The sequence below is a fragment of the Pieris napi genome, chromosome 9 (genome assembly GCF_905475465.1).
Source record: "Pieris napi chromosome 9, ilPieNapi1.2, whole genome shotgun sequence".
In the NCBI taxonomy this organism is placed as follows: Eukaryota; Metazoa; Arthropoda; class Insecta; order Lepidoptera; family Pieridae; genus Pieris; species Pieris napi.
The window spans coordinates 382,405-439,098 of NC_062242.1; the positions used below are offsets into that span (position 1 = coordinate 382,405).

General features: G+C 32.5%; 4 protein-coding genes across 10 annotated transcripts; 3 read left to right on the plus strand and 1 right to left on the minus strand.

Annotated features, from left to right (window-relative positions):
• Positions 1 to 587: 587 nt before the first annotated feature.
• On the plus strand, positions 588 to 9,372 carry LOC125052689 (circadian clock-controlled protein daywake-like). 2 transcript variants are annotated; one of them, XM_047653670.1, is made up of 5 exons: positions 588 to 920; positions 7,159 to 7,378; positions 7,967 to 8,097; positions 8,479 to 8,634; positions 9,122 to 9,372. In XM_047653670.1, exons 1-5 carry the CDS (start codon positions 839 to 841, stop codon positions 9,286 to 9,288), a joined length of 756 nt encoding a protein of 251 aa, XP_047509626.1. In that variant the 5' UTR covers positions 588 to 838; the 3' UTR covers positions 9,289 to 9,372. The 2 variants fall into 2 exon arrangements, with proteins under 2 accessions (XP_047509626.1, XP_047509627.1); XM_047653671.1 differs by lacking the exon at positions 588 to 920 and adding an exon at positions 3,974 to 4,070.
• A 2,814-nt stretch (positions 9,373 to 12,186) lies between these two features.
• On the plus strand, positions 12,187 to 18,139 carry LOC125052588 (circadian clock-controlled protein daywake-like). The gene is made up of 5 exons (XM_047653514.1): positions 12,187 to 12,361; positions 14,550 to 14,769; positions 16,218 to 16,348; positions 16,651 to 16,806; positions 17,948 to 18,139. Exons 1-5 carry the CDS (start codon positions 12,292 to 12,294, stop codon positions 18,112 to 18,114), a joined length of 744 nt encoding a protein of 247 aa, XP_047509470.1. The 5' UTR covers positions 12,187 to 12,291; the 3' UTR covers positions 18,115 to 18,139.
• Positions 18,140 to 26,530: 8,391 nt separating this feature from the next.
• On the plus strand, positions 26,531 to 56,293 carry LOC125052628 (prominin-1-A). 6 transcript variants are annotated; one of them, XM_047653574.1, is made up of 18 exons: positions 28,136 to 29,381; positions 29,527 to 29,582; positions 37,122 to 37,342; positions 38,461 to 38,648; positions 39,537 to 39,632; positions 40,491 to 40,693; positions 48,597 to 48,732; positions 49,250 to 49,420; positions 49,802 to 49,901; positions 50,244 to 50,325; positions 50,689 to 50,852; positions 51,054 to 51,275; positions 51,709 to 51,824; positions 52,249 to 52,439; positions 54,073 to 54,231; positions 55,241 to 55,374; positions 55,566 to 55,625; positions 56,071 to 56,293. In XM_047653574.1, exons 1-18 carry the CDS (start codon positions 28,409 to 28,411, stop codon positions 56,099 to 56,101), a joined length of 3,303 nt encoding a protein of 1,100 aa, XP_047509530.1. In that variant the 5' UTR covers positions 28,136 to 28,408; the 3' UTR covers positions 56,102 to 56,293. The 6 variants fall into 6 exon arrangements, with proteins under 6 accessions (XP_047509534.1, XP_047509530.1, XP_047509529.1 ...); XM_047653573.1 differs by having other exon boundaries at positions 28,138 to 29,381; positions 55,563 to 55,625; XM_047653578.1 differs by lacking the exons at positions 28,136 to 29,381; positions 29,527 to 29,582 and adding an exon at positions 26,531 to 26,633 and having other exon boundaries at positions 55,563 to 55,625.
• Positions 29,872 to 32,920, minus strand: LOC125052631 (protein takeout-like). The gene is made up of 5 exons (XM_047653581.1): positions 32,773 to 32,920; positions 31,096 to 31,318; positions 30,655 to 30,779; positions 30,425 to 30,577; positions 29,872 to 30,088 (listed from the first exon to the last, which is right to left on the minus strand). The coding sequence occupies exons 1-5, from the start codon at positions 32,840 to 32,842 to the stop codon at positions 29,937 to 29,939; spliced, it is 723 nt and encodes a 240-aa protein (XP_047509537.1). The 5' UTR covers positions 32,843 to 32,920; the 3' UTR covers positions 29,872 to 29,936.
• Positions 56,294 to 56,694: the final 401 nt, after the last annotated feature.

Below are 56,694 nucleotides of genomic sequence, written 5' to 3' on the forward strand. Positions count from 1 at the left end.
CTATACAACAATAAATAAATTTGCAATGATGACCTGTAAAGTTAAACGAAACGGTGTTATTCCGTTAGTTTATATTATTTAAGGAGTGAAAAATGGAACAGGAGGGTAGGAACATAGCACTAATTATGACGTACCCGCCAACCCGAAACACTTTTTCTTTCGTTCTAGGTTTTTCAACTCAAGTCTTAAATAACCGTATGACCAAAACATGCGTGCATTTAAGCAAAATGTATATACGTATATTTTTTATTTTTTATTTAGGTCAGTTATGTTATACTAAACTAAAAATTCATCTCACGTAAAGGTCGTGCAGTAAAGAGTGACCGGTCTTAATGTTCATTTTTATGTTGTATGTTTAAGTAATCAAATAAACTAACATATTAACATACGCATTACTTTAAATAGTTTGACATTAAGAAATGGTCAGCCTTTTCAAGTGTACATCTTCCAAGGTACCAGTGTAATGTTTAGTTCACTTAAATATGATAAATATAGATAATGACATTGAAAACCACAAAACTGTACTAAAAATTTATTCTGCACTAAGTATTTTTCTTGGTAATTGAAAGTGGGGCTTATCGCATAACGATTTCGATATTTAGGTCCAGAATATGACCGCGTCTAGGCGCAGGCAGTTCGGTGCATAGCGTGCGATGCAAACACATTTATAAAACGGATTAGCACGCAGTGTTGCATGAAAAACTGACTACATTGGCAAAGAGCAACTAGAATTGATGCAATCGAAAATGAGAAGGAACATCATTTTTCATTAGCTAACGTGTCTCGGTTGAAACGTTCAGAGTTATCATCATCCTGTGATATATTGACAGTGGTTGCCATGTGTAAAAGGCATGTTATAGTTTTCACTTTTGTGGCTGTAGTGGCGGCCTTCATTTGTGCAGTTACGGGAAAAATCGCGCGTAAGTTTTTACTATAATTATTTAGTTTATTAACTCTATCCATTGATCAACATGAAGAATTTGTTTTAAGTTTTAATTACAATTTAAATTATTTTTAATATAAATGTTTTATAGTTGTTATGTCGATTTTATAAAATGCAATATCACGGTACCGATTTGAAATAAAATACAAATTGGATTCTTTTTAGTGTACTTGTACAATACTAGATTAAAGATTTTTAAATAAATTATATTGAACCGACACCAGAATCGTATCAAGGGTATAATTTCTTACTCTTACAGTTTTGAATTATAAATATAATCTGTGAAAAAATGTATTTCAAATGAAATAAATACAGAAGTGGTGAGTGGTCTAAATAAGTGATCTGCAATATTTTTAATTATATCTATTAAGAGTTAAATTTTATAATTATCTAACGTTATCTTAACGAGTTAAGTCATTACAATTTCCGCACTTTTAAAATTACTATATATATCTAGACTAGACTGAGAAATTTGCTCAGATTTTTCTCTATAAAATTGCTTAGTTCTTCATGCAAACCACTTAACCCTCGGCATACAGAACAAATTATGCATAGTCTTCAGGTTTCTCAACTTAAATGGATGTTTGTCAATCAAAAATTCAATGTTTGCACTCGGCTAACCTCACAGTATACCTTGGAACCACTCTAGCTTTGTTTTTTCTATAATGTAATAATTCAAATCTTTTAAACATTAACTCAAGACAAAAAAAATAAAGTGTCACAGCTGTTATTCGTAAAAACTTAATAATTCTAAAAACTGTTTCTTAATAAACACAATTAGTCAGAACGAAAATGGGTTATAAGTTTATAAAATTACAAAAACATTTTTTTATACAAAGTCTTTGAGGGTTTTTGCAATTAAACATAATTTCCCCAAATGCGCGACGAGCGATCTACTATCTAACTATATGATTACTATGTAATAGTGTGGTTTTATTTCTTACCAATAGGGAATTGTAATTACCTTAAGCCTCCATTCAAAATAACGCATGTGTTGGTGAGACCTTTGATGTCACCCTACTATTAATTGGAGTTCCCTTTTCTCTCAATAGCTGTACTTGACCGTACTTAATGTAGCAATATTGCTTATTTATTTTTATTATTGTGGTTAACTCTCTGGTTGTGTGATGTTCTGTAACCCCTCAATGGGACATAGACACATTTATATGTATGTTTCATTAATCATCACAGGTTTCTACTCGATTTTCTGGAAAAGAACATAACAGGTTGCAGGTAGATAGCAATACTTTGTCAACGCCCTTAAACTTGTACTACCCAGTATATTTCAAGCTAGTATTAATTTAAGATGAGCATCTTTTATTATTTACAAATATTGTGGTTGTAATGAAGAGAATGGGCCTGTCAATTCAAGCAGGAATTTGAGGCGGAGGTCACAACTGTTGGAAGTACCTACCGGGCGCGCACACTAACTTAGCTAGACGCCGCATGTAATTAATAAGGTTTCTAAGAAGGTAGACCTATTTCTTTGTACTCTGGCTGAGTTTACTAGTGGTTAGTTGGATTATTAGTGTTAGGATGTAGGTAGATATATTTTTTTATATGTAGGAGTTGTCCTCATCTACCATTGTGTGGTAGAAGTACATTAGATATGTAAATATAAATTAGTTATGTAGTATTCAGGTTTTCTTTTGAACTTAGAATTCTGCATATATATCGTGTTTTTTTTTTTGAATAGACAATTTGGTGGTCAGCCATCTGCGCCTAACACACAGCTGCTCTTAAAATGCAAAGGGAAGATATTATTATACAGCTGTGATTCGAACGCACGGCCTCAGCTTTGCAAGTATCGCGTTCACTATAATAAGAACAGGAATTTGCCCTCAAATTTCTGAATCAATTTTCTTGATATTTTTTCTTTATATGCAAGTCAGCCGTCTGTGCATGACGCGTCGAATTTTGGGTTTTGGACGTATTGGTTTTTTCTTCATCGTGTATTTAATAAATAACAAGTATTATACCAACATATTTTTGAATGTTCAACCTCCGATTTAGGTATTACTTATCAACTCTTTAAACTTAAAGAATAGAAAGAGAAGCATAACGAATCCGCGAAAAGTGGTCTCAGTAAAATAATACTTAAGAATAAATGGGTTACTAGCCTGCCATTACAAAGTTACAAAAACGAAAATGTTCCTCTTTATTGACATTATAGAAGTATAGTCATCATTAAAATCTATTTCTAAATTTAACGTTCGAAAATTTATCAATATTTTTTCGTATTTCGTAACATCAAAAAAGTCTGAAAATCATTGGTTTCTTTGTAACAAATTTAATCTATAAATAATAATGTTCTATTGTGAGTATAAAAAGTGACAAGGTAATTAATATATATAAATAGTTAATGTCACTGTCAATCAAAAACTTATTATAAGAATTCTATTAATGATTCCATTAATAACGCACAAGTTGCTTCCGCTAATGTCTTTTTAATTAAGAAGCTCCATTAGAGTATCTGTAATCACTTCAAAGGTAAAACTAGCTTTTATTACCATATCAAGACAACAATAGATTAATTAAAATATATATATATATAATTGACATTCAAAAATGTAGTACAAGCAGTATTTTTGTTTCAATACATACAAGAAACAAGTGCTTGCAATTCTATAATATGGATTAAACTCGGTAAGCTCTCACAAAACTTTTCATATTGGCATAAGCGATACTTTCAGTTTCAGTACACTGTTTGATTAATTACTTTGGGCGCGGCGTAGAAGACAAACGAACAAACTTTATTAGTAAAGTGTTTACCTAGAATATTTTAACCACCAAAGCGGATGCCCGCTCTTCGTTCATTTCATTAGTAACTTTCATTTATCTACATCATTATAAAACTTATGATTTTCCCATCCCCATTGGCATCCGCCCAATCGTCTAGCGACGGCCTTGTCAAGTAATCTGTATATTTTTGTATTTTGTGGAGGGTATTCTATGATTTGACAGACCGCCTTAATAAATATATCGAAAACTTCATTTCACTATTTAAGTAAAAGTAAGGTCCGTCTTACCTTTCGCTTTGTTCCTGTTTGTTTAATGTTCCATATTCACCATCTGACTAATATTTGTGCATTAAAATTAAGGAAGAGATGACGGAGTATGTACTTGGGTATGTATGAGCCACTAAAGCGTTCTTTGTTATACAAACGTACTCCAGTCAAATTACGAAATAAATAAACATGAGCGAACACAGTTTGGGGATTTTGAGGATCGATAGGGGGGTGTATTCTGAGCATAAATTCCAATTTGAGGGGTTGTACTGAGGTCAGCTCAAGGTCATTTCGATGGAAACGCGTTTAATTCGATATCTCGAGAATGGTTAGTGTTAGGCGAAAAATTGTAGAGACCTTTTCTTTTCCTAACTAAATTTACTAACTTTTTTATTTGAAACTTTTTTTTATAACATTAATATTTTTCAAGTTATTTCTCCCGCAAGGCAGAAATTTTACTTTTTTTTCAATTTTTCGTCGTTTTCTCCCCAACCATTCAATTTTATTAAATTTTACTGATCATCGAAGTGTAGATCTTTTAATTATGAACAATTTTGTTCTTAAACTTTTTTCCGTAATGCCAATACCTTCGGAGTTATAGATTACTTTACCGAGCGAAATCCGCGCCACTTGCACTGCCACGCAATATAAAAAGGTCAATCGATTAAACTATTTAAAAATTAGGTATTTAATTTAGGTAAATATGGGTAAGAAGTAAATTAAAAATTAAAACTGTTTCACACATTTATTGATAGAAAAATAGGTTATAAAATTCGGAATATTAAGCACCCGAGGTCGGTGGAAGTGATTCGTGAATATTCGTGGTCCTGACGGTATCGGGGCATACGTCGTCCTAAATTATCCGGAGCTGGTTTCAATGACATCGCTATCGGCTAATAATTACTGATTAATTATCATTATTAATCATATATTATGATTTAATGATAATTTACTGAGATCGATTGCGTGCAAATGCAAAACCAAATGCGGCAAAGCGTGCGGATGCAGAAAGGCCGGCCTCTTTTGCTCAGTGATTTGCACCAATTGCCAAGAGAACTATTGTTCGAATGTCGCGAACGTTATCGACGATGATGATCTTGACGCAATGGACGAGGATGACGACAGGACCACGAATATTCACGAATCACTTCCATCGACCTCGGGTGCCTAATATTCCGAATTTTATAACCTATTTTTCTATCAATAAATGTGTGAAACAGTTTTAATTTTTAATTTACTTCTTACCCAAATTTACCTAAATTAAATACCTAATTTTTAAATATGTAGTTTAATCGATTGACCTTTTTATATTGCGACAGTGGCGCGGATTTCGCTCGGTAAAGTAATCTATAACTCCGAAGGTATTGGCATTACGGAAAAAAGTTTAAGAACAAAATTGTTCATAATTAAAAGATCTACACTTCGATGATCAGTAAAATTTAATAAAATTGAATGGTTGGGGAGAAAACGACGAAAAATTGAAAAAAAAGTAAAATTTCTGCCTTGCGGGAGAAATAACTTGAAAAATATTAATGTTATAAAAAAAAGTTTCAAATAAAAAAGTTAGTAAATTTAGTTAGGAAAAGAAAAGGTCTCTACAATTTTTCGCCTAACACTAACCATTCTTGAGATATCGAATTAAACGCGTTTCCATCGAAATGACCTTGAGCTGACCTCAGTACAACCCCTCAAATTGGAATTTATGCTCAGAATACACCCCCCTATCGATCCTCAAAATCCCCAAACTGTGTTCGCTCATGTTTATTTAACCCGTTTTTAGCCATAATTTGACTGGACTAACGGTACAACGTTGTTTTGATGCGTTTTACACTTCAAACGAGTGACATATAGGTATGTTATATAATTCCATATTTCATCTAGAAAGATTATTTTCTTAACGAGATGTGAACCAAGCTTCGGTGAGAGATATATCTTATCAATTTGAAAAAAAATGATAATTAGTTAAAGACATCTTTAGATTCATTGTCTTAAGTAAACGAAATATAACTTAATAGCTTGTTAGTAATAATATTTCGTATGAAGTTTTGGTTGCGTTATTCACTAGGATTCTGTTAGCAATATTGCTACCGTCATAAAGGCCACTAACGATATGATATTTACAAAATATTGACATTATATATTTCGTATTCCTACAGCTTGCATTATATACAGCAAAAAACAATTATACTAAACATATATATCCAAAGATAGAATAGATATTATATACAAAAAGGTTTATATTATATTTACGTAAGGAAAAGACCAATAAAAAATATTAAGTACATATTACCTAATTCGATTGAGCTGTATGATGGTGTAAAAGTGAGGGGAAAGGTACGTGATGTGTATGTGGGTTGTGCTCATGATGCAGGTGATTTAGTGCTATGGATATACTTAATACTGCTTTAAAGCATATTCCTCGATAGCTTAAACATGTCAAGGCTTATATAGTGGTCATTGTATGTAGAAATCAAAGTATTACTTTAGCTTTGTGACAAATTCGTGGCATTTTCGATACGTACTATAGCTATAACGTCAATGTCGCTAGCATAAACTGAATTCACTCGATAATAGTCGCAATTCACGATTGCATTTGTTGATTAAGTACTTGGCGTTTGATTAAATCTCTAAATTAGCTTTATTTGTGCTGAAATAATTGTAACAGCAATTGTCGAGGGTCCAACACTATATTTAAGCGACCTAAATTACCGTAAAGTTATTTGTATGACCTTGTAAAATACACGTGTATATAACGTATAACGGAGACCACCTTTTGTATGGCAATCAAGGTTTATAATAATTTACCAAAAACATTCAAAGATCTTCCTACTAAAGTTTTTAAAAAACGACTTAATGAATTACTTTTGAAAAAAATTATGTTTATCTATTAATATTTGGGTGAAACATTATAATTAATATTAATTTGATAACGTAATAATATATTTTAATAATGTGATGATGTAGTGATAAAATAATATAAGAATATACTATAATGATATGACTCATAATGAAATTGTAACTTTTATTCTTTCTTCTATTCTTAGATTGTACCACCATAACATTTTTGTACCATTTTCTTGTATATAAATGATTATTATTAATAATGAATTCTTTGTGAAAATGTCAGTCTATTGTTCCTCAAATTCTCTGAGCTAAGTTTTCGTACGTAGTAGACATATTATTTCATGAATCTATTTCTTATTCCAGCCGATTTTATACACCCCTGCAATACTACCGAGTCAGCATGTCTAGTGCAAGCTACCCAAGACGCAATTCCAGAGTTTTCCCAAGGCCTCCCTGAACTGGGAGTGCCTCCGCTAGATCCTTTCGTCATCGAAGAGCTGCCAATTCAGCTTCCTGGTGTCAAGGTTACGTTCATAGATGGCAAAGTCACTGGTCTTAAAAAGTGCCAAGTGCTGAATGTTGAGTGAGTTACCCAATATTTTTTTAAAACCTGTAATAAAAACACAATTGTATCTCTGTTTAACTGCCGATTAGATTTATAGGCCAGAGTACTGGTGAACCATTTACTGTGTTTACTTGGCTTGTTATTTTCATAAACACGGCTTTTAATATAAAGACAGGATTTTTTATATAGAAACTCATCAACTTATTAAAGGAATAGATTCCAAAAGTAACGAACAATAGACTAAAATTTCGATCGAACATTATAGGGCTTCATATCAAGGATAATCATATTAACTAATTATTTAGAATTTTGTTAACGTACATATAAATAATATAAATAATTAATAAAAAGAAAATTAAAACAAATTTAAAAAGTTTGGACCCTTTGACAGTGTACCTTTAACGCTGGTAGCATTTCCGCACTGTATTGCGATACTTGTTCGTTGAGCGAGGAAAGTACCAGCTCTGAGGTCACCGGTATTATGTACCAGGCGCCAACTTAAATTTTTAATTAGCGCCTGTGAGCATTTTAGGTTAAGAAAATTGTAAATACTGTATATAAGTAATTATGTTTTTATTCGGTTAATAATTCACATTCGTATTTCAGAGCTTATTTGGAAAGGAATGTATTTATTCTCGAGATACGCTGCAACATCACGATCAAAGGGAAGTACACAGCAGTGGGGAGGCTGTTGCTGTTCCCGATAAATGGAGAAGGAGACTCCAAAATAAAAATTGGTAATATTTTGAATTTAAACCTAAAAATATTTGAACACCTTAAGGGTAATAGAATAAGTATAATATCATGTATATACCCCATTTGGCAATAATAACCTAAGTAAAAATGTGTATGAATATGAATATATTTCTGATGACGCCATTAAACAACGATCGTTTTATAATAAAAAAGCCTCCACGAATACAATACATTATGAAAACTATAAAAAGTGTTCTTAATTTCTAAAATTAAAAGAGAAAATGACAAGTTGTGAACCTTTCAATGCTATTTTTGTCATAATAATAAAATTAATTTCTGTAGTTTTAGCAGATATATTTAATTATTAAATTACACATAAAATAACTCCTTTATTTGTTACAAAAGATAAATTGTGTTTGCAGTGAATTCAGTAATAAAATTGAACATAAAGACAAAGTATTTCAAGGACGAAGAAGGGCGCGACCACTTCGGCATAAAGAGTTATAGATACTCCTTTGATTACGGCGACCGAGTTCATTACACAATCAACAACTTATTCAAAGGAAATCCGGAGCTGAGTATGTATCTCGTTTTTTATTGTGAATTTCTTATTTAGTTATGAATAAATTTAGATAAAAATTGAATCATGTTTCTACGGTCTAGAAGACAAAAATCCGGGTATGGCAGTGTTAACAATGTCATATGTCGATCTTTTTTCCGTATACAAATGCGTTACGCATAAGCTTTGAGGTGAAGGGCTATGTATGACTCGGTACTGTGCATACCCACTGAAACCCCATGGCACCACCAGAATTCGCCCGGGACGGGGCACAGTACCAGCGTAATCTTCTCCGCCTCCCACCACGCGAATTTCCGTAATCGTGACGACCTAACTCATGTAAAATTGTACCTCAATTGACTTTAATTGTCACGGCATGTAATTAAAAAAATCTCTTAAAATACTTTTTATTTTCTTTCAGTCTATACCGGTGAAAGCTTTAATTCATGGATTGTAATTTAATTGAATCATTTATATCTATTAATTTTAAGTGATCCCAATTTCAGGTAACACAGTACTGCAGTTCTTGAATGAAAATTGGAAAATTGTGACGGAAGAATTTGGACAACCAGTTGTGGACTATGCAATGAACGTGACAATAGAAACAGCGAAGAAATTCTTCGATGCCGTCCCTTATGACGAATTACTTCATGTACCTATACCTAAGTACTAATTATAATTTTTAAACCTATTGAAAGGCTGTATTGGTTTTATGTTACCAATGAAGAGATGTAATTACATTTACTTAGTTATCGTATAATATTACGTTGTAATTTGTTTTAAAATATAGCGTCATGGCACATAGAAGCGATGTAAATATAGCACAATTGGTCTTGTAATTATAAGAACTAAGTCTTATTTCACTAATTTAACTGTAGTACTCGTTCGCATTGACATCCAATTTATACCAATGTGCTGAAAAGAAGCAGACAATAGCTTTAGTTAAATCAGTTTAATAAAACCCTTATTTTATGAAACTTTGACAGAATATCCCAAATTTTGGATTTGAATATTTTTATCGCTGTGTTTGACTTACCAAAGTTAATTTCTAAAAAGTGTAATATACTATTTTAAGTTGTATATATATATTGCTTTATATTGTCTATATTCACTAAATTTTCAGTAATACAAGCTTTCTTCAAAATGCACAATTTTTGTTTGTGCGTAATTTTTAGCTTTTTTTTAATATTAACAAAAACATGATTTATACAATGCAAAATGTAAGGAATAAACTTTATACTTTGTGTTATAGTTTTGAAACAATGTATAGTTAACCAATAAAAAATCTCCAACGGTGTTGTTGGCATCAATATGCCTGATGTAGCAATAAGTATTTTATTGTACAATATATAAGATGATAGATACTTACGTAGATTTTTGTAGCACCTTAATATAGGTTATAAACTAATAATAGAATTACTCGGCACTTAAAATTAAATAACACGATTGGACTTGTATAATTTTATACTAATAGATTATATTTATTAAAACTTAAACATAACAATCAAATATACAGTATTTATAATTTTCTTAACCTACATTACTATGTACTTAATAAAAATAATTAAACATTAACTAGAAAATTAAAACAAATTTAAAAAATGTGGTCCCCGTGGAAGTGTACCTTTAACGCTGGCAGCATTTCCTCGCTGTATTGCGATACTTTTTCGTTGAGTGAGAAAAGCACCAGATTTGAGGTCACCGGCACCATCTACCAGGCGCTTACTTAATTCTTTAATTAGCGCCTGTGCACTTGAACCCTATGGCCCAAGAGTCTGTACTCCAAAGAGAACAAAATCGAAGTTGGAGGAGACTTATTAGATAAGTTAAAGATATCACTTGTTCTACTAATATTGAATTTTATTACTTAGAGCCCCTTTGTTTTATTTTCAAACATTTTTTTTTGATTTCATAATTAACCTATATTGATTTCGTTTTTCGATTTCAGACAAAATTTATGCGAATAAAAACATCCATTTTCTATATTGTCAATGTGTGTTCCGTTTTTATTTTTGAACAAAGTTAAGCTATACATTAAAACCGTTGTGTTTGCATTCCTACATACTATATATATTACACAAAATAAATATTGGAAAATAAAGCCAAGAAACCATTTATCAGAAATAGTGAACTGAAAAAAATAGTGTTACTAAGTTGATGATGGATAGGACAAGCATGTTACCGGATGTCCAACTTAAGCTATTGAAGAATTATTCTTTGTTCTGATAATATAACGTCCAATCGAAGAAGCATAGAAAAGTATGTCCACATGGGAACATAAATTCAGGATACATTGATAAACTATTGAAGCAGGCAAATAGGTAATTGGGCTCCCACTGCAGACGCTCATGACGGAGACCCGGATTAAGTGAAACTGTTACCGCGCCTCCCGTCCATAACGAACAGATGGAGCTGTTGGGTTTTAGTGCGTAGGGATCCATTGCACCATACAGACAGACCTCCACACTCCCCGCGTCACTTTTAAATCGTTGCCCCAGCGCGGAGATCAGTAAATTGATTTCCCAACAAGAAAAAAAAGGCACATAAGTAAAGCAGGAGTGACTTGGAATAATATCCACGATTCTTATGAATTTTATATAATATTCTTTAGATAGTTGTAGTAGTAGTTGATTTCAATAAAAAGGAAAATAATTAATTTGTTTTTTATGTACGAAATATTTGTTATACGTAAAAATAAAATCAAATATTTATTAATTTTCTGCCAGTTCTCAAATCAAAGACGTAGAACGAACTAGCAGAACTGGCCACTGTATCCGCTATTCCTTTTAATCACCAAGTCATTTTACAAGATGCTTGTATGCAGTTGCAACCTTACACTTAGCTCCACATAAGATTATTGAAGACTCAACCATCGAAGAATAAGCTAATTTTAATTATTATTTTATAAGCGTTTACCCTCCACTGGGCGAAGCGAAATAGGGGAGCGCTACAGTGAAAGGACCCAAAACATCTTACGAGGTCTCGTGTTTCATTATAATTATTCAGAAACAAGAAAAACATGTGTGTGCAGCGAAGCTCAAAGAAATTAAATTTGTGTTAAATATGAATAATGTATCTCAAATAAGGAAATGTCTAGTAGAGGTTATATTAGATCGCTTTTGAGATTCTTGATGCTTTTTACCTTGACATTTTTGGGTGTTACGTTCAGATACATGAAAATTATAGGAAAAATAAAAAAACAACATTTCATAGATATGTTTCTCATTTTAGGGTAGGTGCAATTTTATATTTATATTATATTAATAATAAGAGTAATGTTTCTATCATTTTCGCCGTTATTTTAAATACTGCTAAATACTGCACTTGATTTAGTGCTATTTAGATTATAACGTTGAATAATTAAGTCACGTTTTCACTGTGAGCATCTATGAATCGCACTAATATCGTTTATCGAAAAATACAAGTATTTCAATAAATATGAGGTTATAATTACAAACAAAACAAAAGACGACGAGTTCATTCGGATAACAAAAATAAAAAAATACAGAAACACAGTAATATTTTTTTTACTAATCACCGATCGGTAATTTAAAACAACCGGTTAACACCGTGCTGGCTGCAATGTCAGATCGAAGGTCCAATAGAGTCTACATAGATATAAAACATTTATTCCTCATTCAAGAACTGTTGGTGATCCCGACAGCAAACATCAATAATGATTATACGAACGGATTGTGTCATATTTGTCTTATGTTTTCTCTGTTTTTGTGACGCGAAAATTGCACGTAAGTATTTTTGGCTCTCATTGTTAAACTAATCTAATATACAAATCTGTTGGAAAATTAAAATGTTTATCGAGTATTAAGTTAATTAAATTAAAAGTTTAAAGTTGTGTAACGTGTCGAATTTAAAACGATGTTTTCTTAATGAATTAACAAGAATTTTCTTAAGCCTAAATTTTATTCTTGCACATTTTTAAACATTCCATTATTAAACTATAATAAACAAAAATATAAATTCGTTTATGTATTTTAAATTTAATAACTCTTAAATATGAATTTTGTACGTGTAATAGCATGCATAAGATTTTATACAAAAGAGTTTTTTATACAAAAAAAGGTAAAAATGTTTTCACACACAAATTTAAATAATTTGATAAAACAATCATATTATGATATTTATTTAATTTATTAACGTGAAATTATTCGTACTCACCAAAATACACACATAGATCAGCTAGTATACTAAGTTATAGGTAATAATTATCTATACTTATACTTATATACTTATTAATATATTAATATTATAAAGAGGAAAGGTTTGATTTTTTGTTTGTTTGAAATGAATAGGCTCCGAAACTACTGGGCCGATTTCAAAAATTCTTTCACCGTTGGCAAGCTACACTATTCCCGAGTGACATAAGCTATGTTTCATTTTCAAAAAATTAGGGATGCTTACTAAAACTTGAATAATCTAACCCAAGGTGTAAAAAATAAACAAAAAACTTCCTTCAATCGTGTGCGCTGCGAAAACTATTAATGATAGAACAAAATGATGTATTACAATTTTTCAGGACACATCACTATCTATAAACAATGTCGCGACAGCATGTCTCTATCTTTTATAGTTACGTCACAATAAGCGTCCTTTTATTATTATTTTTTTATTAAAATACCACCGCTAGAAAAGGCTCTTTATTCGTACCTAGATATTGATCCTTATCAAAATAATTACCAACGTTTCACATAAGCTACCACCACCAAAAAAGCATGGTGGATTGATGTTCTCCTGCCTTTTCTTTTGAATAGTTTACTACTATGTAATACAACAAAAATCTTAGCCACAGCAACGCTTGGCCGAGTCTACTAGTATAGTTATAAATCTATTACATTGTATATTTTTATGATGCAATTATACTTCCTATAATAATTATATTGTTTAAAGTTGTAAACTGGCAAAGTAATTTCATATTAAAGGTAAGGTCGCGCATTTGTTAAGGTCATAATAACCTTATTATCTGAGCATGAAAATACAATTCCCTATATTATTTACATCATATGAATATAACATAATAAAGTACTAGACTAGAGTATTAGACCACTTAGGTCATGAGTTTAAATCCCGACTGGTCTGACCATTAGATATCCATTTTTGTGTAGGCAATCATCACATCCATCCTGTGATGAAGGAAAACATTGTAAGGAAACATTGAAGGAAAGAAATGGAATGCGTTTGTTCCATGCCATTCATTAACGGGAATTCATAGTTCACGCAATTAATCTGGAAGATTTTACTTGGCCCCATTGATATAAAAACAATATATTGAATTGTTTTGTATACTATATTGCTGATTAGTTGTTATTGTTGTTGTTATTTTGAGCCTTACATATCACATTACAAACCTTCGGATAATTCAACAGATTTCAGAGTCTCAACTTAAGTAAATTTTATTCCTACATTGTAGGTTGATCAAGTTTCTTTAAGATACCATTGCATCATACCTCATCATATACATGGACTAAGGGAACTTTAATTTAAACAATAGAATCATGATAGTAACATAAAAAAAAAAACAATAATAACATTTGATTTTTTGTTTGATAACCGTGAGAAAAATCTTCAGACAAATTGAGTATTTGATATGACTAATTACTAGTATGATTAAATATCCATGTACAGATGCATTCATTTATGAACAAAACACTTGTGAAACACATTATAGAATTTCTCACAATGTTAATTGTACAAAATTATTCTAATATTTTAGTTTACTATAAAATTAGGGTACAGAAGAATAATTAAAAACATTTTTATTTCATAAAGAAATGTTAAATTATTTGTTACTTTTTACTATCTTAATAAATGAACAATACATGATGATGAAGCTTGGTTTTATTTAAACTTTTATAAATATTATAATCTAAGAATGTATAAGAGTCTAAGTTACCATTTATGAAAAATTGTTTTTTTTAGCGGACTTTATCCATCCGTGCAACGAAACAAGCAGAGAATGTCTTGTCAAGTCAACACAGGAAGCTATTCCCGAATTCGTAAAAGGCCTTCCTGAGCTTGGAGTGCCCTCGTTGGATCCCTTCGTCATTGAGAAGTTAGCAATTCCTCTAACTGGACTGAAAGTAACTTTTTATCAGGGGAAAGTGTCCGGCTTTAGAAACTGCATCGTTGATAATGTAATGTAAGTTTTCGGCCATTTTAGTATATCTGATCAAGTTTATTATGTCTACCCACATTTTTGTTTCTGTTTTGTTTTGTTATTTTGTATACGTACCAACATCTGTGCGCTCTAATTTTTAATCTTAACTAACTAACTAACTTAAAAAACGACAGGTTGCACTCCGGGAGTGCCGGCAGAAGTGAATCTTGAATATGAATTGCTTTAATTATCAGTATAAAAGTACTATCATTTATGTGGTAGAATACAATATTTATTTATTGCGCTAATTATATATCGTACACAAACATGACAATAATTTATATTACATTAAATATGCCGCGCCAGCTGTCTACTCTCCATCCGTCTTACGAATTTTCGATCAGGTCACGTGTCCTGACGCGAGTTTAACATTTTTTACCCATTCCAAAAAAAGTGTACAACGCCGCTAAAGAAGTTTTCACATCAAAATATTACATTTTGTGTGATACAATCACTTCGTCAAACGGAAAGACGCTTAGTGTAACGGTTCTCTAAATGAAATAGGGAGACTGCGGTATTCTTAGATCAGAATACGTCCCTGAATATCCTATGTATTATCAAATAATTTAGCCTTTGTTTCATCAAAATGTTGAGAACGAGTGTTAGGCAGAGATTTTCCTAATTTATATCACGAAGACGAGGAATATCTAGTGACATTTTTGTTTGTCGTTCGTGATGTAAACTTCTTAATTAATTCATAAAATACCAACTAACACATGTTTTGGTAAATGTCACATCTCATAGTGATCTAAAATCTCCCCGACACAATATCTCCCTCTCAATTCTAGGTTAATTAATTAAATTAATCTTGAGAGCTTTGGGAAATGTTACCGCATGACTTTAACGTAGATAAATGAATTTAGCTTCCGAAATTTTACTTCTGTTCACTTTTAATGGAAACTGTATTGTTTTTGCTATACTGTAATTCATGAATCCGTGAGATTAGCTTTTAGTTTATTTTGTAGTAAATTATTTTTTATTAGTTTAAATTATGTTTCGTAATTCTATAATTTTTCAGTACTTGTATTTTTTTTCGTTAATTTGATTATACACTTCTTGCACTTTACCCTTAATATTTCTTTTCTGTCTTCCTACTAGGGATTCCTCAAAAAGATGGCTTGTTATCGATAAGGCCGCTCGTTGCCACCCTTATAATTTTAATGCTAATTATTTTTTATTTAATTTAATGAAGTTATTATTATCGCAGAAACAAGAAATATATATCATAGACATTTCAATGGCGTAATTTTTATATTACCCATTCCGACAAACGCTTTCCGTATCTAGATATTAAAATCCGAAGTTTAGAAGACAGGCTAGTAAAAAGCCTTAATCTGTATTATATTTTAGGTACTCCATGTATAATTCAGTCTAAATCTGTATAATTTTAAATTGTAAAATTAATTTTAATGAAACTGTATATATTTTAGCTCTGAGTTAGAGAAGCGACACTTTGTTCTGGACTTCCACTGCAATTTAACGATAAAAGGACAGTATGACGCAGTCGGGAAGATATTGCTCTTCCCGATAAATGGAGAGGGCGACGCTAAAGTCAAACTGAGTAAGTACCAGTCATGTGTTTTGTACTAGCTTTTACCAGCAGTTTCGTTATTTCGAAAAGATTATTAGGACCAATGATACTTTGTCTATATGTAAGGTACAGCTACAATAAGCTACATTTTAATAACTTTTACAGCTTTTTACATAATTAAATGTAATATACAGATTTCTATCAAGCGTTGACTTGATGACAAATTGCGAGTCAGACAATCTCTTGCTGTAAATGATTATATAATGGCAGGAATATTAAGCGGCAACTAACTTTAAAACAATATTAATTAAAACTCAAACAATTTATTCCAGCCAACCTTAGAATGAAGGTTGATATTAATACTAAATACGTAAAAGATGCCAAAGGATTGAATCACTTTGCACTAAGGAACTACAAATACACGTTCGACTACGGGGACAAAATGACTTTCGACTTGCAGAATCTATTTAAAGAAAGCAAAGAATTAAGTAAGTACTGACATATCTTCTTTGATAAGAATAATAATTTGTTTTTGCAAATCAAAAACCTCATATGTTCGAGGCTGAGATCAAAACCTTTAGGTTACCTACATAAAAACTTTCTTAAGTTTAAATCTAGATGAGATTGTTTGATTTTTAACTGATACGATACTTTGGTGTTGGTGGTTCTTCTATATATACTTCTATAATATACCAATTCATTATACGTAAATAATTATCTATATCTTCAGTAAGTAGGGTAGACACTAACCAAGGCTCAAGTCTTAGTGAAACATATCATTCAATTTTAGATTGACAAATGATCATAAAACAGATACAGATATCTGAGGCCCAGACCTAAAAAGGTTGTAGCGCCACTAATGGGGGTTACATCGACACATCGTTAAAATTTCCCAGAGCGATGTTATTTTGAACATAACAAGAATTTTGTGTACTACATATATTTTATTTCTAAATGAATTTAATTAAGTCCTAAACGCTGACGGGGCGGTAATATAATTACAAGGGTGTCGAGGGTAAACGCACCTCAGAAATTAATTATGCGAGTAAACCGCACACCGCATACATAAAAATAATTAACGAAAATCTTAAGTTTCGCATCCGTATTTATACCTATCTAGTTCTGTAAATTTATCTAGACGCTTCAATCCTTTTTTTTATATCCTCTAAAAGTAAATAATTTAGAATAAAAATGCTTAGTGATACATTCTTGAAATTCCGTACTGTAAACTAGATTTGGCATAATAGCAGTTACGGACATACAATGGAGGTATAGCAATAGGAATAAAGCAATCAACAGGTATGGAGGCTTTAGTATGTTTACAGTTTATTACCTTGAAGTTTATGTATTTTAATAAATTCTACATATTATTTATACTCCAAAAACAGAATGCCTGCATTTAGTTACTTCAATAGTTGCCTTAATTATGTTGAAATTGTCCTCGCTATAAGAAGGGCAAACTTTCAAAACTGTATTTTAAAGGATATTGTTAAAACAGTTATATTTCATAAATTAAAAAAATACATAAACCATTCTTAGTTAGTAATGCACTAGGTAGAAACTTGGTATCCTATGTTCACTTTCTAGGTAATTGACTACTTTTACTTTCAATTTCACTTTGTTTTTCAGGTGCCACAGTTTTGAACTTCCTCAACGAAAATTGGAAAACAGTAGCCGAAGAATTTGGGAAACCCATAGTAGACTATGCAGTTGACTTAGCTATAAGAACTATTGAGAAATTCTTCGTCGCTGTGCCGTATGAAGAATTAATCAATGTGCCCATACCTCAAAATTAATATTTAAGCGATTCGGTTGATTAAACAGTGTTTAAATGTTTTTAGCGCGAAAAATCTTAGCTGAAGCCAACAATGTATCGGGTTTGAGGTTACATGAACTATCGAGATTTATATTATTATAGTTATTTTAATTAAACAATTGAAATTAATTATTAAAAAAATATATTATAATACAGATATTTGTGATTTATGAATAAAATATTCATGTTTAATGTGTTTGTTATTGGAAATCCAAGGCCGTGTAATTTTTAATAATCTGTCATCGTGTTCATATAATTAACATTATAGTGTAGAATGTCGCGCATAGTAACACTAAATCATAAACTTTTATATCTTGTCGAAAAATCATTTTTTTAGCGATAGTTGATAAAAATGCCATCTAAACATTTCGTTAGATGTAACTATGTATATGTAATAATAAGAAAACTTAAATTATTGGACTGGTTTCGGGCAGATTTCCTAAAAAATAAAATAAAATCCAGTAATTTTAAAACCGTAACTGTTTCCTTTCTCTACAAATTTAAGGTATTATTATAATAATTTTTTATTAATGTTTATTATAAATACTTACTAGCTATTACATACAAAAACGTCAGTGTAAATATTGTAGCAAAACTTAATTCTCGGTCAACAGCACTCAGCCCGCCTATCGCGGCCAACAACTCAATTTAATCGTTACTACCTCCACCGACTTATAGCTAATAATTCTTCTTTACCTAATCTATCTATACTATCATTCAGTAATTTTATCGTAAAAAATAAGCTTTTTAAAAATAATATGATTTATTTACTTATTTACACTTCGTTACCTTATACAAAAATATACATATAAAAAAGCAAGTTACATAAGTTTGTAGGCAACTGGCGGTCTTATCGCTAACAAGCGATTTCTTTCATGCAACCCTAGTATGGAACATTAAAAAAGAAACACCTACAGAGGGTGAAGTAGGTACAAGAAGTGCATAAATAATTAACAAAAAGAACATAAAATAACATGTAACACTTACTACATATAACTAAAATAAAGTAAAAATATATATAAACAAAAATTTAAAAGCTAACCCAATGGTTGATGAGTCACAATTATGTATTTAAGTAGGTAATTACGAGGCAGAAGTAAACTAAATAAATCATTATATGTTAAATATGATTTTTATAACACACTACCATCCTGGAATCAAGTAAAATGAGCCTAAATAGTGGTTTGGTGTGTAAGTAAGCAGTCGCACGTTCGAACCTCGCCTGTGTATTAATGGATCTGTTTGTGGGTTTAATTAATTATTAATACTTCCCGGTAAAGGAACGCAACGTGTGTGGGGTACACACCTGCCACCCCAAAATAGCTGGAACAGTATTGTAATCTGACACAAGGAATAAGTATTATTATATAAATATGTAGTACGAAAAACAACCGAACCTGATTTCATTGAAAAACACCTCCAATCCTATAATTCATCGTTAAGCCATTGTAAGGGAGTCTCGCGTAATATATCTTATATCTATGACAATTTGTCACAGTTGGCAAGGACAGGAGTAACGCCCTTTCGTAGTCTTTGTCAGTCTGGGAACACATTTACGACATGTACCTTGTACTTCATATGTGGAAATGTTCGATAAAGTAAAATCGTTACTGTTTAATTGAATTTGTAAGCAATCTATTCCCTAGCATAGGAAGACTGACTAGTAGTTTAGGTTTAGAAGGATATTTTATTAAACATAGAAGAAAAATCCAATGTAATCACTCAAAAACTCTCTTATATACAATATATAAAGTATGGGTGTTAAAAACCTATAGTTACCAAGACAAGATTTACGATCGTTGATTTACACTTTTAAGTAATAAATAATTATTAAACCTTTGATCTTCTTACTAAAGATGAAAACTACAAGCATGTTTGTGTTTGAAACATTTATTATTTTCATGACTTTATTAGACATTACTAACAAATTATAACGTATTACTAACTACAGTGCAACTAGATAATAAGCAATTAGGAATGTATAACATAATCGTTTATAATGTATAAAGTAGCAAGAAACTACTAAAGGATATATTATAAAGGGACAATTAAAATGGCGAAGATAATAATGCCGGGTCAAAAGTCACGGCGTTCAACATTATTAATAAGAATTAATAGTTATTGCGGTTACTCGTACGTGATACGAAATTGAATTGCACAGTAAATTACATGGATATTTGCATATTATTCGCTTTGTGTTATTATTACAGTGAAGGAAAACATCGCGAGTAAACTGGAATTCCCTAGACCGAAAATGTTAGAGGCGTGTGTCAGGCACAGAAGGCAGATCACTTGCTTGCCTATTAAACCAAATAATCACGAATTTTTGCACTGACTTGTTTCATCTAATGTATGTATCATCTCATCATTTCATCCATGTATCTTAGAGATTTAAATTTCTGGAAACAAATACGCTTTGGAAATTAATGTAATGTGAGATAAAGTTTAGTAAAATATACGCAATATCACTTATGGGCTAGTGTTGTAGTAGACGTAAGTGATTCCCTAACAACATATACTAAGCTTAATTAATATATTTACCTTAACAGACCAATTAGCACCCATAGCGTGAACCTTCAAAAGCTCATTAACTCGTAAAAGCCGAGTAAAATTCAATACCTCATATAAAATAATTTTGCAATGATATCTTCAACATTTTCTTGAGTAAAAATGCATTTAAAACGTCCCGATTCTGTTATAAATTATGAGAGGAACGTGACTCACACACTAAAGCTTCATTTAGACGTGTTTATATGACGGAAGTTGTATTTTAAAAGCGTGTATATTGCACTACCGTCACGTCATTATCTCGTACAAGCTATGGAATATTCAGTAAGTATTGAACGAGTGTACAAATAGGAATTTCTAGTACTTTAAACCACTCGATATGTGGAACATATTTTTCGATTTGCAGCCTTGGCTTCGTTTATTTTTAGGTTAAAACTGTTAATGATTTCGCTAAAGTGGAATTGGATTTGCAGTTAATAGCCAAAAGATATTGTGGTATGGAAATTGTTTCCTGTAATTACAGTTTATATATCATCAAAAAATATGTTTCTTATTAAAATAAATGTTAAAATACAGTAATGTACTTTGATTTCGTCATATGTAAAATATTAACTTATTAAATTGATGATGAATTGTCTTATCACTTCAAATATACATTACATAGAAATTTACTTATTAAGGTAAATTATTTATATAAATCTAAGAGTTTAACATAATAATTAAAAAAAAACAAAAAATAATTGAATTAAATAGCTTTAATATAACTTCTAGTACTGGTTGTTATAAAAAACCTTTCATAAGCCTGTTCGCAAAAAATATAAAGATGAATAGATACGCAGCGTCTCGTAATTGAATTAAGAAATTAACGTCAACCGGCGTGGGCTAACTCAATTAGTCACATTATTCAACACAACACTGCACTCCAATCATTAATATCTGATCGACAGTAATTAGTTGAGCGGTTTTTGAATCGTTTCGGAGGATATGCTTCATTATATAATTCAGCTTCAATGTTCCTAATTGCTAATAATGGCATCGACATGTATTGAATGAATGGATTTTAAAAGCCTGTCACTTATACAGGGTGGCCAAAAAGTCGTGGATCAAACGCAAATAGGGGATAGATGAGGTCATCAGCGGCAAAAAATTGTACTACGGGAGGTCTCTAAGGTCAACCCCTGCAGAGTTATGATTTATTTTGGTTTTTATATGGAAATTGACTTTTTTTACTAATTCTTATTAAAATTCGAAAAAATCTACATCCTGTATCTTTTTCATAATATCCACTAGATTGGTACTGATGAGTTCTTGCGTTAGACATACTATTTATAGTTGTTTATTGAGTGTATTGAAGATAATATTAAGTTATACGATATAAATTTTTTTCAAATCAAAACTTTTGGTTTATTTCGGACCCCACTGTGAAAAAAAATTACTCTACCGAAAAGTGACCCTGTATAACAAGTTTTGGCGCATTTAATATGGATTCTGAAAAGGTATTACACATTTCCATGAGTCGCTTTAATATCTTTCTAGGACGAAAAAACAACAACGATTCGGACTTATGATAGATTATTTACCTACCTGTGACCAGTACTGTGTGAATCGGACTAGATTCAAAAAATTGGACAGATGGCTGGAGGGTTACGTAGGAATTTGAATAGACGGTGCAGATTAAGTATTATGGTCAGAGTCAGGAATTTTGAGCATATTTTATTGTAAAATATTTTGTTTCCTACAAACAACCATTGAGAAATAATTGTTTTAATACAATTATTATTCCACAATCGTTGTTTGTTATTCTTCCTAGAAAGATATTAAAGCGACTCATGGAAATGTGTAATACCTTTTCAGAATCCATATTAAATGCGCCAAAACTTGTTATACAGGGACACTTTTCGGTGGAGTAATTTTTTTTCACAGTGGGGTCCAAAGTAAAGAAAAATTTATGATTTGAAAAAATGTTATATCGTATCACTTAATATTATCTTGAATACACTCAATAAACAACTATAAATAGTATGTCTAACGCAAGAACTCATCAGTACCAATCTAGTGGATATTATGAGAAAGATACAGGTAGTAGATATTTTCGAATTTTAAGAAGAATTAGTAAAAAAAAGTCAATTTTCATATAAAAACCAAAATAAATCATAACTCTGCAGGGGTTGCATCACCTTAGAGACCTCCCGTAGAAAATTTTTTTGCCGCTGATGACCTCATCTATCCTCTATTTGCGTTTGATCAACGACTTTTTGGCCACCCTGTATATTATATTTAAGGTTTTACAAATGTATTCGCAAAATATTCAATATCTCTAAAGAAGCTAATCGATATTGTGCATTAAAAAATCAGTTTCAAATTTATAATAATAATAATAATATAAATTATCGGTGTAGGCTAAGTATTCGATAAAGGCTTTTTGAAAAAATGTTTAGTCATACTGCCGTCAAAACACTCACAACGCCAGGTGACTGGTGGATGCGTTGACGGATACTTGGGAATACTTCGTCGGGTACCAGGTTCCATATGAGGCCGATCAATGATCGTATAAAAAGCCTTCAAATTTCTAACACAACCTCTTAAACGATATAAAATACATATCATCACGCGACCTACTAGTAATAGGATATTACAAATCGGGATATTCACGCGAGCGATTCGCTTTCGATCAACGCCACCACTTAATGAGACACGTGAACCAATCTCCTTTAACCAGTCATTTTTCCAATGTTATTTTTCCATATTGATATTGTTCACGTGCATGTAAAGTCATATAACGATTTGCAAATACCGTCAAGTTATTTGCGCCTGAAGTGATTATTTAGCAAAGATATTTCTTGATATCCGGAAATCGATTTTATGAGTGATAGTTTCCTTTCATTATGAGGGGCATATAGCAAGATACACAGATGTGGACTTTAAAAACAACTATATGGAAAGGACCAAGGGAAAGAAGAAGAAGAGGGCGCCCCAAAAAGGGTGGAGGAAAGAAAAAGAAGCGGTAGCAGGAAGCGAATGGTGAAAGAAAGCTATGGAAAGACTTGGAAAAATCTGGAGGAGGCCTTTACCCGTGAAGGGGTTCCCAAGGTACTGAAGCTAGCTAGGATGTATATCTATCTATATATAGATAATGTATAAAATGTAAAAATCTAAACTGTTCATTCTTTTTTTGTTATGATTGGAAATCAAACGGGCTTTTATTATTAATATTTCAAGGCACGAAATTTAATATACTAATAGAGTGCAGTTATGAACTTACTGCGTACCACTGTAACCATAATTACTAGTGTATTCTAATGTTTAAAAAAAGTCAGCGAACGTTACCCCGGTGCATACTCGTCGTTACTAGATCGTCTTTCAACTTTACATTTCTAAATCTCGTTATGTGTAAGCATACACCTGGTTTGACTGAGATTCAATCAATTTTCCATACTTCGCAAGTAATTTACCAGAATATTCAATTTTCATTTGAAATTGAATAAGACCACGGTGATACCTTGTTAAGGAAGTTATTATATAAAATGCTTGTGCTATTTTATCAGGCGCCGAAGTAATGAAACACATAGCTATATTCTATATATTTATAAAAGTATGTTACACAATTTACTAAAGATATTTTTTGTATATATGAATGCAACAGGAGAAAGATGGTCAAAATAGAGAGAGATGGAGCCAGTTGGAGGAGGAGGAGGTGTATGAGGTAATTGGAAAAACATCAAAATTATTCTTGTATAAAATTTTAAGTGTGTGTATCTTTCGTAAAAATGGATGAATGTTTCAAGGAATAAATAAGTCTTAATTATTATTATTATTATGTATGTAGAGTATGTAACAAAAAAGAATATTTTATCGACGAATACATGATATATACACAAGAGTCAGATTATAAGAGATACCTTAGGCAGATCGGAAGTCGGAACCACTTTGTAAAGTTTAAATTTAAAAATGGAACAAATTTATTTGACGACATTGAACGAAATATTATCTTAGAACTCAGCAGGGGCTTATAACATTTCACTTACATCGCAGCTATATGGTACTAGGGCGCCGCCAACGCCTGAAGTCTTAGACAACTCTAATTAAGTTTCCTGCCAATGTTTAACTTTCTTATTAGATTTCATGTGTACCAAGACTAATTGTGCTTTTTGTAGACTTGTATATCAAAACAGTACAGTAAATATATGTTACTTATCATAACGCTCCAATGGCGCGACATACTAAAAAAATCAATTAAATAATATTAGTATGTTTTAGTAATATGTGTTAGCCTAGTGGTCAAGCGTTAGGAACTTCCCAAGGTCATGTTTTCGTATCCTGAATCTACGACAATGGATGCTGCCTCAGACATAATATAAATCATTTTTTTTTCTCCCAAAATAAATAAATATATATATAATTTAGGATTGCAATCATGTAAATTTAAATAGAGCAAGTTATGAAATTGTTTCACGTACGACATAATGCGAAAAAGATGTGAAGTAATCATCTCCGCAAAGCTCTTTCAAAACAAAACTTTTGCCTCTTCAAATGCGGAAAATTGCTACAACTTTTTTTAATAGCTGTACATCCCTTGGTGTATTCTAATTCCGACTGGGAAAAAGTTTTTCTTCTTAGATGCTTTTTATGAAAATTCCGAATTATTATCGGCTCTATCTTATGGTTTACTAGTTTCAATGATTTAATGCAAAAGAAATACAAAATATTTAATACTAGCTGGCCTGGCGAACATCGTACCGCCTGACAGTCGATTCTTTATTTTTTTAAATACTTAGAGCTGATTTACACAGGGTCAGTAACTGACTACAAATTCGAGGCAAGTCAGTGCTGACCCGAAAAAAACCCTGTGTAAACTGATTTGAAGTCAGTACAGTGGCTTGAAGTCAGCGCTGACTTGAATATTCGGACACGAATATTTTAAAGTCAGTTGGCGCCCCCCGCCACCCGCGCACCCCCGCGCCAGCCAAATAAACCCCGTGTAAACAGACAAGTCAGTGCGTGGCTAGTCACTGCCACTGCGTTGTAGAGTGACCACGTTTTTTTCGCTGGCGATAAAAATGAAGTTTAGCGAAGACGAAACCATAAAATTGGTGCAATTATATGGCCAGTTTATACTCCGCAGGATCTTCAAATCGCAATTGCTTCAGCAACAAAGCAGAGCCACCAGTTTCGTTTCTATCGTCAATCCATTTTCTTACTCATTGTCGTTCATTTTTAGTTATCTCATTTTCTACCATTTCTATTAACTCATTCAACAGCAAAATTGATAAATTTTTCAACAAATAATTAAATCGTCGTTACAGTTGTTTTCGCGAATTCATTTTTCCCACTGACTTCACACACGTGTGGTCATCGTGAGAAACGCACCACTACTACTTACTTCATGTAAACAGTTAAAGTCAGTCGCGGCGCCGACTTTGGCGCTGCGACTGACTTGTCTACTTACCCTGTGTAAATCAGCCATTATTCTGCTATTCGGGACACCGACTGGCTAGTAAGATAAAAAAAGAAAGTTGATAAGACAACAAATACATTATGTCAAAAAATTAAAATTTACCTTCCCAGAACCCTTCCACTAACACTTGAACTTTATGGTATAGTATTAAAGTTCAAATTGTTTTTAAGTATTATTACGAATATTTTGTATGGGAATATAGAAAAGTGTTGTTTTTAGATCTTTTCACTCAATTTTTTTAAATTTTTCTCTCCTTAAGAACCATCCTCGTACTTCAAGGAATATTATAAAAAAAGAATCAGACAAATCGGTCAAGCCGTTTTCATGTTATGTCGTGACAACGGAAAACGGGTTTCATTTTTATATATATAGATTTGTTGTAAGATCGTTTTTTCAAAGAAATTCTGCGTTCGAAACCTGGCTGTGCACCGATGGTAAATTTTCCAATGTTTTTAATTAGTGAAAAATCATGAAAGTCGGTCCAGTTGTTTTCGAGTTCTAGGTGTTTAAATAGACCTGACTTTGTTTTAATTCTGGTAAGTAACTTAAAATTTAATTTTAGTACTAATAGTAAAAAAAATCTAAAATAAATTACGCTGCTAATAATATAAGAAGTTTAAACGAATACAATTAATAGACGTCATAGGACCTAATTCGTTTAAATGTTCATGGCCATACTAAAATACTGTAAGCAAAGTTGAAAAAATAAGGAAAATATCAGATACTTTGTTTATCAAGAACCAAATGCTGCATTAAACGCCCATTAATTACAAATGAAATGAAATTCAAATCAATTCTGTCACATTTCGGATGTTCAAGGAAATTGCCTGTAAATCACTGGTCATTTCGAAGTTATGACTTAATTACTTTCAAACGGCAATCTGAATTTAGTGATGCATAAATTGCAGGAACTTCCTAATGCCTCTTCGTTTGGGAACCAGATTACTTCGAGAACTAATATAGGCCGGATATTAGCACTTAGAGTTTGTTACCTAGAAATTCTAAATGTTTAGCTTGAACAAAATCATATAATTATAACGTCAATCCGGTGATGCAAGTGTGAAAGTATAAGATACATATGCGTAATAGTTAATTGCTCATTTCATGTTGCAGACTCACTATTCTCCATCAATTATCTCTAAAAGGTGTCGTTTAAAACGGCTAAAAGCTCTGGCTACCTGAGAAGATGGGCCGCGCCCTAGTTATCACGGTAATTAATAGAAATATGACTACACAGGGCCGGTATATCAATTATTATAGAATTCAATTTCAAAAATTTAATTAATATAAATTATCTTCAATATGCAATTCTATAACCAAACAAGCGTAAAAAAATATTGTTTTTATATTTAGTTTACCTCATATAAATAACAATTTGATTATCCTTTCATTAAATGATAAAAAATCAAGGTTACAAATGGCATATTTCGATCGACAAGCAAAACAGTCTTTTGTTTTGGTAGCCGAGCGATAACTGGTTTCAGTGCGGTTGGTTGGTTTGCCATTTTTGAAAAGTTGATCCGACAGTTGTAACAAAAACTGGACATGTAGATACGGCTCTGGTGATACATGAACATGACACGATACCGAGACCCGCTGACCCGTTTTTAGCAGACACTAGTCAATTTACCCTTAAAAAATCTCGGAAAACCTCACCCAGTAAGAAAGCAGTATGTTGACTTAACACACATATGGCGCTTAACGGGCACGTGCCCTCATTTTCAGCCGCAAACGAAAAGACACTTTTAAACCTTTTGACACCTTTTAACTTAAGGGTCATTTTACTTTGTGTACGCAAAGATTTCGAAAATCAAAGGAAATGTTTAAGAAAACTTGGACGGAATGTTCCTTTAACAATAGCGAATGATAATGTTTAATGATTTGTTTAAATTTTGAAACTTATAAGATTTTAGATTCAACGTGACAATAGTGTTTTATGTACAATTGATGTGTGTAAAGATTAGAAACACCTAGATAATTTAAGCAACGTGGACTATGTACCGAATAAGTTTTTTTTTAGATTAATTTAACATCACTCCTGACATTAAAATATTTTTGTTATAAACCTAAAGAATGATCGGGCAGAAATCAAACAAAACGAAGTAATAGCTCCAAAACGTACATCCTTAATAAGGTACTCTGTTTATAATCCAGTAAAGGCAGGGGCTTGACATGACACGATTGTGCAACGTCGTCGGCAGACTGCTAAGTGCTCTAAATCCCCTGTTCAATGCCCTACTCCACAACTTAGTTCATCATTGATACTTGTAATGAAACGTCGCGAGCTGTAAAAGTTAGCTATGGCATAAAAATGAAATCCACTATAATTTACATAATCCTTCTTAATCGGGTTATGTCGCAAATTGTTATTAATTCAGTGAATCAGATAAACGCTTCACGAGACTCGACCGAATCGAATTTTTCTTTGCCGCAAACGGTGACGAGTTCGGAAACGACTCTCGCGGTGTCGACCGGAAACAATCTTAATGTCACTCCGCCCGACATCCCCGACGAGACGTTGGAAGCACGACGAGAAAATTTCCGAGCAATCTCACCAATTTACCCGGTTGAAAAAACGAATTCCGATGAAAAAAGTGATGAAGAAACGTTCAAATTGCTTTCATCTCGCGAAGGAAATTCTTCGGAGAGTGAGGTAAATGAAAAAGCAAATGATATAAATAATACATCGGCGTCACAACTCGTTTGGGACAATTGTTACGAAACCTCGTATAGAGATAACCACCAAGTGAATGCAAAAGTCCACTATGACATGGAAAATGCCCATCGCCTCGAGATTGACAATGGTGGGATGTTGAAAAACAGGGAGTTTCTAGAAAATAACGGTTCACTCGCAGTAAGGAATTGGCTGGAGAAATATAACAACCTGAAGAATTCAATAGCGGCGCGTAAGTCTACCACGGAGATGACGACGGAAATATCTTCTATTGCCTCCAAGGATTATTTTGACGAGGCTCCAATGGATATCGGCATGATGAAAGTGAATTCCGTACAAATATTGCCAATAACGAAAGAAATTGTTAGAGATTACGAGTTCTCGGAACCTTATAACGTGACTGTTGATGTACTTGTAACAGAAAATAACATCAAAGCGAGTTACAATGACGATTGGTTCGAAGGGGAGGATAGGACGAAAATAAAATTCAGTAGTATGCCGCAGACACAAACCTATTTGATACCGAAATTCAAACTTGAAGAGGGATTTCACCCTTTTAGTTTTATGTCGCAGTTTTTTTCGATGATATATCCTTTCGATTTTCCCGTCGGTAAGTCTGCTTTTAGACCCTTTTTAATGTTTAGATTCGAATATATGAATATTTATTTTCGTAAAAGAATGCACTACTATAGTTTATTTTAATAAACTAAAACAACTTTAGCTTTAATTTTGTTTAAATAATGTTCTGTTCTTAGGTCTTATCAAGGATATTGTGTGGGGAAAATTTACATTTCCATATTCATTTTTACAGGTAATTTCATATATCTAAATGTTATGGCTAGCTGCGATTCCATTATACAAAACTTCATAATGAATAGTTGGAAATTACATTACAGGACTCGTAAATCCTTAATACGAGTTAAGGATAACAATGTATTTTAAGTTTAGCTTTATGATGCCTACAATAAAGCACTGCAGATACTTTTGCCACTGTAGGCTATACAGATTTAGTACCAACACACGGCTAGAATTTATAGGACTAACCATAATGTAAGGCTCATTAAATCGATCATTATCTTAAACCTAGATTTAAAATCAAATTAAAATCACAGAATATTATATATTTAAGGCGGTAATAGTCAAGTTATAAATTTATAAAATAGATTTAATCTACAAAAAGCTCATTCTTCGGAATTTTATCGAAGAATCGTTTAATGTTATCAAACGTCGCTTTGATGATCGTATCGACCACTGGTTTGCCAAATTCGTCCACAACTTGCTTCCAATTTTCATTCAGAAATAGCAAAACAGTTTCACCTGAAATATAATGATTTTGATGAAATACACACTAGAGAATCAGGCTACCACTAAAGCATTATCTCGTCATGACTTGACTAATATACGTATTTCTTTTGCGGAAAGAGTATAAAGTAAAAAGATTACATAAAATCAACAGCTCCCTTTCGAAGTCAACTAAAAGTATTATTCCGCCACTTTTTAATCTTAAATATTGAAATCAAAATAAATTCCACTGACCAATTTAAATTAATACTGTACGAGTAGCAATCAAAATTACTCTCTTATTCATAAAAACAAAAACAATCGAATTATACTGTTAATAGCAGAGCTTACTTACAATTTGACGAAACTTACTTAATTGGGGATTTCCCTTAAACAAATTAGTGAATGCAAACGTAACTTTTTCTCCAAACTGATACTTCACTTTGTAATCCTTCACAACTCTATATTCAACGCCATCACGAACCACATCTTGGAATATTAGTTTTGACTCAAATTGGATATTGGCTGAAATAAGACAAAAATCAAAATCACAAGAGAATAAAAATACCATTGACATATTCATTACAAATAAATTTTCTTACGTGTTTTTATTTTAGCATCCCCATCTCCATTAATGCTAACAATCAAAATTCTTCCAGTCGCTGAGTACTTTCCTTTTACGGTCAAATTACAACGCAATGATAGGTCCGCTTCCAGATCTAAATAACTGAAATATTTTATTTAATGTACCACATTCACCGGGTTAATAAATACAATTCCTTATTTAACATAGTGGCAATTAGATATCTAACTGAACTAAATTCCTGTTAAATTAAGGCTGAATGCACTTGTAAGATTCCGGATGTTGCAGGTGCCCATGAGCAGCACGTGTGTAGTTTTTTCAGAACTTCTTGTCTTTTTCGAATAAGAATTAGTAAATAAGACGCTAATGTTTCAATTCCGCATATCATAATAATTTTAAACATACATTTAAATTAGTTCAATTTAAAAGATAAATGTAGGTACCATATTTAGTTAAGTACCTTACAGTTTCCACCACGCATTTTCGGAATCCAGTTAACAGACCGTCTCGAAAGTGTATCTGTAAGCCTCCGGGAAGCTCCAAATCTACTTTTTCCTGGTGTAGAGGATCCGACGAGTTTATACCTAAGCTAGGGATGCCCTTTACAAACAGAGGGATTGTTTCTAGAATATTCGGCTTTAAACACTCCGTTTTTAGCCCTGGACATGGTTTTATGTAGTCGGCTGTAAATAAAAAATAATATATATAATAATGTAGAACTCTAGACAAAATTAAAACATAAAGAATTTTATTTTTACTCTAAAGTACACTCTTAAAGGTGAAGGTTAGACAATAAATTCAAAACTGTGTCTATGACTACTTGTTAGTGGTTAAAACCGGCGAAATCTTTGTATATGGAATATTTCTGCAATCAAATTTCAAAGTTCATGTGGAATAATATCAAAAGTTGCATAATACATTTATTGTCAACACTACTCTGGCCTTGCGGATTGCGGTTTATTTAGATATTTTTAAACACAAGTAAAACCGAAGGCCCAATAAACCGCACTGTATTGAGCTAACCTCAAGTGTGTACACCTTGATAAAGGTTTATATTTCAGCAAATGCAATTATTTCCATATTAAATAAGACCTGATTCTCAGCAGTGGTAGGACTTCTCGAGTACAAAAATTACGTAGCTAAAAGCCTAGCAATTTCTCGTTCCTCACAAGCCGTATACTTATCAGAAATATTTACTTGAGCATCATGGATCAAGTAGAATCAGAGTCATATGAAATCTATTTGTAATATCTTAAAAAACTTTTATAACTTCTGATAGTCTTTAGTTATATTATCAAAATTCTACCTTTGAGCAATAAATAATTGCAAAATCAAAGCCTTCGAAATCTGGTTACGATATTATAACAGTTCAAAATTATTGTGTAACGACGATTGCTTGCTTAAGATAATGACATACACGTATTATATTGAGTAAATCATTGAAAATTAATGAAATGCAAAACACCGAAAGTGACCTCCCGGTCATATTGGGAAATGCTATTCCTTAAATGTCAAACAATGTCACAAAAAACGAAAATGTGTCATCAGATGTTTAAGTTAAAATAATTATTAAGTATAAAATTAAAACTATTTTGAAATAGAGCAAATGTGTCATTTTTGTGAACGATAATGAACAGAATTACGAAAGATAATAATTAGTATTAATCTATAATGAACATAAAATAAAAAATAATTATTGTGTAATTTAATTTATTTATTTACACTTCGTTACATTTAAGAAAAAAATATATGGGAGGCAACGGCCTTATCGCTAACAAGCGATCTCTTCCAGGCAAGCCTAGTAAGGGAAAAACTTAATAAAGTAACATCATGGGTAAAGTCCATAACCAAATATAATATACAAATAAATAGAATCTACCAACCTTAATCTTAAATAATTCAAAGAAATAAACTAAAAACTATAAATTTAAAAAACAATAATTATTTTCTATTATGTGTGTTTGTCTAAAATAATTGTGTTCTAATTTTTTAAACTAATATGAAACGCAATTCAAATAACGATTTCTTAATTAAATCTGTAACAATAAACCCAAAAAAATTAAATTTTGAGTGAAATAATGTACATGTTTATAAAACGGTCGCTCTAAATCAATTTTATAAATTAAAATATACTTACGCGCAACTTTTGCCGTCGCATAATTGCAAAGTGTTATAATAAAGAATAATTTTAAATTAGTCCAAAACATTGTGAAACCGTTATAAAAAGCAACACACGCTTATGTTGTACGAAAACTTAAGCTACACTGATACGGATGCTGGCTAGATACATCAAAAGTTTCTCCCCATTTAATTGTAATTTGGTTTTATAGATGCTCTCATGTTTATTTTATCATCATTCAGTCATTACGAGAAATAAGTTGGTGAAACATTTGCTTTATTTAATTCTGTCATTTATTTTATCATGGAGAGCGCAAGAGTTGGATCACATATAAAATTAAAATTAACAGTGACGTAGACGCAGCGATGTGTTTGGCAATCGGGCTTCAAAGGAGACTAAACTTAAACATACATAACCAATCTATTTACCACTTGTCTACTTTGTAAGGTCTGTGAAAACTTATTTGTGTATGATAGAAGAGAGTTCTAGTCATCACACAAGATCAGGAAAACTGGCACAGAAATGTTTCAGCCATGCCCTAAGTTTTGCTATTAAACCAAGCTAGGCCAGGGCTGGTACGTGACATTTATACAAAACGTATGTCGTATTTTATTTATTTTAAACACATCTGTAGTTTAAAAGCTGGTTTATATAACGCGTCAAAACAAAGTAATTTGTTCAGGGCTTAATCGTTATTTATTATTGTCCTTTACTTACGAGAAGTTTAAGTTTAAGTTCTCTTTGAGGTAACCACACTTTCTAATTCATTTCTAATGTTTTTTATAATGCACAGGTCCAATTACCCTATTAGACTAAAGGTGACATGCAATAGACGCAGTTCGATACTGTAGTTTTAATTTATGATTGTTATCAATTCTCAACGAAATGTGAGATTACAATCGCTTATAACATGTTTCGAATAAATTCCCATGAATGTTTATAAAATAATAATTGTACGAAATTATACGAATCTGCATTTTTCACATATATATATTTGTATCATTGTGAGAGAGTCCACGATATGGTATGTATAGATGTAGTGTAGTATGTGATGTTGCAAAGAAAATAGTCGAGTTGTATTCATTTTGACAATGAAAATATTTTTCCACTTCTAATGTTACAATATTTTTTATCATCAGTTTTCGGTCAACTGATTGTATTTACTGTTACATTAGCATATTCGTATATAGTATTTAACGTCTCACACTATCTAAAAATTATAATATTAAAAGAAACTTCATTTAATTTAGGAGACGAAATTCCCTCTTAAATTTATGTCACGAAATAAAAACACTTTTCACGCCATAATATTGATAATCCGGAAACAATGCTTTTAAAATGTCAATTTCAAAGAACAACATTCATTTTCTTGGTATTCAGTGTCTGGCAATTATTCCAAAATGCATTAACTTGTTTTCGTTAAACTTGCTATAAGATAGTCTAGGTTTGAACCACGCGGTATCAACATCGATAACACAGAACACTATACAACGCTTCCTCTCAAAGTGGCGAAGAATACTTCAAGTCCTTTGAGATAATCCCACCACCTTAAACCTTTGATCCTACCCGTAGGGCTCCGTCTGTTACCTTAGGTCTCTTGGTGGAGACATCCCGTACTTATTTATATATTCACTGTTTATGTGTTACAGTACGTTTGTAGGCCTTAGGGATCCGTAGGGTTGTTAGGTTCTTACATCACACCCTCTCATATATTTAGTTATCTAGTCCTGATTACTCATACATACATTACATATACTATACATATAAATTTAAACACATTTCACAGACCACTGGATAGAATGCAGTACACTGGTAATCACAGTATATTTTAAATTATGACTATACCAGAAACAATTTAAAAAATTCGTAACAAAATATTGGATTTATTTCAAAGCAACACTTAGGAATACGAGTCAATATAACTATTCAATAGTCCTTAAGCTTGATCTCGATGTGATGTTAAATCCAATTGGTGTTTCTCTATTGACTTGAGGTCTACACTAATTGGTTAATTCAGCAATTTGATTGGATTGATCGATCAACGTTTCTCGACTGATAGCTGCTATTCGGGTACTTAATGTACTACCACTAGCTTTGACAGGAGCATAAACGGCTATTTTGGTTCCTGGAAGTCAGTTGTGGAGGCAAGCATTTGCATTTGCGTATTAAAAATTGTTATTAACTTAATTTTAAACATTTAAATACCACCACAGATCAAGTTTAAAACGTAGTTCACTGCTCTGTGGCATTAAATATGTTATGCCGTTTTTCACTTAGTTATTAATCTACAATTAGAGAGCTTTAATAGAGGATGGCTTTAGTGATAATTTACGATAAAATCTGTTGTTGTTAAATAGAGGTTTGACAAGTATTTTTCGCGTTAAATAGAGTTGTTTTCATACCGTCAAATATTTTTCACAAACAAAGTAGTTTTATTAGTTTTAATAAATAAACCGATATCTATCTGTGTGACATTAATGTTATTGTTTATAATGTTTACGCATTATAATAAAGATTATACACAATCCTTAAACATACGTTTGAAATGAAGAATAAATTAAGTATGAAAATGTAGTCGTTTGTGTCTTAAAATCTAAAAATACCTACTGATGAGTATTCCAAAAGTTTTAAACTCAGTCTTTTAGTTAAGAATATTAGCCTATATTTGTTTAATTGTCTTATTCGAAGCCTTAGAGTGAGTCAAGGCTTAGAGTGAGGTTACCGTAACATTTTCATGTACAGAAACTCCAAACCTATAAGGAAACATGACCAATTATTGAATTAGTTTTTATGTTCATTTTATACGATTTGGCAGGGAGTAAAAAAATACTTGATCACAAAATATTTTTAAGTGTCGATATTTAAGATTAATAAAAGAGAAGGTCTTATTTTTATTGTTTTAGTTTTCGATAAATTTAAATGGAAAAAATATGTCGTGAGTTGAAGCGAAGTGAAGACCTTAAATTTAGATAACTCATTTTATAACGTTTACGGAGAATACGTAGTGAAAATACTCATTTATTCAGAGGTAACTTAGTACACTTATAATAATAATTAAAGCCCGTTTTATTTACTATGAATATACAACTTATATTTGTTACATTTTTTTTTTGTTACCGTAATATCCTAGCTTCCTTCAGTACCGTTGACCCGTTCACGGGTAAAGGCCTCCTCCAGTATTTTCCAAATATCTCACACTATAATATCTAGTGTACACTTATGAACGTTAAAAAATCTAAGCTTCTAAGTTTATATATACTGCGAGTTCTAAATTCATAGAACGGATGGGAATAACTGACCATAAACTCTCCGTCAATCGCCAAGGTTTTATTTATAAAATAAAAATGATGCTACCCACTATTCATAAATTAAAAAAAATAATGAACTACGGTAAGTTGGAGACGCAACACAAACATTTACTAACACATGCTCCGCATAATTGTATTTTTTTAAATATTTTCTTAACGTTTCTTTTACACTAATTTTGCCTCAATTATTAAAATAAAACCTTCAGTCATAGCGTAATCCTTCTAAACTAAAAAACATCGATAGAATGTTGATACTTTTTTATGACGTAAGAATACTTTTCCTCACATTACGATGATAAATGAAAGTATTTACATTATAATAAATACCCTAATAAACATAATAACACACTTAGCTTCATAATGATCGCATGTGTTAGCACTTTTTGTGTAATCCTAACGATGTTGATGATAAATGTTACAAAAATGTATGTCGTTAACTTAACATTGCCTTCTTTAAATTATATAGCCTTATGTAAACATTTATAGCAGTATTGGATTATTGGCTTGAGCGAACCCTCAACCCTGTTGTCGTAGGTACGAACTGATCACCAGCTATGCACCAATGGACCGTCCTGTCTATGTGCACTTGACGGTGATGGAAAACACCATGAGGAAACTGGTATACTTCCTTTCTCAACCGGGGGGTCGCGACCCTTGGGGGGGTCGAGTTTGATTTAAAAGGGGGTCAAGTACACCGCAGTTAAAACCAATGAAGGCTCATATAACGTTGGTATAGCTGATAAAAATCTATGTACATATTATTATAATTTTACAGTGACGGGGTCCGAAGACTGTTTTACTTAACTTTTTGGCTTTTTCGTGGGTCGCGACATAAAAATGATTGAGAAACGATGCTGTAGACCCAAAAAGACGTCAAAGTCAAAAATCATTTATTCATGTAGGTAACACAATGTACACTTGTGAACGTCAAAAAAAAAAAATATACATTAAATGCTTCTAATTTTACATTTACTGCCTCAGAAATCTGATGCCAAGACCCACGCCTCGCCTATACTTGCTTCTGTCACTAAACTCATAAATTAATAATAATATTTCCAGTCCATCAAGATGGAGTCTACGTTCTTGGCATTCATCATAGCTTTTGCCTGTTTTGCCTTGGTGATACCAATATACCTTCTCATTTTGGGCGTACTGGCATTACTGTCAGGTTCTAACCACGATGATGAGTTGGAGACGGGAGCCTTGTTCCCTGATGCTGAACCGGATTGCAACGACAAAAGTGTTGTGATTGTGACGTTCCTTGTTGTTCTATTGTGTGGGTAAGTAAATATTTATATTTAGAAATTTTAATCTAAAGATAATTGAAATAACATCAACATAATAATATCTTTATTTTTTTTCATTTAAGGTGAATACTAAATATCTAATGAAATTGTAAGAACTATAATTTTTTTGAGTAAATTCATACTTTGCATACTGGCAACACCTGGGTAATATAAACAACAATTGGAAACTTTTATAAAAACGGTAGTTTAAAAACGTTGTCATTTATAAACAAACCTAAATAAAAGATATTAGCTTAAGATAAACTTTGGGTGATTTATTCTCTTCTTTTATAAGTAGCTATCTAATATGCTAATTAATACACCGTATTAGTATAACAAAGCGTATAGTCGGACTGCGGTGCCGGTACAAGAGCATTAAAACAGGTATATGTTGCTTTTTCTTAACTTATGTTTTAATTAATCGTCGATTATACATTTTAAACACATAACAGCGTGCTAAATTGAACTCTACCTCCAATTTGATTCGAGGGCTTTTAACGCAATTGGACCGCAGGTGAAATTCATTCAATCGCTAACTATTAACGCGACCCTCTTAGTGACAACCCTTACAAGGGAAACCGATTGGAACTGGTTAATGTAATTTAGTCTGCTTTTTACTATCTTTTTCCTCTTTTTAATTCTTAATTTGAATAAATGTGAACACTGACAGTTGATCGAGTTAAATGTTAATACGATTAACTTTCTAGAATACAGTTTTCAAGGCTAACTTCCCAATGTTACGGATTAACAGCTCAAACATGCAAAATGTGTTCGTTGAATATCTAAAAATATATCTTACAACGCCATCATCACCTGGGGGTGTCCCACGATACTAAAATTTCTGACATGACAAAGAGATATTTTATCTAATTTAATCATAATTACTTTATATGATTAAGTATATATTAGGTATACTATAAGCTTTTAATGATTATTTGAAGTCTGTAAACGAATATCATAAAAATAGTGTGTTTTGTAAGATTATTCCCTTTTATGGACCTGTAGGGAATGTAAAACTGGTGTTTTAATAGCACAAAACTTATTAAATAACTGGGGTTTTCACGCACTATAGGCTGCAAATAGAGCACTTATATTAAATTCATTATTTTCAGGTCACTAATATCAGGAATGGTGCTAAGTAACGAACAGTCACGTATGGCGGCGGAAGATAGTCGCAACGTGGTAAGTTGCGCCTGCACAGATATAGCAGCCTGGCTTTCTGCTGCGGCGCGAGAGTTGCATCAAGGGCTTGTACCACCAATTGACATGGTATTATATGCTTACAAGAATGACTTGAAGAGTGAGTATTGTAAAGATTTATGATAATATAATAAGTATAAGGCATTTAAAAGAACTTTTTTTAACTTCACTTGCAATTTTTATTGCTTAACTTTTTATATCCTTACTTCTAAACGTACAAAAATAAATGTATTAGATGCCTACCATTATGTATTTTGACTCAAATATATACTTTATTTGCACTGTGAAAAGAGTTATTTATGATTATTTCAAAAAAAGGTTTTACGTTAAGAAAAAAAAAACAAATGACAATTTGAGCATTCATTTATAGGAAAAACATGTTTTGAGTTATAGGTTACAAAGGTCATTTGGATAGAACATGCTAATTGACAATAAACCGTAAACATTGTGTTGTCTTAAGTCTTGACACTAAAGGTTAAATCGTGAAATTTATGGCTAAAGGAAAATCTATAAAATAGTTTTCATATCAATGCGTTAAACATACGAGAATTCTTATATGTTTGAAAATAAAAATTATCCGCTTCTGTGAACAAAAGACGCGCTTTCGAAGTGTTTGAAAATAAACATTTTCACCTCGATAATCAAGAAACTGAGTTATCACGAGATGCATTCTATGGCACATAGAGCCGGCACATAATTGTGACTGATAATAATTAGTTTGTCTTATCGAACTTATGGAACTCAAATAAGCGCATTCACTTAACATCTAACGATCTTTGTACTAATAGTTGAAGACCTAGAAGATAGCTAGGAGTAACGCAGGCTTATGCGAGCTAAAAAAAGAAAACAAACGAATGTGACAATCGTGAACATGTGTGTGTGAAACAAACCTAATAATCATAAATATTTTACATTTATGTTTTCTCGAAACTCGTACCCAAATCGTAATTTTAAACTATGATAATATTAAAATGATAATGGTTTCCAGACGTCGACACTCTTTTGGGAGATCCGATTCAACAATCGATTGCTTCGGAGAGCGGCATCGATTTCGTTCTGGATTCATTAATGGATATTGTAATTGGTACGCTTTTAATACCTTATATTATCCGTGACTTCACTGTTGTAATTATTTGCGATACTATTCATGCAAATCATGGGGCAGATTGCTGCAAAGTTCTTCACTGATTATATTGTTTATGCTTAACAGGTCACCTAGTGCAAAGTGCGACTTTAGTTAACTAATTACATAGGTTAACGACTTTTTTATTGTCCGTTGAGTGAACAAACAAAATTATTTTAATTCTAAAATTAATTGTTAGTGCCTATAGTAGTTCATTAATTTTTTAAATTTGTATTATGTTTTTCCTAATTAATTTCTTATGTTAGTTTTTTGAATCGTGTGTAATTTTTTCATTAGTTATGCATTCTTGTCGATTTAGGGGTACCTGTTAGGTCAGGATTATGTTTTATTATAAATATGCATAAATAATAAATAAATATGAATAAGCAGTACAATAGTTTTATGTAATTTTATGTGGAATAAACAGTATTTCCATACAGTTTTTCTTTACGAAAATAGTTGTCGTGAGAAGTTCCACTTACGTTAAGGGTGAATAGAAAATTATTTTTCCATTATAAAGGGTTGAGAGGGTAAAGGTTAACAAATACATTTTTTTCAATGTCATGAATTATCGATATTTACTTATACAACAGCCTTTAGTGACAATATATGCGTAGTATTTGTATATTAAATTATTTGTGTAATATTTTGTAATTTGGCAATATGACGCGAATATCACACAACCTTAACTGTTGATACGCATAACAAAAAGTTATGCGTATCAACATGATTTTCTTGTAATGTATAACGTACATTTTAATAGAAACAATATCATTGACGTAAAACAAGGCCGATGTGACGATAACATTGCATTTACAGAGAGCAAGGAGCTGTCATCAAAGATAACATCTCTACGCAACTACACGATGAAGGCGAGAAGTTTAGCTTCTGTTGCCTCAGACAGGATTCAAGAACTACGGCGACAGATCGACAACTTGAAGAAGCTTTGTAACACCAAGGACGCCCCGCTGTGTGACACTATCAATACGAATACGCTGAAGTTGCAAATGCAATTCGATTCAGTAAGATTTTAAAACAATAGTTTCAGAAAATAACTTAAATGCATATGTTTTTCCATAATACTTTTGTACTTTTTGATATTGTCCAAACTCAGTTTTATAGCTCATTCAGTAACCGTTACCGTCTTTAACAAAGCTAGTAGACAGTAGTAGTAGACTTTAGGTTGACAAACGTTGAATCCCACCAAAACGTGCACCACTAGTCTCGTGTTGGTGCTGCTTGCTACTTGTTGATTTTATTGAAATTGTAACATAAACCATCCCAATTTAGAACTAAAAGTTTATATTGCCATTTTGTGTGACGACTGACGCTTGACCAGTGATACTTGACATTTATTTGGGATGACTCCTATAGGGCGTAGAGACCATACTCTTTGTACGCGAAAGAGTTCTTACCTTGTGGCCATCACTAAATCTCAAAAATGTCCAGTTCTCAACAATGGGCTGAATGTCTTGGCATTTACCGACGAAACACACTTGTCTTGCACAGGCTTCGAGGTTAAATTCCATCTAAGTATGAGCCTAGCAGACTATGACTTATTAGCTGAGACTAGGTCCAGCTGGGTATGCGTGCGATAGCAGGAATGGAAGAGGTGGCAACAATTCTGCGACTCCGCTCCTGCATGTTATCCAGTTATCCAGTTACTTGGGAATGACATCAAATGCCCTATCAATAAGCAAGATATCCACTACTGCTTCAGAGTCAAACTCAAACTCAAACTCAAAATATCTTTATTCAAGTGGGTAACCAAGTACACTTTTGAATCGTCAAGTTAAATTAATCGTAAATTTACATTTACTACCAGTTCGCAAGTCAAGGGCGTAGAGCGGGTAAGAAGAACTGGCAAGAAACTTTCCGCCACTCTTTTTAATCGCCAAGTATTGTCATACAAATTGTTTGAACTGGAGCAATTCAATCCCAAGGATTAGGATCATTTAAGTAGTTATCAAATTTATAAAAAGCTTTGTTGATTAATTTTCGTTTAACGAGGGCTTTGAATTTATTTAGTGATAATTCTCTAATTTCGCTTGGGAGTTTGTTGTAAAAACGAATACAATTTCCATATAAGGAGTGGTTTAGCTTTTGGAGCCTGATTGGTCGTACACTCAAATTAGTTCTATTTCGCGTATTATACTGGTGAAAGTCACCATTTGTTTTAAAATCGTTTATATTTTTTTGGACATACAACAAGGCTTCAAGAATATATTGACCAGATAGTGTCATAATATTTAATTCCTTAAACCTATTCCGTACCGACTCCCTCGGAGAAACACAACAAATACCCCGAACAGCCCGCTTCTGCAGCACAAATATGGATTGAACCTCTGCAGCAGCACCCCACAGTAAAATGCCGTACGACATAACGCTATGAAAGTAGCTATGATACACAATTTTAGCCGTGTCCTCATCAGTAAACTGTCGGATTTTCTTTACTGCATATGCTGCAGAGCTCAGCCTATTCGAAAGAGTCTCTATGTGTGGGCCCCATTGGAGTTTACTATCTATTGTTATGCCTAGAAAAACAGTTTTGTCAAGAAAGTTTAGTTCACTGTCCTTAATTTTCAGGTTACCAATATCTCGCTTTACGCTAGTAGTTGTAAATCTAATACATTTTGTTTTATTCTCATTAAGCAATAAGTTATTTACATTAAACCAGTTAACTATACGAGAGATAGAATTGTTTACATCGTCCAATAATACGTTATTCCTATTCACTTTAAATAGAAGTGAAGTGTCATCAGCAAACAATACCATCTCATGAACTTCGTTGACAAAGAATGGGAGGTCATTTATGTAAATCAGAAATAAGAAAGGCCCGAGAATCGATCCTTGGGGACGCCCATTGATACCTGCGAACCCGGAGAGGTGACTCCATTGACATGAACTCTTTGGATCCTTCCCTTTAAATATGAATTCATCAGGCTGGAAGCTTTGGCATCAACGCCATAGTGTTGAAGCTTTCCAACGAGTATATCAGGATGAACACAGTCAAAGGCCTTTGACAGGTCACAAAAGACGCCGACTCCATCATATGATTCTTCCCAGGCGTTAAATATGTCCGAAATCAACTTCACACCGGCATCGATTGTGGAGCGACCCTTAGTGAAACCATACTGTTTATTATGTAAGAGTTTATTTTTATTAAAATGTAAGGAAAGCTGGTCTAGCATTATCTTTTCAAAAACTTTGCTCAACGCAGGGAGCACGGAAACAGGTCTGAAGTTTGACGGATCAGACTCACTACCTGCCTTGAACAACGGTGTAATCTTACTTAATTTCATTTCGTCCGGAAAGACTCCACAATCGATACATCTGTTAAAAATTATAGACAATTCAGAGCTTATTACATTAATAACGGAATTTAAAATGACTGTTGACATACCCCATATACCATTGTGGGTGAATGAAATTGATTTATTAAATTGTATGAACGAAAAAGACTAAGTATGCGTACACTTGAATTAGAATGACAAAGTAAATTGACATTAAAGTCCCCACACACAATTAGCCCTTTATTACACTTTACTAATTTACACAATATCTCCTCTAATACATTTTCAACATTATTATAGACAGCTGATGGAGGACAATATAGACATACAACAATGAATTGCTCCAGTTCCACACAGGAGATTTCAATAGTTAGTTCTACAGAGAGGCTGATAATATCCTTTCTTTCTTTGCATTTAAGTTTTTTACTTATTAGGATTAATGAGCCACCATGAATTGCATTTTCTCTGCAAAACACACTACCAACCCTGTGGTTACAAAAATTAAACAAAACTTCATATTTTTTTAGCCAGTGCTCTGTTATGCACAAAAAGTCTATTTTTTGACTATTCAAGAATAGTTCAATTTCTAATTCTTTATTTTTCATCCCCTGTATATTTTGATGAACCACAATAATTTTTTGGGAATGAATTTTATCACATAATATACTTACCTTATTATTGCAAGAGTGGTGCTCTGTTGTCCTATTATCTAATTTAAATAAATATTATTTGGAATTTCTTCCAACGTCTTATAATCTAATGCTTGCTCAATAGAAGCAAGGGGTCTAGCCAAATTCTTGGCTGTCATCTCTATAAAATATGATAGCGAAACAGCTATCTGTCTTTTTAAGAAAGCAGGTAGGTAATAATATCTACCCTAAGCCCTAAGTCGCTAAGCTAGACATCAAATCTAATCCACACTCCATTCAGGCCAAATTTGCGATTACACGATGAGTTTCTCACCACCATATCTTCTATAACATTCAATAAAGCTAATAAGGATGATAAGCTCAATTTTTGCCATATGGACATCGGTTGTATTACAAAGTTAGCTGCCTATGTGGTTGAGCACTTAACACTTGAGATCTTAGAAATTCACGCCGCTGCCAGGCTGAAAGCAAAAGAACTACAGCCTAATCAAACTACCTCCATAAAAAAGCATAGACATGTTCAGTCGTTGATCATAGACAATTAGACATGATTTTTATACATATTTCTTTAACAGTTACACAAATCAAACAAAAATAATGGTTACTATTCAAATACGAGGAGCTTAAGAACAAAGACTTTGCAGCTTTTCACATGTTCTGCTCGAATTAATATGTCATGTCCACTAAGCGCTCTACTTTGGGGTTGTACGCTCTCCATAATAGAAAGTCTAGAATGTGCAGTCAGCTTCAGGGCCCGTACAATCTTGATATTCTTTCCGAAGGGCATTTTGATCTCACTTTCTTAGATGCTTTTCTATGCTTTAAATTTTTTTAAACTTTTTGTAAGATTTATCTTTGTAAACATATTAATTATAATGTTCGTGCACGCCGTCTACACCTATTATCGAGGCCACACATTGTTTATAATTTGTATAACTTGTTTCTTTATTTTATTTGATTTTTGTTATATGTGGCCTTGTTGGTGTTGGTGCGGGAATTAATTAATAAATAATAATTCCGTTTAAATACAAAGCATTCTAGAAAATATAATTTTGTTGTATAATTTAAGTTGATAATACTTCTTACACTTTATTTTTTATTTTCTCTTATACATATAAAACTTTCGAATGAATATATTTGATAAATTGAAAAACAAAAACACACAAACATACATACAACAAGGCTTCAAGAATATATTGACCAGATAGTGTCATAATATTTAATTCCTTAAACCTATTCCGTACCGACTCCCTCGGAGAAACACAACAAATACCCCGAACAGCCCGCTTCTGCAGCACAAATATGGATTGAACCTCTGCAGCAGCACCCCACAGTAAAATGCCGTACGACATAACGCTATGAAAGTAGCTATGATACACAATTTTAGCCGTGTCCTCATCAGTAAACTGTCGGATTTTCTTTACTGCATATGCTGCAGAGCTCAGCCTATTCGAAAGAGTCTCTATGTGTGGGCCCCATTGGAGTTTACTATCTATTGTTATGCCTAGAAAAACAGTTTTGTCAAGAAAGTTTAGTTCACTGTCCTTAATTTTCAGGTTACCAATATCTCGCTTTACGCTAGTAGTTGTAAATCTAATACATTTTGTTTTATTCTCATTAAGCAATAAGTTATTTACATTAAACCAGTTAACTATACGAGAGATAGAATTGTTTACATCGTCCAATAATACGTTATTCCTATTCACTTTAAATAGAAGTGAAGTGTCATCAGCAAACAATACCATCTCATGAACTTCGTTGACAAAGAATGGGAGGTCATTTATGTAAATCAGAAATAAGAAAGGCCCGAGAATCGATCCTTGGGGACGCCCATTGATACCTGCGAACCCGGAGAGGTGACTCCATTGACATGAACTCTTTGGATCCTTCCCTTTAAATATGAATTCATCAGGCTGGAAGCTTTGGCATCAACGCCATAGTGTTGAAGCTTTCCAACGAGTATATCAGGATGAACACAGTCAAAGGCCTTTGACAGGTCACAAAAGACGCCGACTCCATCATATGATTCTTCCCAGGCGTTAAATATGTCCGAAATCAACTTCACACCGGCATCGATTGTGGAGCGACCCTTAGTGAAACCATACTGTTTATTATGTAAGAGTTTATTTTTATTAAAATGTAAGGAAAGCTGGTCTAGCATTATCTTTTCAAAAACTTTGCTCAACGCAGGGAGCACGGAAACAGGTCTGAAGTTTGACGGATCAGACTCACTACCTGCCTTGAACAACGGTGTAATCTTACTTAATTTCATTTCGTCCGGAAAGACTCCACAATCGATACATCTGTTAAAAATTATAGACAATTCAGAGCTTATTACATTAATAACGGAATTTAAAATGACTGTTGACATACCCCATATATCTTTACTTTTTTTTAAATTAATAAGCTTAAAAGTTTTAACGATATCATTACAAGTTATATGTTTAAACTGAAATTTAATATTACATTCAGGTACACATTTTTCTAGCAATGAGATCGCAGCAGCAGGTGAAGAATCTAGGGACTTGGTCGTATTTAGTGGTACATTTGTAAAGAACTCTTCAAAAGAAGAAGCTACCTCTGGGTCAGATTTTATTAACTTCCCTTTAACTTTTAACATATAATCAGTTCGTTTGTCAGACGTTTTACCTGATTCTTCATTTATTATTTTCCAGGTAGCTTTTACTTTATCCATGCTATTTTTTATTTTTGAACTTAAATATTGAGACTTTGCAGTTTTGCAATCTTTTTTGAAATTATTTGAATACAACCTAACATATTCCCTAAATTCCACACTAGTGTTATATTGCATTTCGTCATAGATTTCATATAATTTTAACCTTTTCCTGTGTAACTCCTCATTTGCCCAGTCACAGAAACTTGTTTTCTCAGAGACCAATAAAGTCTTTTGAGTAAATACTTTCTTGAATTCATCAATAAATGATCCAAAAAAAGTATTGTATAAATTATTAGGGGATGAGTTGCCACACAGAAATGGCATTCTATAGACCAATGCTTCTCTAAATCTGTCCAAACGGTCATTTGTAATAGGAGTTATCACAATTTTCTTCTTTTTACATGTTTTTTGTTTCCTTAATTGGAATTCAAACCATTGACCAGTGTGATCAGATTTAAATCTATTGAAAATACAAATATTCAAAGGGGCTAACTATATATATTATCTATACAAGTTGCGGTGCTAGCTGTTATTCTTGTGGGTGAATGAAATTGATTTATTAAATTGTATGAACGAAAAAGACTAAGTATGCGTACACTTGAATTAGAATGACAAAGTAAATTGACATTAAAGTCCCCACACACAATTAGCCCTTTATTACACTTTACTAATTTACACAATATCTCCTCTAATACATTTTCAACATTATTATAGACAGCTGATGGAGGACAATATAGACATACAACAATGAATTGCTCCAGTTCCACACAGGAGATTTCAATAGTTAGTTCTACAGAGAGGCTGATAATATCCTTTCTTTCTTTGCATTTAAGTTTTTTACTTATTAGGATTAATGAGCCACCATGAATTGCATTTTCTCTGCAAAACACACTACCAACCCTGTGGTTACAAAAATTAAACAAAACTTCATATTTTTTTAGCCAGTGCTCTGTTATGCACAAAAAGTCTATTTTTTGACTATTCAAGAATAGTTCAATTTCTAATTCTTTATTTTTCATCCCCTGTATATTTTGATGAACCACAATAATTTTTTGGGAATGAATTTTATCACATAATATACTTACCTTATTATTGCAAGAGTGGTGCTCTGTTGTCCTATTATCTAATTTAAATAAATATTATTTGGAATTTCTTCCAACGTCTTATAATCTAATGCTTGCTCAATAGAAGCAAGGGGTCTAGCCAAATTCTTGGCTGTCATCTCTATAAAATATGATAGCGAAACAGCTATCTGTCTTTTTAAGAAAGCAGGTAGGTAATAATATCTACCCTAAGCCCTAAGTCGCTAAGCTAGACATCAAATCTAATCCACACTCCATTCAGGCCAAATTTGCGATTACACGATGAGTTTCTCACCACCATATCTTCTATAACATTCAATAAAGCTAATAAGGATGATAAGCTCAATTTTTGCCATATGGACATCGGTTGTATTACAAAGTTAGCTGCCTATGTGGTTGAGCACTTAACACTTGAGATCTTAGAAATTCACGCCGCTGCCAGGCTGAAAGCAAAAGAACTACAGCCTAATCAAACTACCTCCATAAAAAAGCATAGACATGTTCAGTCGTTGATCATAGACAATTAGACATGATTTTTATACATATTTCTTTAACAGTTACACAAATCAAACAAAAATAATGGTTACTATTCAAATACGAGGAGCTTAAGAACAAAGACTTTGCAGCTTTTCACATGTTCTGCTCGAATTAATATGTCATGTCCACTAAGCGCTCTACTTTGGGGTTGTACGCTCTCCATAATAGAAAGTCTAGAATGTGCAGTCAGCTTCAGGGCCCGTACAATCTTGATATTCTTTCCGAAGGGCATTTTGATCTCACTTTCTTAGATGCTTTTCTATGCTTTAAATTTTTTTAAACTTTTTGTAAGATTTATCTTTGTAAACATATTAATTATAATGTTCGTGCACGCCGTCTACACCTATTATCGAGGCCACACATTGTTTATAATTTGTATAACTTGTTTCTTTATTTTATTTGATTTTTGTTATATGTGGCCTTGTTGGTGTTGGTGCGGGAATTAATTAATAAATAATAATTCCGTTTAAATACAAAGCATTCTAGAAAATATAATTTTGTTGTATAATTTAAGTTGATAATACTTCTTACACTTTATTTTTTATTTTCTCTTATACATATAAAACTTTCGAATGAATATATTTGATAAATTGAAAAACAAAAACACACAAACATTGTGAAACATTGTTGACAAACAAGCAGTATAAGACTGGAGAGCTAATATAATATATATTTTTTAATAATAGATCCTTCATGAACCTCAACTATTAGACCTGCGTGCTCTGGGCGTGGAGAACTTAACACAAGCGATATCTCAGGCGAGGCAGGAGTTCCAAACCTTACCTTCCGCCATTCTCGTGCAGACAGAATCTGTTAGAGATGGTAAGCATTTTACAGAGGATATATTTTAATTATTCTCAAGAGACTTTCTCTTATGTAAGATAATGTATTTAATCTATTTAATGATATTATGGTTTACGTGTGTAGTAGAGCAGTGTTGGCCTAGTGGCTTCAACGTGCAATTCTCATACCTGAGGTCGTAGGTTCGATCCCCGGCTGTGCACCAATGGACTTTCTTTCTATGTGCGCATTTAACATTTCCTCGAACGGTGAAGGAAAACATCGTGAGGAAACCGACATGTCTTAGACCCGAAAAGTCGACGGCGTGTGTCAGGCACTGGAGGCTGATCACCTACTTGCCTATTAGATATAAAAATGATCATGTAACAGATTCAGAAAGCTGAGGCCAAGACCTAAAGAGGTTGTAGCGCCACTGATTATCATTTATTATTATTATGGTTAACGTGTGGTACTTAGACATAAACTTATTTCCTTTTTTGTATTGATAATTTAAGCAAACAATTTAGATAGTAATATATGTATGTAATTCGCGCTTCAGATGTCATCCGTGACATAGAAGTTCGTCGTCAAATGGTGCACAACTCGGCACGAGTGCTGAAGAATATAGTCCGTCACTTGACATCAGGATTGCGCAGTCTGGCTCATAAGCTGGAAGGAGGGCTGGAAAGGCTGGAGAAATATGACTATTGGCGGTGGATACTAATGCTTGGTACGTTCTTTCATAATGTGTATTTACAGTATAAATAAAGTATTATAAGTATATTTTGTCTTGAAGCAGAAACGTAACGTGAAATATAAATGCCGTGTAAGGAACCGGCATAAATAATATATTCAATGTATTTTTCCATATAAGCTCTATAATCCCTACTTATAAGTAGTGACTTAGGGTCAGATTCAGATGGCACTTATACGTATTGAATGTCAATAACGACAGTAATAGTTTGCGCTGTGACACAATTTTAAATCTTACCTATAATTCCACAGTCACATAAATGATGATTATTATTAACTGTTTAAAATCGGTAGTATTATTAAACTAATAAACTAAATCTAATCGAAATAAATGATTATTATCGAATATGTGTTACAGCCTGCACGGTAGCCTTCGCCTGTGTGATGCTGCTTATATTCTTTGCCCTGCTCTGTGGTTGTGGAAATGCCAAAATTCACGCAAAACGGACATTACAAGTGTAAGTGAATAAGTTTAACTATATTTCTTAAATGTATTTGATAAAAACTAAACAACTGAATAAGTAATCATACGGTTACCGGCAAAAAAGAGAATTTTTATTAAAAACCCTTAGTTAAATTAATATCGATAAAATTTTCACAGATAATTTATTGTTGTTGAGAGATTGTTGGCATTACAGATAAAAAATTATATACTATACAAAACTGTCAATAACATAATTCATTACAATTTATAAATTTGCATAAAACATGAAATCTAAAATACGTTTTGTCTATTTTATTATTCCTATATGAATGAACAATATAAAACAATAAATACAATAACTAATAGGTAATTTTAGATCATCCCTATGGTTATGCCTGGTCTCTCTCATTTTATGGTGCGTGATATCCGCCACCTTCCTCATCGCGGGACATGCCGAGGTAAATTTCTTTTACATCCGCTCATTATTTTTTGCCGAAATTATTTACCATTACTGGGACAACGATTCCTAACATTATTAATATTTATGGCTAAGCGCAAAAGTTTTTTTGAATGATTTGCGTACTAAAATATGTAAGGCGCTTAAAATGTATTAAAACTTTTGAGTGTGTTTTTAGGTATCAACTCAATTTAATTTAATTTTATGTAGGCTATTGTTTATGTGTCTAAACTGGATATAGAAGCTAATTGAAATAAGCAGGAATCTTAAGCGGTACAATCCTTTTTGACGCTTTCAGGTTATGATTTTCGAATCTGTAAAAAATCTATGTCATCACAGTAACTTAAAAATGTTTAAATATCAGGTATTTATATGTCACGCGTTGTGGGACTCGCCTCAGTACAGCACTCTGTCGTCCCTCTTGGACCGGCCCTCACCTCTTTTACAACACAACGAGGGAATTTTCGATGTGTTACTACGTGAACTAGAAAATGTCACCATTGAAGTCTCCGTCAGAGATGTTTTGAGGTCAGTTTACATATGTTAAATTTTTGGATACCGAACAAAATAAACACGGGGTCACACTATGTGTGTACTGATTATTTTTAAAGGCACATTAAAAAAAATCGATTCATTACTATATGTACTGCAGCTTTAAGTTACCAGCTTAAATACATTTACAACATACCCACGTATGCATGTATCAGGCCTAATGTTTGAAATATACAGGGACTGCGAGAAAAATCGTCCAGCCTACGTAGTCTTTCAACTGGACAAGATGTTGGACGTCAACAAGGAGACGTCGTACTTCGAATGGGAGGAACTCCAGGCAGACCTTGACCGGCTCTCATCGGCCATCGATGTGGGCTTCCTCAAAACTATATCGTTTAACTTTAACCGGCTATTACACGATATACTTGATATATCGGATGTTAATATGACCAAATATAGGTATGGAAACACGTTCGTTCTTCTCTACTTTGTACCTTAATCTTTGAAATATATACGTCTCGAATCACTGTACATACAGCATACAAGCGTACGCTTTTTTCATATAATATTGATAGTTGCTTATGAACATAGTAAGATAGAGTAGCATAATATATTAGAGTACATAATACTTTTTGTGTGAGATAACTACTATATCAAAATCGGTTTCAGCGGTTGGGTTTAAAGTAATACAAAGCTGATGCTTTTTAAAATATTATAGATCCGACCTTACGTACTTTTTAGTTAAGATAAATAAAGTGTATGTGTGGTATAAACTAAATACAAATGTATATATATTAATATGCAAACTCCATCTTAAAACCTTTCTCGAGATAAACCAGAAAAGAGGAACATGATGACCACAAAAATATAATTTTCAAATGACATGACTTAGGTTAGAATACGATGGTCCAGTGGTAGGGAAAGACCTGCCATCTCTGATAGACCAATTGGAAAACGTCGCAGCTCAGGTCACTGACCTCTCTACTGCGGGAAGATTGGAAACTCTAGGTATCTATTTGATGTTTACTTGCATTTATAAATATACGTTAACTATGGTTCTACTGGCTTTGTCGAAAAGAATCGCATAGAATCCACAAGCTAAGCTAAATGAAGAATTATATAATTTGTTCCTTAATTTGCAATATTAAATACAGAAAAGAGCTGTTAAAACGGGTCTTAAACCAAATATTATTCCTAGATACTCTTAGGGACATGCAAACAGAAGTGTTTTGTCCATATAACCACAGGGGTATATTTTAAAAACATATTTGAACTTCGTTTAAACTTTTTGATAAGACATTTTTGGAATTTTAGGAATGCCACTCTCTTGACTTCCAATATTCGCAGTAGGTAATAAAAATGCTCCAGATTTCAAAATACCTAATAATTTAAGACATAACTTCCAGCGAACGATTCCAATGTACTCTTTCAGCTTCAAGAACCCAAAAATTACACTCGGCGAACATAAAACCACTGGAACAGCTGCGAGCGAATCTAGTCTTTAGGCTGACAGAATTAGAACTACAATTGATTCCATTTCGAAGGAAATTGAACATTTCCCTCAGCCACATTCATACAGCGCAGTTTTATATCAACAACCAAGGGCATATCATCGCGCAGAAGGTCAGTTTCTTAGAAATATAATAAAGAATGTATACAAACACATAATACACAGCTTTTTTGATAACATTACACGATTCATTTATTAATTATGTCCCAAAACAACATGTATGCTTAAAATATACAAAAAAATATGACTTCACAAAATTTACATACACAAAAAATATATGATACATAAAAATTTCAAACTAGAGTTAAGTTTTGTGGCGGTTGTTGGAGGGATATCCAAATAAATGAAACGCTTTGTTTAAAACTGGGTTTAAACTGGCTTTTATCGTTTAAAACATGAGCTTATAACTAACATAAAATTAATAAGTGGGGTTGCGACGCTGGATTGACAAAAAACTAACTTGACTTATTTAAGGGTTCGTAAATCTAAGTGAGACTTCTGTTACCTATTAAGAATATAAGTGTAGTAGACATTATCGGATTCGAGATCGTTCTATTACAATTTATGAGTGTATGAAAAACTAAAGGGCACATTTATTACTAAACTGACGTTTTATTTGCTACAAATGTAAGATTGCTAACGTTTGGTTTGCGCTTCTAATTATTAACAAACATATGTAACTTAACTCATGTTAGGTTAAATAACTCTAGCAAGGAAAAAATTGATCACGATCATACAGCAAAAAAGAACTAAAACTAAATAGAAACTTAAACCTCATAAAGATCGTGACACACAAAATTACGGTAAGTAGGAAGATTGTTGTAAAATATATCGCGAGATAGCCTATTCACTGGACCATTAAAAGTAGTACATACACACGCAATTATATCCGTGAAGATGTTGTTTTAAATCTATTAAGTCTGTTTACATAAACAACGTGTCCATTGACTAACCTATTTGAAGTAGTTCTACGAACCAGGAGTCGATGAATTCATTAATTAGTAAAATGGAAACAATTGAAGTCATACATTTTCAAAGTTGGAATATTATTTGTAGGTAAAACGACAGATTCGTGGTCTGCGCATTGTTCAATGGTGCAAAATTTATTTCACCGCAAAATTTCGCTAAAAACGAGATTTACGAGCTCTCCTAGAATAGTTTTTACTATAGTTTATGCCAGAAATAGATGTTTCAATTAATTATACAAAAAGGTAACAGACACCAAGATGTAGTTGGGATTCTGTATTAATAAAGTATGACTATCGACGGATACTTAATAGGCCGGCAACGCACTCGCGAGCCCTATGGTAGTGAGAGTGTCCATAGGCGGCGGTATCACATAACATCAGGTGAGCCTCCTGCCCGTTTGCCACCTGTTCTATAAAAAAGCGTGTCAATTTTTAAAAGGGCTGCAACTCACTTGCGAGGCTTTTGACAATAATATGCGCGGTGGTATCACTTAACATCAGATGAGTTGTAAAATTTTTTAAAAATCCGTATCTGTAATCCGCTTATACAACCTACAAAAGAAACAAAACAAAATATATTCCAAAACTTATAATTTGCCCCTTTTTACCATTAATAAAAAAACGTATTATTTTTAATGGTAACGTATTTTAATTTCACATACAAATACAGTGCAAGTAATAAAATTATATTATTTATTAGGATTAAAGTTGGTCAATTTTCACACCTCAAATATCTCTAAACTAAAATAAACAGTATTTTTGATAAAAAATGTTACAGAAAGTGTCGACATTTGTGTCCCGGCTGGTGTCACACACGGCCGGTTGGCGGACACACGTGTTGACCTCTGCCGGAAAACACGCGGGAAAGTGTCGGCCGCTTTTCACTGTATACTCGGCGATAAGGTCCTTATTATGTACTAAATACGTCGCTTCATTGGTAAGTAAATAGGATTAACTCCTTTTCAATATGTATTTATAGCATATATTTATGTCTTTAAGTAAAAAGCTACATTGAATAATCAATAAAGTAAGTCTTAACATCGTCCATTAAGTTCAAAATGTCTCCTATATAATTCTACGCGGACATAGTCACATTATATTAATACCTCAACTAAATTAACATGTTACAAAACAATAAATGATTTATGATATTTGACATGATATTAATTTAGTCTCAATATCATGTCCAAATATGTAAGGCTGATCAATGTGTCAAACATAATTAATTGCCAGTTCATCCGGTGTTTACGAAACATTTCATAAATTATTTATAGGCTTATACAAGTGAGTATGAGTTGGGATCCTGTTAGAAGCGCAAAGTTTTATCAATCCGCCCTTGTTTTTGTTTTAAGCTTTTAAAGTATCCCTTTTCTTTTAAGTAAACCTGACCAAAGAAATCCTACTTTCGTTATTCTTACAAATTATGCTTTTTGCACTTTGTCGTAATTTTTTTTATAAGACTTTTCTAAATATGTAATTGGAAATAATTTAAAACCTTTCTTTCTATTAGAAAATATTGCGATTTACATAAAAATCTTGAGGGAAATAAAGATTAGTTTATTTACTTAATTTGTTAAAACACAGAAAATGCGACTTACACTTTTTAAATAAAAAAGCAGTGGTGCTACAAACTTTTTAGGTCTGGGCCTCAGGTTTCTGTATCTGTTTCATGATTGTTTGTCAATCTAATAGACAAGTCGGTGATCGGCCTGACCCACGCCGTCGACTTTTTGGGTCTAAGGCAAGCCGGTTTCCTCACGATGTTTTCCTTCACTGTTCGAGCGAGTGTTAAATGCGCACATAGGACTAAAGTGCACAGCAGGGGATCGAACCTACGAGTTTGAGGATGAGAGTCGTACGCTGAAGCCACTAGGCCAACACTGCTGCTTAGTGCTCTTTTATAAGGACCAACAGATGTATGCTTTAATATAAAATGTAACTTTCAGCACGGTTGGTGGTTCTGCGGCGTCCTCTTAGGTATATTCTGGTTCACCACACTGACACCGCTCTGTGTAAAATTGTGGCGATCGTTTGGCAAAAAGATTAGAGCATTAGAAACTTTAAACCTCACAAGCTTAAGGTAAGCTGGAAATCCCATTTAATACTTTGCCGTTTGTAAGGCTTTACTGAAATTCTACAAACTACGATGGGGCTAATTGAAATTATTCTTTGTTGACAATAGTTTTATGTATGTATTCAAATTGAAACTAAAGTTTCGATAGCTACTCCTGCTGCGTCTCTCACTAAACATAATTTTCACTTTCTCAGCAGTCAGCAAGGCACACCAGCTACGGCGGTTTGTGATGACAATAACTGGAGTGCCCCTCCAGGGTGAGTACTATGTAACTCAAAATATATATTTTATTATTTATAATAATAATAATAATGCCACTTTAATTCCACACAATAAAAATTACAAATCAAATGGTATTAGTTTTGTTTACACAAAGTTAGTTAATGCTATTTCCATTCCTTCGTGTTCTGTAGTTACTGTTTTGGGAAAAGGCAAATATTTATACGACAACTTTAATATTTCGTAAATTTTTATCGCTTATAGAAAGGTTTTTTTTAAGTAGGGAACAATTGTTGTTATATTCAACTTTAGTGAAAATTATGGAAAGTCTAAGCGATTTTTCTACCATTTGACTAAGAACATTGTAATTTATTCAAAAATATCTAAAACGTAATTGAAACGGCGCTCCTTTGTTCTTTGGAAAGCCTCATACTGGTCGATCGCTTCTGTATAATTTCTAATTATATTTTAATTAATTTCCAGTCCACCACCTCCAAGAAATGATAGCTGGTGAAGATTGATCCTCTGAAATCCTCGTTTATGTTTCTTCTGTCGTTCCAATACAGCACAAAATTTATTATCACTTCTATCAAGAACTTTTTATGGTTTTGCTCGCGATTTACACTGGCTTTTGTTTCTTTATATCTTTGAGTATGTCTTTTGAATAAACTTTATGTTCTTGAACGAAATAAAAATATAAAGTACATTTTTCTGTTTATTCCGCGTATATACAATTAGTTCTTTCCTTTAATTAATATAAACAATATAGGTACATTATTCTGTACCAACCATTAGAAAAACAAAGGATTTTATATTGGGATTTATAGTAGGTGAAATTGTATAACCTTGTAGATGTAGTAGTAGCATAATAGACAGAACGTACATTGGCACAGCTGGGGTCTGAACCTACGACCTCAGGTATGAGACTTGCACGCTGAAGCTACTAGGCCAACATAAGTTTCCAAGAAATGCGTGCACAAATATTTAAACATTCGACATTTAATAAAAAATATTATGCCATCATATACGAGTATGAATGGCAAAAGTGAAAACTTCCTTTTTTTAAAATCCCGTTAAAAATTTGAGTTATTGGAACTATTTTGTTTA

Coding starts and splice junctions, on each gene's coding strand:
- LOC125052689 (XM_047653670.1), top strand. CDS start 839: ATGTGTAAAAGGCATGTTATAGTTTTCACTTTTGTGGCTGTAGTGGCG. Junction 921..7,158: donor AGTTACGGGAAAAATCGCGC/GTAAGTTTTTAC, acceptor TTCTTATTCCAG/CCGATTTTATACACCCCTGC. Junction 8,635..9,121: donor CAAAGGAAATCCGGAGCTGA/GTATGTATCTCG, acceptor TCCCAATTTCAG/GTAACACAGTACTGCAGTTC.
- LOC125052588 (XM_047653514.1), top strand. CDS start 12,292: ATGATTATACGAACGGATTGTGTCATATTTGTCTTATGTTTTCTCTGT. Junction 16,349..16,650: donor CGACGCTAAAGTCAAACTGA/GTAAGTACCAGT, acceptor AATTTATTCCAG/CCAACCTTAGAATGAAGGTT. Junction 16,807..17,947: donor TAAAGAAAGCAAAGAATTAA/GTAAGTACTGAC, acceptor TTTGTTTTTCAG/GTGCCACAGTTTTGAACTTC.
- LOC125052628 (XM_047653573.1), top strand. CDS start 28,409: ATGAAATCCACTATAATTTACATAATCCTTCTTAATCGGGTTATGTCG. Junction 48,733..49,249: donor GACAGAATCTGTTAGAGATG/GTAAGCATTTTA, acceptor TTCGCGCTTCAG/ATGTCATCCGTGACATAGAA. Junction 55,375..55,562: donor TTAAACCTCACAAGCTTAAG/GTAAGCTGGAAA, acceptor TCACTTTCTCAG/CAGTCAGCAAGGCACACCAG.
- LOC125052631 (XM_047653581.1), bottom strand. CDS start 32,842: ATGTTTTGGACTAATTTAAAATTATTCTTTATTATAACACTTTGCAAT. Junction 31,319..32,772: donor TGCGACGGCAAAAGTTGCGC/GTAAGTATATTT, acceptor TTTTATTTACAG/CCGACTACATAAAACCATGT. Junction 30,780..31,095: donor TGCGTGGTGGAAACTGTAAG/GTACTTAACTAA, acceptor AAAATATTTCAG/TTATTTAGATCTGGAAGCGG.